Raw genomic sequence first — 72089 nt, 5'->3', positions numbered from 1 at the left:
ATTGAACTCCATTGATTTTCATTGTGTTGCTTTCCATGATTACAATGACCCTAAGCATACACCTAAGGCCAAAGTTGATTTTCTGGAGAGGTGTGAGTGAATCAGTGATTAAGTATGACACCCGATCTGCGTATTTGAAGTGTTTTGAAGTGACTTATCTGCTCATTTTCACATTATGTTCGATAGGCGACAAAACTTTTGTCTTGTCAAAATCTGCCCTGTCTGTGTTCATTAAAGGGTCAATCTCTCTTTGGTGCATGAAATTTATTTTTGTACATTCATTTTCATTTGAGAGGGTTGTAGCTTTCATATGAGTGACTTCTGAAGCCAAGTGATTAATTGAAAGTCAGGTTATTAGCTGTTATTCCAAACAGATGGGTAGGCGACAACTCTTTTGGAGGCGAGTGTAGACATGCTGGAAAATGTTAGCCTGCGAAATCCCATGCTGCCTTGCACAATCGTTCCGATCTGAAAGACTTGTGATTAGGACTGGTGGTAACCAGGCAAGGAAAATGTCTGAATATGAGTTACGTTTCTTTACCATCTCCGTAGAGTGCACGTGTAACTTCCTGGGCACGGCGCGTAACCAGTGTTCCAAGAAGGACGAGTGTTCGTGCCAGCGTGCCTCCGGGCAGTGCCAGTGTCTGCCCAATGTGGTGGGCCTCACCTGCGACCACTGTGCCCCCAACTTCTGGAACCTGGCCAGCGGGCGCGGCTGTGACGCCTGCGGATGTGACCCCAACAATGCCTACACCTCGGCCTGCAACGAGGTGCGGGAAGAATCGCAACACAGAATACATTTACCTTTACATTTACTGTAATTCCTTCAATACATTCCCCTTTGCGTTTAACATATATTATATTTACCTTGATATACAATACCTTGACTATAATACATTTGCCTTTATAATTCATATATTTAATGTTACCCATCTTTGTATCTTAAATGCTTTGATAACTGATGTGTAAGGGCTTGACTCCTACAAAAAAATCGGTGTGTATGTATACTGGTGCTATGTGACATGTTGCATTACTCTATTGCTGCTCAGTAATTAACATCGGCACGCTCTGCCACCCTTCTCTTACCTATAGTTCACGGGCCAGTGTCAGTGTCGTGAGGGCTTTGGAGGGAAGACGTGCCGCGACTGCATGGAGAACTTCTGGGGAGACCCCAGAGTGCAGTGCAGAGGTAAGCCTCTCAGTGACCAGCTTCAAAAATAATATACATCACATTACATTACACTTAGCTGACGCTTTTATCCAAAGCAACTTACAGTTATTTTGATACAGGGTATTGGTTACAGTCCCTGGAGAAATGTGGGATTAGGTGCCTTGCTCAAGGGCACTTCAGCCATGGAAAGAGGTGTAGGGAGTACGGCTAAGGGTGGATTCGAACCTGCAACCTTCTTAAATCCACCTCCCTAAATACTATGCCACAGCTGCCCCAGTATAGTATCAGCTTTTACTTTAACAGAACAGTGAAAAGTGAGGAAGAAAGCATGTGAGAGAAAGAGAGAGAGGAGAGAGAGAGAGAGAGAGAGAGAGAGAGAGAGACAGAGAGAGAGAGAGAAAGAGAGAGAGGAGATGGGGCGAGCTTGGGGAAATGATTTGGCCAGTACTCAGCTCCCCCATGGTCCACTTGGACTTGGCACCACAGCACTGGCCGCTCTAACCGGCTGCACCACACTGCCTCCTGATCCCCTATTGGTTTCCCAAACTGGGGTGCGTGCACCCCTGGTTGTGCGCGGCCTGCCATAAGGGGGTGCGCAAGCTAAACAGAGTAATGGAGGATATGTGTGTTTTTAAACAGCATTAATGAATAATAAGCAGTCTTTAATTGTACTGTAAATTGTAGGCTGGAAGGGTCCATCTGAAGTGTAATTTATAATGTAATTTGTATTGTCATGTAACAAGTTATATTGTAATGATGGCACAAAAAGCATTGGGTCTATCGGGAATGAGGATTTCACAAAATGACTCAACATAATGTGCAGTGATTTGCTATCCCATAGTGCAAACATACGCTTAGGGGGTGCGCGAACCACATTAAAATGTACAACGGGGGTGCGCAGGCAAAAAGGTTTGGGAACCGCTGCCCTATTGTATCCGCTCCAGTAATTAACCCTGTGTCCCCCGCAGCGTGCAACTGTGACCCTCGTAGCATTGAGACTTCCTAGTGCAACCAGCGCAGCTGGGTGACTGCCTGGCCACTGTGCCTGTTGCACCACACTGACTTCCTTTATTGCAGCTGATCCGTAATTAACCCTGTTTGTTTCCCCCTGCAGCGTGCGACTGTGACCCTCGCGGCATCGAGACGTCCCAGTGCAACCGTGTGACGGGCCACTGCGTCTGCCAGCAGGGGGTGTCGGGGGTGCGCTGCGACCAGTGTGCCCGCGGCTTCTCCGGCACCTTCCCCAACTGCCAGCCCTGCCACCAGTGCTTCGGGGACTGGGACCGCATCGTCCAGGACCTGGGGGCCAGAACCAAGTCCCTGACGGACCGGGCCAAGGAGATCAAGGCCACGGGCCTGACCGGACCGTACGAGAAACGCTTCCGCGAGCTGGAGGACATGCTGGCGCAGGCGCGGAAGATCGTCGTCGCCCGCAACGCCACCGCGGAGGCCGTCACCACCCTGATGGGCATGATTGAGGACCTGAGGTAGCATGGACACATACATTATATCACGAAAACCTATGGATTATTATTATTGTGTTATTGTTACATTGTAAAGTGCTATGAGGGCTCGAAGGAGGAGAAAAGCACTATATAAAAGTAATTCATTACCATTACTAAATGCATTATTATGTCATGGTATAGTGCACTCAAAGAAAGCAATAAACACACTTTTACTCTGATCTTTCACTGAAGAAAAGTTCTATAAAAGGTTTTATTTTGTTTTACAGAAATGTCCATGTTATATCGTTTTATGAAATAATCAATATATCCTCGGAAACGGACAACAAGCAGCAAGTTGACAATAACTGCTCTGTGTGCTTCACGGCCTTGTTGTGCGTTCTTCTGAGTTTGCTCCTGAACTGATCCATTCATCGCGACCCACACAGATCCCGCATTGGCGAAACCACAGACACGCTGAACCGTCTGGAGGGAGACCTGACCAACGTGCAGGACAACAACTACGAGGCCAGCAACGAGCTGAGCAACCTGGAGAGGGAGGCCAAGGAGCTCAACCTCACCTGCGGCGACCTCAACCGCCAGCTGGACATCCTCAAGAACTCCAACTTCCTCGGTAAGTAATAATGGTAACACTTTATTTTAGTAATAATAGTACTCATTAGAGGTGCACCGAAAATTCGGCGGCAGAAAATATTCGGCCGAAAACGCAAAAAAAGACATTTTCGGTTTTCGGCCGAAAGCAAATTGAGTGGCCGAATCGGAGGCCGAATAGAAAATGAATTGAAAATGGGCATTAATTACACTAATTTCAGTTCTACTCTAACATTTGAAGACTTCAAATACACATTTATTTTCTTTAAAAAACTTGTCTAAACATTTATTGTAAACCGTAGATTTAAGCAATATTTAAAAATAGTGAAAAATCTAACTTTTGATAACTTTTAAATGAATTGTAATATTCGGTTTCGGTATTCGGCCAAGTGATTCATTATTATTCGGTTTCGGTTTCGGCCACAGATTTTCATTTCTGTGCACCTCTAGTACTCATACTAATAATGCTGCTAACTAAAAATGCATTCAGAGAGTGCAGACCTCCGCAAAGCTGTTTGATAGAACATTTGACTATGTTACACCCTATTTTTATTTTATGCCTTATTTTTGTCGAGTTAGAAGCTGGTATGTCAAAATTCACCCTGTCCCTGATTTCTAGGCTACCAATGGTTTTAATGATTTTTTTTTTTTAAATCCTGGTTCCGGTTTGTGATCCGGATCACCACTAAAATGTAATCACTTGTTCCTTCTGTCATTTCCAACAACTCCACAAAGTTTCATTCAAATCCGTTCCTAACTTTTTGAGGGCTACCGATACTGTATGAGGCTTCAGGGAGGGAGGTGTACTAACCTTCCACGCTACACTCTGCTAGTTGGCTTCCGTTACATTTATCTACACTGTTTATTGAGTAATGAATGTAATCCTATAATAGAAATAACATGCAAAGGTCTCCTGAGAGCAACATGTCCACTCACGTTTGATTTGGGTCTTAGTTACGAAACTAATTATTCCGTTCACTATCTTGATTGACAATTTTTTTTTTCCTGTGCACGTCTTGACAGAATCTAATCAGCTTTGGGAGAGAGATGTGCACGGAGCACTAAGTCTTAATCTCGAGTGTAAAAAAAGGAGGTGTTATGGACACCATATGCCACATGATGAAGTCCAGCTGATTTTTCTCTTTAATGAATGGAAGTTTTTTTCAGAATTAAGACCCAGTCTGTTCGAATGTGTAACTGTTCTGCCCTATATTATCATCATTAATATTATTATTATTATTATTATTATTATTATTATTATTATTATTATTTTATAATTATAGCAGTCCTTTAACAGAACATTCTAATGGACCTAATTCTAATGTCTACTGAACTAATGTCCTAATACTATTTTGAAACTGCCCCCCTCCTCAGGTGCGTATGACAGCATCCGCAACTCCCACAACAAGTCTAGAGATGCGGAGCGCCGTGCCAACCAGGCCACCACAGACCACCCCAGCACCGTCAGCCAATCAGCCGCCACCAGGCGCAAGACCGAGCGCCTCATCGCTGACAAGAAGGATGACTTTAACCGCAAGAACGCTGCCAACAAGCGAGCTCTGCAGGACCTCAATGCCAAGACACAGAATCTGGACATGAAGAAACTCAATGAGAAGGTGAGTGTGTGTGTGCGTGTGTGTGTGTTTGTGTGTGTGCGTGCGTGCGTGCGTGCGTGCGTGCGTGCGTGCGTGCGAGTGTATGTTATGTATTTTTGTATGTAAGCGATCAGACACCTTACTTTTCCTAATAATAAAAGTACTCTACTCGTGCCGGCTGATTGATTCATGTCTTTGATATGTTTAGCCTGGCATGTATCCTTTGCTTCAGTAAGACATACATGTGCTAAAAGCCTTAAACATACAAGAAAATGTACTTAAGGAGGAAGTAAACAAGAAGAGACATTAAGAAACCTTACGTAAGCCCTTAAAATATTGATTTCAATGACTTCAATCAATTAGTATCTAGGTGAACCATTTTGAACTTCGAGTTGTTTCAGAAAGATAGATGGATAATATATTGTCTACACAGAATGAAATGATTAAGAAATGTAGCTCAATGTTGTAAAAAGTGTTACATGTTGACAAAATAAATGTAACAACGACAGGCAGTGCCACGACTGTATGGAATTTTGTTTGTTTGTTTTCAGTGGACTATATACTGTATGAAGTATATTCATTGCAGCATATCAGCCACCAATTACTAATTAATCTGGACATTAGATGCCGTTGTGCCACCTGACGTCTGAGTAGGGTAGGTTGCCACTGGGTAGGGTGCGCACATCCAAAAACACTTATTGCAGGTGCCAGACAAAAAAGTTATTTAAAAAGTTATTTAAAAACCAACGTTTCGATCACCTGATGCCTGATGAAGATCCAGGGTAATCGAAACGTTGCTTTTTGAATAATAACGTTTATTTTTTTGGAGCTTATCGGCAGTATGCAGACCTACCGTTTTCAGCCACCTGACGTCAGAACCAAAAAAAATCTACTGAACTCCGGTGTAAACCTTTGCTTCCCTTGCCCAGGTGTGTGGGGCCCCAGGTGACCTCCCCTGCGACGAGAGCCCCTGTGGTGGAGCTGGTTGTCGTGACGACGAGGGCAATCGCCTGTGCGGAGGCCTGAACTGCAACGGTGCTGCGGCCAAGGCGGGCGATGCCCTGGACAAATCCAAACACGCCGAGAACGAGCTGAACAGAGCCATGGCTGAGGTGGAGGAACTCTTCCAGAAGGTGAGACCAGGCCTGTGAAGACGCACAGCACAGTACATGTTCACCTTATACTGCATTGAAGCCTCTACCATTGAAGGATAGAAGAAAGCCTTTTTGTTTTCTTCTGAACTACCAAGTGGTATTTTGATTCTCCAGAGTAGCATCTTCATGCAAGATAAATATAATTTTTGCTGTATCAAATTAACGTGGATCCAGCGCAACATAGAGCTGTAACAAGTCCATAGTTGATCCTCTTATTTCTTCTCATGGTTTCCAGGTGGCAGATGCCAAGTCCAAGGCGGAGGAGGCGAAGGATAAGGCCCAGGCAGCGCTGGAGAAAGCCAACGACACCAAGAACAAGGTGGAGCGCTCCAACGATGACCTCCGCGACCTCATCAAGCAAATACGGGACTTCCTCACTCGTGAGTTCATGCACACCTTCCTATGCATTTATAATGTACACTGACATATGGAGCGTAAGCAGAGTATAAAATGATTAGAAAGAGTAGAAGTCTGCACACCGTAGCTCCACTTTGAGATCACATCCCTGTTGAAGACCCTGCTGGGTCAAAACCAGTGTTAATTTTGTCGACTGGACTAGATGAAATATATTAGTCGACTAGCCCTTTGAGAGTTTTAGTCAACTAAATTCTGACAAACAAAAATGATCTATGAAAGACTAAAACTAGACTAAAGTGTTTTGTCGACTAAATAATGACCAAATAAAAAAATATATTTCTGAAAGACTGAAAGCGACTAAGACTAAGAACTAACTTTTAGTCGACTAAATTCTAACTAACAAAAATGATCTGTGAAAGTCAAAGACTAAAAGTGACTAATACGTGGACGTTTTTGGGGGCTCAGACATAAGTTAGTACAACCACAGCTAAAACCCATAAATTAATTGTTAATTGGAAATCAACCATTTAAAGGGACACTATGGGATTGATTAATTATAGCTGAATCCACCGATACTTATTTGAGTCATTCGTAAATGAATGCTCCGGACCACTTTCGCAGCCCGCTGTCAGAAAATCCTGAATGTAACTTTTAGCAGACTGACCCGAACGAATATTGGGGGAAAAGCTTCTCAAACAAAAAATCCCTTTACGAATATGCACCACCAAATTCACATTTGTAGGCACTATTGACTGCTGGCACAGTGGGATCAAAAACATTCTCACAGAAAGCTTAGCTAGGTTAGATTTAGAGACAGGCATGCCATTGGCACATAATCCTACATAGTGTCCCTTTCAGACACAGTATAATAAATGTGCTATTACCAGAATGGCAATGACCAAGTCCTAGTGATTACTAAAGGCCCTGTGTTTTATTGTATTGTGACTAAAACTAAAGACTAAAATGTTTTGACTAAAACTAGACTAAAATGTTGAGGACTTTTAGTCGACTAAATAATGACTAAACAAAAATGACTTGTGAAAGACTAAAACTAGACAAAAATGTTGAGGACTTTTAGTCGACTAAATAACAACTAAACAAAAATGATTTTTGAAAGACTAAAAGCGACTAAGACTAAGAATGGAATTTGACACAAGACTAAGACTAAATTAAAAAATGGATGACAAAATGAACACTGGTCAAAACATATAAAATAAATAAACCCTTGGCTGAGCTACAGTGTGCAGACTTCAACTCTTTCTATTGTCAGATGCGCCTTTGTCCTGCACCTGGCCGCTCAGCAAGGTGGGATGTGCATTCTTTTTCTCTTACATCAATAAAATGACACACTTTTCTCTGCCATATTTTAATTACATTACATTACATTACACTTAGCTGCCGCTTTCATTCATTCAGCGACTTACAGTTATTATTTGTCAGGTCACAGTCCCTGGAGCAATGTTGGGTTAGGTGCCTTGCTCAATGGCACTTCAGCCATGGATGGAGATGTAGGGAGAGGTCAGGGGGGGATTCTAACCTGCAACCCCTAGATTGAAAGACCAACTCTCTAACCACTAGGCCACGGCTGCCCATATTTTTGATATTTTTTATCAATGAGAGTGTGGTAATTAGCCAGATGGGTCTATGTAACTTTCACAGAGGAAGGTGCTGACCCTGACAGCATCGAGACGGTGGCTAACCGTGTTCTGGAGCTGTCCATCCCCGCCTCCCCACAGCAGATCCGCCACCTGGCCGAGGAGATCAAGGACCGTGTGAAGAGCCTGTCCAACGTGGACGCCATCTTGGAGCAAACACAGGACGATGTGCGGAAAGCAGAGCAGCTGCTTCAGAATGCCAAGAGAGTCAGGTAACTCATGAACCGGTCTTGGGGTCCTGTACGGTCCTGTAGGGTAAATCTTGTTTACTTCAGACTTCATTGTTGGTTGCCTGTAAGGATGTAAGAATAATTCCGTTTTTTTTCTCCATAATTTCATGAAATCAATTGAAAATCATCAAATTCAATTTTGTTTTGTTGTGTTAATCTATTATTGGTGTGGATCGGCACTGCCCTCACGATCCGATTCGATCACGATTTGGGAGGTAGCGATTCGATTCGATCGAGCAAAGCAAATGTTTAATCAGTCATGATGAGGCAATACAAGTAGTCAGATACTGAGCAATTCATTGGCTGTTTTCTGTATCAATCTGTATCAGTCTTGCAATGTTTTGAAGTGCTTTTATTTAATTTAACATTCATTTGCTCCTGAAATATCCATGGAAATAATTAAAACTTAAAAAAATTGCTGGATCGATTCTGAACTTGCCGGCAATGCAATCCCCTTTGGATATCATGCCGATTTTTAAATACTAGGTTCTGGTGCATCCAGCTTTGCCGACGTAATAATCTCTACCTTGACTCCTTCTCCTTCTGTGATACTCCAATGCAGAAATCGCGCAGAGGGAGCAAAGAATGCAGCTGACACAGTGCAGAAAGCACTAGAGGACGCACGCAAGGCACAGGACGCTGCAGAGAAGGCCATCAGTAAGGCCAGCGAAGACATTGGACAGACCAAAAACTGGCTTGCTCAGGTAATTTCACTTCTCAACTTACAATGAAGAAAGTCTCTGTTTGTCTATCCAGTTATTTAATGATGCCCCTTCAGCCAGACTGGGAGAGGATGGACAAAACAGACAACATTCTGATCCAAACGAAAGAGACACTTCAAGTTTGTCTGTAGTTATCAGCCATTGCAGTTTTGTTAGGGCATGTGATAGTATCCGGGCTTTACTACTTATTAAAATTGAATGGCTTGAGAGAGAGAGAGAGAGAGAGAGAGAGAGAGAGAGAGAGAGAGAGAGAGAGAGAGAGAGAGAGAGAGAGAGAGAGAGAGAGAGAGAGAGAAGACCAACAGGCCCCAAAGTCCTTTCCCAAGGTCTTCTTATGCCCTCTCTGAGGTGTTATCAGTTACAGGAACAGACAAAGAAAAGAAAGAGAAGCCAGTATCTATGTCTAAACATCTCTCCACATTTCCTCATGCATCTGTGTCTGTGTCCGTGTCTGTAGATTGAGTCTGAGACCACGGCTAGCGAGCAGGATCTGAATGATGCCATGGACCGGCTGGGATCCCTCGGTCAGGAGCTTATGGCCCTGAAGGCCAAACGGGCCAACAACAGCCTGGCAGCAGCCCAAGCAGAGGAGACTGCCACCATGGCACGCGACAAGGCCAATGAGGCCAAGCAGGTCAGTGCCACTTTGTTACAAAAAAAACCCTTTATAGGCCCTGCCGTGACCAACCGGTAGGGTACTCGTCTGCCATGCGGCCAACCCAGGTTCAATTCTTGGCCCGGTCCTTTGCCGACCCCTCCCCATCTCTCTCCCCATTTGCTTCCTGTCCACCTTTCAAACTGTCCTATCATCAATAAAGTTGTAAAAGACCAAAAAAACTTTAAAAAACCCTTAATAAACTAAAACTATGAGACAAATTGGGAAACTCAGAAAGACGGTTTTCAAAAACGTTCCACTTGCATTCCACTTGTTTCAGTATTGCACAGCAAAGACAACTTTCTTTTCCCCTAAAAACTATTATGTGACAACAAACCATGCTCGTGTTTCACAGATTCTGGATGGAGAGCTGACAGATAAGTACCGCACAGTACAAGATCTGGTGGACAATAAAGCCAAAAAGGTATCAGACTCCAAGCAGAAGGCCGAGCGCCTGAGAGACGAGGCGAAGGAGCTACTAAGGGACGCCCAGAGCAAGCTGCAGAGACTGGCAGGTGAGTGGACCATCATGAGCTGCAGTATACATGGGTTCGTAATGGTGGGGTGGCGTCCGCGCCACTGTCTTATCCTGAGCGTATCGCTCGGTGCGTAATTCCCAGAGCAGTATAATGAACAGGAAGAAAGGAGTCACAAACTGGAGCTGGATGCAGAATCAAAAACTGTATTAAACAAAGCCGAAAAAAATAAATAAAACCGACAGACAGGGGACAAACGTTTCGGGTCTAGCCCATCATCAGTGTTCCCAGTTCCCAGTATACATGGGTTCTAAATTTTTGTTTTTCCCTGGCTGCGCGACCCTGGCCGCGCACAACTCAACCTCTGATTGTTGGAAACCGCTGTCGGTCAAAAAATTCGATCACGTTGTTGGCTGCCAGTGTCTTGCCCCTCCTCACAACACCGTGTTTATAAACAAAAAAACACATGTACAGTATATGGAGACCAATACAGAGGTTGAAAGCTGGTGTAGTTCTTACATGCAATAGCTTGTGATAATGATCACTTAGTTTGTTATTCTGATCTCTTACTGTATGTTCACTGACCAGTAGCCTATGAATCAAGTTGTATCTATTCTAGTCTTGTACAACACCATACTTCTCCATCTTTCTGCAACATAGCAGGATCCTATTGCCCCCTTGTGGTGTAGATGGGGTACTACACACATCTGAGATAATCCTGTGTGTCATAAAGGCCGAGGCTATTCCAAAAACATGATTAAGTGAAGTCTTGATAAATTAACCAAAACAGGGATAACCTGCATACGACCGTTATGAAAATCAGAACTATAACCTTTAATCAGCCGATTTACATACATCTCTATATTGTCCTGATGTTCTTATGAACCACCCTTTTGGAATAACCCCAAACTTCTGAGATTCCATTGATAATAATGTTTGTTGTCGTTGATGTTGTGTGTTGTAGATATTAACAGTATTCTCACCATTGTCTGTATCGTGTGCCCTTACAGAGCTCGAGAAAGACTATGAGAGAAATCAGAAAATTTTAGAAGGTAAAGCCCAGCAACTGGATGGCCTCGAGGACAAAATGAAGGGCATCTTGAATGACATCAACAAACAAATCCAGATCTACAACACCTGCCAGTAAATGGACGTTACGTTAGCCACCCTACATACTGCAATCTGCAGTTTATCAGCACTACTGAATCATCTCCGAGGACAGGTGTCATCGTGCCGTGCCGTGCCAGCCTTTCTCACATGTTCACTTCAGACGACCAATGGGAACTGCCTCAAAAACTCAAGTCATCATGAATAAACAATCCTTTGTCACAACTGTTACGTTTGCTCTCACACCAAAGGATGAATGAAAGTGCCTATTTTTCTAATACAGAACAGATGTAACGCAGTATCATTTACTTTCATGATAGAAAAAGTATGTATACTTGTACATGTTGGTGCAATTAGTGTAAATACATCACGTAAAACTGTGTGATTGTTATTTAATGAATCAGAGAAAGAGTTATCAAATACTGTAAGTCATTTGCGTGTAAACAGATTTTTACCTTTACATATGTTTTGGGTTCTTTGAATTATCACTTGAAAATTACATTATTAGTCTGTGACATTGTGAGCATTGTGCATGGATTACCTGTTTGAATGTATATTCATTAAAGAATAAATGAGAAGGAGAAAACATGTAATCAAGGAATAGGTCCAGCCTTTATCTGTGTCATTATATTACTCTATTAATCTTGAATTTTAACAATGTTGCATTATTATTATCACATTACAATACACTGCACTTATCTGACACTTTTACCCAACATGTCTTGCAGTCATTTTAAGTGTACAGTATATTGGTTACATTCTCTGCAGCAATTAAGTTTTAGGTGCCTTGAAGGGACACTGTGTGAGATTTTTACTTGTTTATTTCCAGAATTCATGCTGCCCATTCACTAATGTTACCTTTTTCATGAATACTTACCACCACCATCAAATTCTAAGTACTCATTATGATTGGAAAAACTGCACTTTTCATACATGAAAAGGAGGATCTTCTCCATTGTCCGCCTCTACTTGGACCATACTAAAAATATTTGCTTATTACTTAGTAAACTTTCATGTAAATATCATATTTGGCGATAGCCAACCCAGTTTCAATGAGCAGCATAGTTGCAGTAAGGGTGGGATCCTCCCTCTGGTTTTACAGGTTAAGCCCTACTCTAGTAATTCCCAATTTGTTTTCAGCGGGGACCCCCTTTTGAACTTGAGAATATTTTCGCGACCCTCTCACCCACCACAGTCTTAGCCCAGAAGCAGATTTCTAGCTATATTAACGGACAAACTATTGGATCCCCATTTTTATGCAATGTCCCTTTTGTCTGCGACCCCCCTTCAGTACCGCTGGAACTCCCGGTTTGGGAACCACTGTCCTACCCATTAGGGCACGACTGCCCATTGGGTCATTCCACGCCAAATCAACAAGTGCCCGCGCACTTAGGTCTCAAAAAATTCTGAAAATATTACCAAGTGTACCCATGGTACTTAAGAGAAACACTGTACATTTATTTGAATGTAAGATGTATACTCTCCGTGTTACAGCCAATTTTACTGGGGGAGGGGGGTGCCCATTTTGTTCACACTCTTTTTTTTGTCAAAGTTCACAAGCCCCTAGCTCAATAACTAAACCATGTAGGAAGCTCAAATTTGGCATGCTGGTACATAGATAGGAATAGTTTGTTGCTAAACTGTCAGTTTTGGTCTGTATGATCCTGCATCGTCATAGCATTCCCTCAAAGACGATACAAATTGTACTGGAGTTTTTGGCTGTGCTCTGTTTAGGCCTTCAGAAGACATAGTTGTGCCCAACATAGCCTCATGATTTTTTCCCCTTGTAGATACAAGTAGAAACACTCCCATACAAAGCTATAAATAGAAAGGAAACCCCATCAGTGTTTGACCAGAAGACCTCACAAGTCTGACAAGTCATTTTCAGAGCACCAGAACACCTTGTGGGATTGTCCACAGATTTTTATTTTATTTTTTTCTTCATTCTCCATGAAGTCTTCTTAAAAATGCCAATGAGACTTGTCTTTGAGGGAATGCTATGACAATGCAGGATCATACTGGACCAAAACTGACAGTTTAGCAACAAACTATTCCTATCTATGTACCAGCATGCCAAATTTGAGCTTCCTACATGGTTTAGTTATTGAGCTAGGGGCTTGTGAACTCTGACAAAAAAAAGAGTGTGAACAAAATGGGCACCCCCCTCCCCCAGTAAAATTGGCTGTAACACGGAGAGTATACATCTTACATTCAAATAAATTTACAGTGTTTCTCTTAAGTACCATGGGTACACTTGGTAATATTTTCAGAATTATTTGAGACCTAAGTGCGCGGGCACTTGTTGATTTGGCGTGGAATGACCCCATTATGAGTAGTCACACGTGTTAAAGGGACACTGTGCAGGAAATGGACAAAAAAGGTACTGCAACTATGCTGCTCATCGAAACTGGTGCACTATGTAATATTTTTAGAAGTTTTATTTCAAGAATTCATGCAGCCCATTCACAAATATGACCCTTTTCATGAATACTTACCACCACCACCAAATTCCAAGTTTTCTGTGAACCTAGCAAACTGTAGCCTAGGGGTTCCCAAACTTAAGCATGCCAAGGCCTCCCATACACCGGTTGTGTTTTATTTGATATGATGTGACTTGTCTTTTCTTGACTAGGGTTAGGAACTGCCCATCAATAAAATAATTATAACTGATCACATAATATTATGTAGGCCTACATATAATGCATAATACATTTAGAAAATGTGATCATGCAGATCAATGACAAAAAATGCATGCATGAACCCATTACTGTGAATTTGCCTGTCCCAAGGAGGACGCTCTAAGCCTGTAGAGTGTGACAGGTGTTAGTCGACTTACCTATAGGCTAACAAGATAGACTTAACTTGAAGTAATGAGAGCCCATGCTGAGAGCTAGCCACTTTTATTGGAGGGTGAAAGCCCTACCTAATTTGACCCGGTCAAGTGCAATCACTGTTGTCAATAAATGTCTCAGGAAATCAGCAGTGGCTGGCTGATTCACTAGTTTCACTTCATAGATTGGTCAGTTATGGCAGAGTGATGAATGTCTACCCAATGCCCATGCCATATTATGGGGTCCTTAAGTTGTGATAGGCCACCGCTCATCTGTTTAGAAGGTGCAGGATTCAGTAAAAAAAAAATCTGTATAAAAAGAAGACAATCCGCACACTTCGGGTCTATTTTTGTGCAAAGAAGCTTTACTTGCAAGCTTTCGGTCCTTAGACCTTCATCAGGCAGAGACCTGACCCAGATATTATGGGGTCCTAAAAATTATAGGCCTAGAGCTATATGACCACATTGACAATGTTGTGATGGCCTTCAGTAAGCTAGAACAGTAGTTTTCAAAGTGGGGGCCGGGGACCCCTGGTGTGGGGGGCAAGGGTGGGGTTGGCAGCAGGTTGTCTGGAAAAGTATAGCACAACAAAGTGGAAAATTGAATAAACTGTAACGTAAACCAAAAATATTCTGAACAGCATTATAATAATCTATATCGCATCTCTGAACATTTAGTCTCTACAGTATTATTATTAGGCCTACTATTGCCATGGCCTAGTGGGGCACTGAGACACAGAGGATTATGGTTTGTAAAGGGGGTGAGCAGAAAAACAGTGTAGCACGACCAGAGGTGGAAAGAGTACAGAAAATGTGTACTCAAGTAAAAGTATCTTTACTTTGCCTAAATTCTACTCAAGTACAAGTAAAAGTACCTATCTAAAAATCTACTCAAGTAAAAGTAAAAAGTACTTCACTTAAAATGTAATTTGAGTAAAAAGTACTTAGTTACTTTTAATTAGCTTTCCTCTTGAGAATGTCATGTTTATTTTTCTTGAATATCGTCCTCCATAACCTCTATCTCTTGCTTGGCACCAGCCATCATCCAATACATTGATACAAGATAGTAAAATAGTGGAAATGCTGTGTGCCATCCTGCACAATCTTTCATTTCTGGCGGATTGTGGCATTATTGTGCATGGCATTTTGTCTCTCAGTCATTTTTTTTACTCAGTACTCAGGCCAGGTTCCAGTGTAATTGAGTAAAGTATTTGGGTCAAAATGTACTCAAGTACAAGTAAAAGTATTAATTTAAAATTTTACTTAAAAAGTACAAAGTATTCATGAAAGCTACTCAAGTACAATATTGAGTAAAAGTAATAAGTTACTTTTCCACCCCTGAGCACGACCCATGGAGAGGCCTTGGCTGGGATGTATGTATATGGGTCTTTGTCATGGTAAAGTTTGGGAACCCCTTGGCTAGAGCGCCCGCTGCAGCAAGCTTGAGCGAGACCCATGTCATATGATTGGGAAGTCATGCGGCGCTGTCTTCAGGAAGTAGAACTAGTCGGTGCGGTGTGGATTTCGAGGTTGTCTGTTTTTGTTCCTAAACAAAGTGCGAGTCATCGCCCAGTGCATCCATAGGAAAAGGTGTAGGGGCTCGTAGCCACGTCTATGGCTATTCTTTGTCTGTATACATAAGATCGGTTTTAAATTGACACAAAATGGGACCAGGTTAGAATTTTCTAGAAAAGCCGAACAGCGAAGATTATATGCTTTCCGTGCAGGGCTACCAGCGGCCCGTTGCCGTGTCAAGAAGCCTCGCGCTGAACTGAGTCGGGCTCGCGAGTCGCTAGCCATTGTTGGCAAGAGGGCAGCGAAGAAAACGGCCGCCTTCCAGCTAACTGCTGACAAAATGTGAGTGTCATTCTTCATATACGTACGATTCGGATTCTTACAGCGATATGCTGCCATGTGAAGTAGTCAATTTGCGTTAATCTGACAAACCCGCATATTTCCTTGCCATCACTACACCAAGTGCCATCGCAAACACCGGTGGAGTTCCATGATATAGAAGCTAGCCTAGCAGCTAGCAAGTAGCCTAGCCAAGTGAGCTAAGGAGGAAGCTTCTTTTACATTGTAACGGAGAGATCTTTTCTTTAGAAGCAGCAAGCACAGTAGTTGGTTACATTGACACTAGCTAGCGTGTGTCGACCTTCGCAACGTTTAGTGACAACCTCACACAATTGATAGTCGCCTGGAGTTAGTGAACCATTTAATCTGTGAAAATGTTTTGTATGTAATCTAGTAAGTCATTTTGTTTTGTTAATCGTTCCGTAATGTATGCAGACGTTTTCTCAGTCGTTGTGAATGTAGCTACCGGTGAGTGAGCTAACGTTAACGTGCATAATGCTAGCTTGCCGATGTCAGTGTGAATTCTGAATTCCCTGACAACGATGCCGATATGACATGTTAGCTGGTGTGTTTACTGCGAAATGTATACAATGGACCACGAATAAGATACTCTTTCCTTGTGTGGTGATATCATAACAGCAACGATGCGATAGCCTACTTTGTGACATTTGTTTGTACACTACATTTTGTGTACACAAGGCTACAAAATAACAACAGTCGGTGATTTTCAATCCTATAATGAAAATTGACGTTATCGTAGAACTGGACTTTTTTTTTGACATATTGACATTTTTGCACAATGTAATGGTTAACGAATCTCTTCCCGAATGGAAGTTGTTGCATTGACACCATGGAAACGGTACCTAAAAAACCTCATGTAACTTGTGTTCTCGTACTTTTTTCTAATTGGAAAGAGAATAAATGAAGTGTGTTTTCTTCTGGTTAACAATTTGTATGTGCACAGGCAAATACGTTATGAAAATGTCAATTTAATCATAAATTAATTATTTTTAAAACATTTGCTTGTAGGCCTACACATAAATACAGAGAGGAAACTACCTGTAATTCACCTCCTTATCAATAGTTTCAGATCCTTATCAGCCCTCCTTTTGGTTCTTTGATGTATCACTTGGACACTAGTTTCATTAACTGAGCCTGTTTGCCACCCCCCCCCCCCCCCCCCCCCCCCCCCCCCCCCCCCCCCCGCCCCCCCCCCTTGCAGCCCCCTCCTGATTCTGTTCTGGGAGTGTTCTGACCCAAAACGTCGCCAAGATAGCTGGCCCGAGCAGGAAGCGGCACAGCTCAGATCCAGACCCCAGCGGCGGCAGCAGCAGCAGCAGTGGGAGTGAGGCGGGCGACGCACGGCCAGTGAGTGGCAAGTGGCTGAAGATGGCCAGCAGCAGCAACGCGAGCGGCTCCAACCCAGGGGAGACGGGTCGCAGGAGGGCCCAGCGCGGCGGTGGAGGAGGAGGCGGTCCGGACGACACCGGCAGCACCAGCAAGAAGAAACAGAAGGATCGGGCTAATCAAGAGAGCAGGGAGGCCAAACGTGCTGCTGCTGCCGCTGCCTCCTCCTCCACCACCACCACCACCACGGCCTCAACCAGCAGCACAGAGACCAAGAAAGGTGAGCCGCAGAGAGATGGATGCCTGTGACTTGAGCAGTTGACGACGCTGTCAGCTGGACAGTCTTGTGTCTCCAGGCCAGTGATGTGTTGTTGTTGCTGTTGCTGTTGCTGTTGCTGTTGTTGTTGTTTTGCATCATTTATTGATATTGCAGAGGGAGGGGGGTGGGGATTGAGTGTTGTGAGTTTTGCTAGGGATCGTGTTTCTAAGCAATCCAAGACCTGCATACGGTACATGACAGTAACGTGGGATTTTTCCTCGCTGTGTTTTTCTGTTGGATGGGAAATTGTGTCTCTCTTCAGTTGTTTGTGAGTGGAATGATGATGGGCTTTCTAATAACGAGAGCACTTCTCCGTTCATGCTAGGGATGCGCGATGCCACTTTAAATTTAAAAAAACAAACGATACAAGTGTGTGTACATTAATGTCTATACTTAACGATATCGAGTACCAATACCAATACTTTTACCCTCAACATAGGGTTGCTCGATTATGACAAAAATCAATATCACGATTGTTTCAGTCAATATTGATATCAATATTTTTAGACGATATTAATTGTGCTAAACAATTCACAATCTTCCCTCCCTTCAGCAGTTGCAGAAACACACATTGGTGTTCTGCATGAGTGTTGGGGTAGCAAGTCTGCTTTGTGCTCGCAATGGCTCAAGTGGAGGGGAATGCATTGCGCTTAGCGTAACCTACCTTTTGGCAGTGTCAGACAAATGACAAAAATATTGTTTCAAATTGATATTATGACATTTTATATTGTTTGACCAATATTGATATCACGATATTAATACGATACATTGCACAGCCCTACCTCAACATACAATGAAAATAAATGCACAATCTTGGTTTTTTTACCTTTTGATATTTGTTTTAATGTCCATTTGGATGTAGATTTAAATGTTACTACCGGTAAATGTATGAGGTGGCGCTATTTTCTCATGCTGCTTTCAAGTCAATGGAACGTGATAAGATGGTGCCTTTTTTGTGTAATAGTAGTATCGGTGCCTGGTATTGGCAAGTGTTTGACGAGTACAAGTATGAGTACAATGAGGAAGTATCGGGGCCGATGCCCATACCAGTATTGGTGCATCCCTAGTTCATTCCCTTTTCTTTCTGTGCGACTGCACTCCTCTTTTTTAAATGGACTTCTATCTGTCCGGGTCTCCACTCTCAGGTGATCAGTGTTCACGCTTCTTGTGTGCGTTTCTCGAAACCATAGTTGTTAGCCAGTTAGCAACTTGGGTAGTCGTCAATGGGAAATTGCATTGCAAACAACAAAGTAGCTAACGTCGTTAGCAACTATGGTTTCGAGAAATGCACCCATTGTTTGTGAAGCCTGCAATCTATTGACTGGCAGCTCTGCAGCAGTGCGCCGCGCAGCGCACACAGAGATCAATAGTCTGCAGAGACCAAACTCAAAAAAAGGCGCAAGTCAAGTCCTCTTGTCTCCCTCCCTCCCTAGGGTGTGTGTTTGTGGCTGAGGGCTATGCGGCTAAATGCCTTTCATGGAAAGCAAAGCAGGGCAACGCAGCCTTTGATGTCCTTGCTCTGTATTAATACACAGCCCACACTGATGAAATCAGCGGTCATCTGCAAATTGCTTGGTTTCAAGATTAGCGCTTATTTGAGCTTAATCAAAAACGAGAAGGCATATGTTGGGTGAATTATCCAGAGTCAACACAATGGTAATTAACTCATAATGGTAGTGTTTGTTTGTTAGTTTGATGTCGTCTTGGCCTACATTTTCCTTCGTTGCCCTGCTGTAATGGGTAGCATATCTGTTTGTAAAAATGGGTTTAGTTTAGCCTACATTTTTTCTGAGTTCACCGTGGGCTTTTCGTTGACATGTCAATGTGGTGGTTGCTTGATGTGCACACAATGTGAGATATTCTGTGCAGGTCCACGTCCTATTCCTTTGAAGTGTGTAGTAGTGTAGAACCCCTCTGTAATATCCCATCTGAAGCCCTTATCGGTCTAAATGCTTCAGGCCAGTGAGTGGATGGCATTGTGAGAGCAGAAGAGATACAACAACTCCGCTCAGCTCAGCACAGCCTGGCATGGCTTAGACCTACAGTAGCCTACTCAGCCCCTGAGGTGCTCAGCTTGGGAGAAGTGCTCTGCTCACATACAATGTACTTGTGTGTGTGTGTGTGTGTGTGTGTGTGTGTGTGTGTGTGTGTGTGTGTGTGTGTGTGTGTGTGTGTGTGTGTGTGTGTGTGTGTGGTCGTAAGGATTGTAGAGAGAGCGAGAGAGAGACAGACACACAGAGACAGACACAGACAGAGACAGAGAGATAGCTTCTAACTGAGGAGGGAACTGCTCCTTCTGACTCTAAGTGATTCTGTTTGGGACGTTGATACGATCCCATGGGCAGCCATATGTGTTTACAATGCTGCTCTTGTATCAGCAGATGTTAAGCCCAGATTACAAAAGAACATGAGCCCGTTTGTGTGTAAGCAGCACAGGCTAATGTATAGATGAATGATGGCCTGGTTGTGTTGATTCCTTCTCTCCTTCTCTTCTTCTCTCAGTGTTCCCTGCTGCTGTGTGTATGTGTGTTGTCTCTGTCCCCTGTGCAAAGTCCACATAGCGATGGAAAAGCGAAAGTGAAAGCAACCTGCTGATATCCTGTCTTGATTTTTGCCCTGCTGCATGCTGATTGTTTAGTAAGATTAGCAAAGGTTGGCTTGAAGGTTATATTGCACTTATTTGTTGCTTATTATTGTATACTAGGGTAGGTTTATGTTTTACCTTGCATTAGTGCTGCACAATTAATCGAAAATAATCAAAAAATCGTGATATAATCATGGCAATAGTGACCTACCTTCGAGAGCACCCTTGAAGCCAGAACATACTGACAGGCTGGTGTTTCTGGCCAGAAATCTGTTCACCTAAGTTTCATGCTATTGCCTTTTACATATAATTACAATTCATTTTATTTTGCTCATCCCGTATGTCATTTCTTGGCTATATTTCATTTTGTTATATACTTTTTTTTTTAAATGGGCAAAAATAAATAATCGTGATAAGTAATCGTGATTATGATTTTGACCCAAATAATCGTGATTATGATTTTTTTTCCATAATCGTGCAGCCCTACCTTGCATTATTCCCGGGAATGAACTTGCTTTCAATCAGCGGCGTGGGAAGCTTATCGCACACTTGAAATTGTGATGTAGGAGGAGATATTGCCTCAAAGGAGCTTTTTATAATTAACTGATATTATGCACTGGATGCCCATTCTGATTTAGGAAGACTACTGTTAGGCACTTTTAGAAGCACAGAATTTCCAACATGGGTCTGCCTCTGTCACATATCGTCACTGATATGCGGTTTCTTACTGTGAAAATTCACTGGCTGGGAGCGGGAGATGCATCTCTGTTGGCTTTTGTCCTTAAGTAGTGTAAGGGATGGGCACACATCCAGTAAAACAGGTAGAGGAAGAAGGAAAAATCTGCACACTGTTGCTGCTCACTGATTTATTCAACACAACGTTTTGAACTCATGCGGTCTTCATTCTTGTGTAGATTTTTCCTTCTTCCTCTATGCTTTTGTCACTGGCTGGGAACGGGAGGGAGATGTCACCTCTGTTGGCTTTTGTCCTTGGGCTTGCTGCATCTGCAGGGCCGGGTGGATTGAGGACGGTATCCATCCACCTGACCAGCCCAGCCCAGCTCAGCCCAGCCCCTGCCTCACCCTCTACTGTTATTGAGTTACACCTCCACCTCCACCACACCGCATGTAGCACTGTCAATAAGAGAATGTCAATAAGACTGTGCGAGTAAGGGAAATGTTACATGGAGCGCAGAGCCGCAGACCAAAATGTTTTCCCTGACTTTGTTACCCTTTTTGAAAAAAAAAAAAAAACCCTTTGTTTTCGATGACCTCATGATCCCAGTGAGGCGATGCTGCTACTGTCTCTCAGCCTGATTGCTGCAGAGTTGTGCAGTGGTGGTTAGGGATGTGTTACAGTGTGTGAACTGATATGGGCCGCTCTGGCTCAGGACTGCACTACACTGCACCGCACCACAAGCTCTTGTCAAGGTCGGCTCGGCAGCGGATCCATTGAGGCGGGAGTTCTGTTGTATTCTGTTTCTGTGCGGTCCAGTCCTCTCCTGCCCTGTCTTGCCTTGCCCTGTCTGGATAGACTCAATGCACCATAGGGAGAGTTGGGTCCTTTATGAATCACTCACTTCACCCTCTGACTCTGAGCACTGCACCAGCTTAAATCTCCTGTGTTTGCCATATCCTTGCTGTCCGTGCTGTGTCCCTAAAAGTTTACCTGAGTGCTCTGTCCCACTATTTGCCCTTCAACACCAACTTCCAGGAAATGCTTTCATTACTTGTCCTCGTTTTTTACCCCTGCACACTGCATGGATGCACAGGGACACTGCATGGATGAAGTTTAACAGTTGACAGCTGTCTACAGCTTGGTGACCGAGCCAGTGGACTGTGCTGATATGTTTTGTCCAAATGTGACACTACTGGCCCAGTCGTGGCTCAATCGGGTGGGCACTAGACTGCTTCCCCGGCGACAACCTCTCCTGTATCTTTCCCCCACTTTCCTATCTCTCTCCAACTGTCCCATCTCAAATAAAGGCATAAAAGTTCAAAAGATATCTTAAAAAATGACATCATTCATAGTACTGAGAGTGCTCTGTGTTTTGTCATTTTAAGCTACTTGATTTCTTTATTGTGTCTATCGCACCTCATAGTGCCCATACCAGAGGTGCAGGAACAAGCCACACACATTCATTTATTTACCACATAGCTAGCAACCAGTTTTTCCAGCTAGTTGCCATTATATTAGCATTTCAAAGCTTAGTACTTAATAAATAAGGAAGGAAGGAAGGAAAGGGAAAATGATGACGATTTATTTCTGAATCTTTTATTTGGTTTGTACCATAAGTGGACTTGAGTATGTTTATTAATATTTCTAAGTAAACACAGGTTTCCATAGGGGTGCAATCTGAGTGTACCAATGCGGGCGAAAAAATACTTACCTCTGAGGGCGGAACACGTCATGATGCTAGAATAAACAACTGTACCTACACACTTCAATAAGACCTGTCCTCAGCTGTTAGTCTTCTGTTTGCAGAGGTTGCTTCAGAGCCAATCATTTATACTGTCAAGCTGACAGCACTTAGAAAGAATCGTCACTCGCTCTGTAAAATGGAATCGAACCCCGGAGACGGTCCATTGGCGCTCAGTACTGAACACGCTAGCAGATGGTTCCCCCTGTCGCTAACCAATGTCAGCTGGACCATTTATTGCACCATAACATTAGCATGAATCATAGTAATGCCACCATTACGAGACATTTTATGAAGCACGTTTTGTTTAAATGCAAAATCTGTGAAATCCCTCTGACCCCCTTCTTGTGTCGTTAGTTCGCTCAACTCTCCCTTTTTTTGGCGTATTGTTCCCTCTGAACCAGGTGTTGTGTTTCGCTTCCATTGCCTGTCTATCATTTGAGGTGAAAAGCCTTAAGCAGTGATGCTAGTCATTTCCATAGCGTGTCATCATGGTGTTAAGTAGTAATGGCAGAGCACTTTACTGTGAATGATAAGAAACTCGGCCTATTGATGTGTAGATGACAATCAATAGCCTACTTCAAAGGTGCCACTCAATCATATAGTGGTAGGTAGGTGCTGTAGGTCATGCTTACATTTCTTGTGCTGCATCTATCCAGCATAGCTATTCATTTTTTGGGGCGTTTCATTCATACCATATTTCATATGAAACTGCACACTAAAGTCTGCCGAAACGTTCAATAAAAAATCCCTATTGTATGGACAACAAGAGTGTGCGGTATCCTCTCTCTGAAGTGAACAAGTACCTGCTACTGCCCCTCTACCCCTGGTGTGCGTTGGCTTTCTCCTCCATAAGATTAGCTCACTTCCACCAGTAGCTGGGCTCCGGCCCAAACGCGCGACAAGTGCAGCCCTCCTTACAGCTCCCAGTCCCAGAGTCGCTTGCCTCGGTTTTGTTTTGCTTCTTTTTTCCCCCTTTCTCTTTCTCTGTCTCTCTCTGTAAGCCCTGTCCCAGTTTTCGCGGTGGCCAGGACTCTGAGCCTTTTTCTCTAACAGGGTCAGAGTGATGAACACAGACTCAGGAGACCTCTGTGCTTGGCCAGTGTCACTGTCAAACGTGCGCACACACACACACACACACACACACACACACACACACACACACACACACACACACACACACACACACACACACACACACACACACACACACAGATTTGCACTTCATATCAGATTTGAGGCTGTTGGCCTTCGCACACGCACATAGGCACACACACACACACACACACACTCAAACTAAGTCAGTATATGGAGGACACATGCACACGACATGTAGGGACCCAGTTGTACACACTCAATGACATATATTCTGCCTCACGTGCTGGCATGGTATGGCATGGCATGGCTTGGTGCTAAATGTGTGCCACGCCACTGGGAGGTGTTGCAGTGAGAATGGTCATCATGTGTGACTGACCTGTTGCTAAATGTGTTCCAGAGGGAGGTGTGGCAGTGGCAATACTGAATACTGATCATGTGTGACTGACCTGTTGCTAAATGTGTGGCAGTGGGAGTGTTGGTGCCCAACGCGTTCTGCCTGCCTGATCCGTTCCCTAATGACTTTCACGTTATTTTGCAGCCGCCAGAACATTAACACAAAGATAGATGTTATATATTTTTATTATACCTTAACTTTATATCGTTGTTTCACATCAAATGCCGTTTGTCGCTGTAAATAACGTGATATTGTGCTCTGAATAGTTAGTTGGTTAGCTGACCAGTTGGTGACCTTATTTAGCGTTTCTGTGATGGTTCTGTATTATTATAAAACAGACAGTTTAAAACCCAAACTTCCTCCTGCAAAATAAACACTTAAAACGACAAAGTAAAAAATTAACGGAACAGATCAGGCAATTTCCCTTCCGTATACGTCATACTGCGCATGTGCAGTGTGCAAAGGGAACGGATCGGGCAGGCGGAACCCGTTGGGCACCGTCAGGGAGGCGTGTCAGGGGCAAAACTGAATACTGATCATGTGTGACTGACCTGTTGCTAAATGTGTTCCAGAGGGAGGTGTGGCAGTGGCAATACTGAATACTGATCATGTGTGACCACTGGCCAGGGTCGCCACTAGGCCTAAGCATAGTAAGCAGATCGCTTACGGCCTCAACCACTTTGCCCCCAAAATTGGGGCCTCCTAAATTGAGATTGACTAAGAATATATTATTATTATTTATTCATGAGGGGTGCCTCTTGACCGGTTATGTTTAAAACCAGAGCAGCGGCCCTGTGCGTGACTGACCTGTTGCTGGCGAGGCGGTAAAACTCAAGCACTAAATGGAGAAAGCCGCACTCGCAATCTCAGTCTCATTATTTTGAATCTGACGCTCATGGTGGCTTGAAGGGTCGAAACCGGTTTGCTTGCGGACATGGTGGTATAATAAATAATATAATCTCATAAAAATATTGGAAGACTGAGCTTGTGAGTGCGGTTTTCTCTAATTTAAGTTGATAGTTCTTTTCAAGCGCACTAAAGTTCATTCTTTTCCATTAGAAGTTGATCACGGCAATCACTGCTACACTGCTACAACTCCACCAGCCAGCTGTAGGGTGTGGTGTGGAGCTGCTCTGCACTTGATTTCGCGCTGACCTTTTCATGGAACTGTGTTAGAGTGTGTGTGTGTGTGTGCGTTATGAATGTGACAACTGCAGAAGTGAAAGTGATCATAGGTTTAGCAGGGCTCAGTAGCCTGATCTTGGAGTGGCGTGCACACATGCATAAACTCTCTCACACACACACACACTCTCGAACACCCCCTCACTCCCTCTCTAAAGCCCAATCTTACTGGATGGGTTTACTTGGCGTTTGCTGGACCTTGACAGAACATGCTAGTGCGATTGTGCTTAGTTGAACTAGCACTCTTTTATTGTTGGACATGATAAGGAAAGGTAATGTTGTCCCATTTTGTGTTCCTCAGCATGGTATTCCTTAATGCCAGCTGGGACATATTTAGGAGCTTTGCTGCATTTAAAAAAAAATCAGATTGTTTTGATCTGTTTGTGTTTAGATTCATGTGGTTAAGTAGTAAATTACTTGTAGCTGTTGTGTAGTCTTGCATGGCCTCGAGGTTTTTGTGTGTGTGTGTTTCTAGAAGTAGGGCTATTGGGCTATTTATTCTGACAAGCAAAGTCTAGGCTGCCAATAATAAACACCAATAGTCTTTGCTTTTGTCCTGTGGTCGGTTTTCTAAGGCGCACGTGTTTCCTGACTTGTGTATGTATCATATAGCCTTGCGCAACCCCATTCCTCCACCATGTGCTCAGAGATAGTAGGCTACCTACTGCGCCTGCCACAACATGGACTGAGTCGGTATCTCTTAGTCTCAAGTTGTCAGTACGTCATGTTTTGTTACGTACCCCTGTTCTCACAAGAGTTTGAAATGCAAATTTGTTGGTTGGAACTGGGTGCTTTTAACTGTTCCTTTCAGTCCTGTAACCTTAACCTGGATTTTGTTGTGCAGTGTTGTTGTTCATGAACTTCATGTATTGGGGTGTTTTGTTTTGTCTTGTTGCCACCTTTCTTGTTTATTCCACCCTCTTGATTGGTGTGGAATGTTGATGTCATTATGGATTTGATCTGGCTATTAGCAGAACAGTTAGCACAAGATTGGATATCCCCTCTGTTGTCCGGCCAGAAATAAATTGAAATGGATTGACTTGTATGCTGCAGTATGAGTATTGTACGTGTTTTTTTGTTTTGGTTTTTTAAGTATTTTTGGAGGGCTTTTCAGCCTTTATTGGTTTTCGTGAGACAGGATAGTGGAGGAGAGACAGGAAGTGAGCTGGGAGAGAGAGATGTGGAAGGACCGGCAAATGAACCAGACCGAGAATCGAACCCGGGTCGGCCGAGTGGTAAACGTGTGCCCTACCATATCAGCCACGGTAGGGCCAAGAGTATTGTATGTGTTTAACAATTGTGTGTGTGTGTGTGCGTGTTTGTGTTTCCACAGATGTGTTTTGGGACTGGAAGCAGAATGCGGACGAGGTGATCGTGAGGCTGCGCTGTGGGGACGGGGTTCTGAAGGCTGATGATGTCAACGCCGCGTTCTCAGACACCGCCTGCAGAGTCTGCTTTCCAGGTGAGCACCGCTGGAGGAATACTCTGCTCCACTACACTGCAAACATTTACAGTACATTAGGGCTGCAAATTATCAGTTAATTCATGAATTATGAGTTTATTGACCTTATTCATTGACTTGCCATTACTTATCTCCTCCAAGGAGGTTATGTTTTTGGTCATGTTGATTTGTCTGTCTGTATGTCTGTCTGTCTATCTGTCTTCATTTGTCTGTCTGTCAGTAGGATAACTCAAAAAGTTATGAACGGATTTGGATGAAACTTTGTGGAGTTTTTGGAAATGACAAAAGGAACAAGTGATTAAATTTCGGTGGTGATTTAAGATCACGATCCGGATCGAATACTGATGTATTGATTAATGTGCATTGTCCTAATCAAATAAATGGAATGAATTGTTGTATCTTCCCAGATGGCTCGGAGTGGAGCTGCCACCTGCACTCTGAGATCGAGGGCTCGTGCAGCAAGGTGCTGTTCAAGGAGAAAGGCAACACCCTGCAGCTGGTCATGAGCAAGAAGATCCCCTTCAACACCTGGCCCACCCTCACTGTGAGTTACTACACTACACTAAACTACACTACGTGTACACTACACCCTTCAACACCTGGCCCACCCTCACCTTCAGTTACTACACTACACTACACTACACTACACTACACTACACTACACTACACTACACTACATGTACACTACACCCTTCAACACCTGGCCCACCCTCACCTTCAGTTACTACACTACACTACACTACACTACACTACACTACACTACACTACACCCTTCAACACCTGGCCCACCCTCACCATGAGTCTACACACCACCACTACCACACCACATTACACTACGCAACACTACACTATACCACACCACACAGGACCACACCACAGCACACCACACCCTTCAACACCTGGCCTTTTGATCCAGAATTAACTTAATTTAATTCAGAATAAAACCTAATTCCACTTTGAAAAGGTAATGTAATTGCTTCACAATTTGGAAATTAAATGAAAGTGCAATGTAAAGTCAACAGAACTATACTGGATTATTAATTCCAGCCAATATGCTAATGTGTTTGATTTTTGGATCAAGTACCATAGTTTTGATGATTTCTGTATTTCTTTTGTCATTTGTGTAATCATTAATTCCAAATGATGTTTGTTTGGATGTAGTTACAGTATGTTTGAGCATCTGCTGTCCTTCATGTCAGTAGGAACTAACTTGGTTTTGTGTTGTCTTAAACTTCCTCTGCGTCCAGAGAAGCAACATGGAGAAGGAGCCGGTGAACATCAAGATGGAGAACGGTAAAGACCACTCGCTCATCATCAGCACCTCAGACTCCGCCCCCAAGGCCTTCTCCCAGCCGGCCACGCCCCCAGGGGGCTCGGGTGGTGGCGGCGAGCAGAGGCGCGGGAAGGGCGAGCGCGGCAGCAAGCGAGGAATGAAGAACAAGGGAGCGGGGGAGAGGGAGAGGGAGCGGACGGAGAGCAGCGGCGGTGGTGGTGGAGGGCCAAAGCCATCGGACAGCAGCGTGAAGCCCACAGGAGCACCACAGGCACCCAAGGCCGACCCCTCCACCACCTCCACCTCCACCCCGGCAGTGCCCAGTGCCAAACGCACCCCGCGCACAACCAAGTCCCCCAAAGCCCCGTCATCATCCACCCCGTCCAACACCTCCACTACCACCACCACCACCACCACCACGTCAGGGGCCGCCCCAGCGAGGGAATCCCAGCCCAAGGGCTCCGTAAACGGGCAACAGGCCAGCTCTGCTCCTGCTGCCACCCCCATCACAACAGCTACAACCACCACCACTACGACCACCACCACCACTACTACCATCAGGGACAACAGGGTAACAACGCCAGGCAGGGGCCGCGAACAAACACCTGCTGTGCCGGCCCCAGCCGCGGTCAGCAGGGAACCGGAACGTAAGCTTCAGGTGAGACACTCGATGAAAAAATGAGGGATGTTTGGTGTAAAACACCTTTCATACTGTTTCAGGCTGACCATTATTCTTTCCTGCACTAGTTACTTCGGAACTTAACCCTCTAGCTACCAGAATTTTTTTTGAATAGGCCGGAATCCTACCAGGAATTCTAAGGGAAAATTGACATTTTGGTCATATTCTAAATAATGTCAAATAACTCGAAAAGAAATGAAAAATTACTTTCATATTAAAGTAGAGAAAACACACTTTCAAATGGTATATCATTTATGGATAATTAATTGTTCAGTATTCCCATAGAGTGCCTTTGATGTGGATTAAATGATAAAAATGTGATAAAATCCGATATTATCTAGGCATATCTATCTATATATCTATATATTTAGGCCCATCTATCTATCTATCGATCTCTCTATCCATCCATCTATCTATCCCTCCGTCTATCCATCCATCCATCCAGGGTCAAAGTTGAACAATGATCATGTGACGACAACAAATGTCGTTCACCCAAAAGTCCTGTTTTCAAGCGGTATAACTGTAATGGACTACACTAGCTAATAATGTTTGAACTAAACCATGCCAAAGATGTGTAAGGATAACCGTAGAAGTGTCCGCGATAGCAGACAGGCATGAATGGAGCTCTAGGAAGTTTCCCCTCCCAATGTGGCACAGGTAAGACGCGCCAGGGCATCACCGACTTTGACCGGAATTGAAGTGCTACAAACACCACGTTTGTAGGCTATTATTGGAAGTTAGCATTCAACTCAACGTCTTCGCGCACATTTTTATGAAGGACAACGTGGAGTAGTAACAGCCCTTGACTGCTTTGCCAAAGCTGACACGCAAAATGAGTAGCCAATTGTTCCATGCTGCGCTTCCTTCACGGCGCGCCTGTTACGCAGAGCTGTCACTGTAAGTTGTTCCAGGAAACTAAGATAGTTGGATACCAACATATGGTTTGACTCTAAAAACACACAGAAGACAGTTTACATTTTTAATATGTAGCGTGTAGACATCGGCTGGACAGTTGTGTTCGCTATTTAGGACCATGGCAGAACTCATCACAGTTGAACACCATCTCATAAGCCTAATAAAACAACTTGATCTAAAAATAGCCTAAATAGTCATACACATGTGCTGTTGACCATGAAAATAGATCGAAGAGGGTTGGAAGTTTTCATATTTAGTGTATATTGGTTGTAGAAACAGAATGGTTGTGTTTGTAGCCATCCAATCTCGGACGGCCGTCATTTGAATTGACGGCAGATTGCCAAATCGCATAAAGCGGCGCATCTCGTAATAAAATCTAAAATACTGAAAAATAATATAATATAAACATATAGTTTTTATACTGAAAGTATATCGAGGATGGTCTGTAATATTGAGCTAAAGTGTTTGAAAGCTGGAAAAACTGCATGATGACGGCCGTTCAGCTGTATTTTCATATGAAAATATTCCGGCCGGCCGCGGCCGTTCTGGTACAGATCCAGCCGGACGTTCACGGCCGTTATGGTAGCTAGAGGGTTAAAGGGACACCGTCCCATTTTTTTTAAATAAGCTCATATTACACGTCTCCTTGAGTTAAATAATTGAGTTTTACCTTTCTCCTGCACTTTCAACCGTTCTCTGAATATGGCAGTGCACATTTTAACCCCATGCAAGCAGTTAACATTGAGTCCTATGAGACCAGCTGGCGGCTAATTGGTCTCATAGGAGTCAATGTTAATTGCTAGCTTGGAGGTAAAATTTGCACTACCTTACTCAGAGAACGGCTGGAAGTACAGGAGAAATGTAAAACCCTATTATTTAACTCAAGGTGATGTGTAATATGAGCTCATTTCCAAAAATGGGACAGTATCACTTTAAGTTCTTTCCTGCAAAGCCACACGCATACCAGGCTGTAAACTTTTCCTGCAAAGCCACCTGCATACCAGGCTCTAAACTTAACCATATGTGACATGTGTTATCCGGATGAACCTGTTGACGCTCACATTGTCGTCGTGGTTCACAGGGAAATCAAGTACAGGTATTTTCTGGTTTGCATCACAAACCAACTGTCCAGTTGGCTAATGCTCAGACTTGCGGCAACCACTTCGAGATTAGGTGCGGGAGCGGGCACTGCCACGGTTCTCTGACGGGCACTTACTGCCCATGTCGCTTCAGTTAACTACAGTCTATATAAATGCAATGTACAACAGGGTTATACATGTTATACGCAGTACAAGTAAGTACACAACGGCTGTATATGAAATGTAAATTTGCAATGCACTCTCAAGTGCTAACTTGATATGAATCATATCAAGGTAGCACTTGAGAGTGCATTGCACATTTACATACCTGCAAACTCGTCACCTTTTGGTGACAGTCACCTTTTTCCCTAACCTGACTCTTGCGCAGATGGATTGTCATCCTCACGAAGTGTAACGAAGATGCACGAAGCACTAGGGGTCTCGCGAGAGCCAGGCTACTTTTTCCCGGCCAATTAGGTCATTCACGTGAATCATGTAGAACCGGAGAGATTTTTTTTTGGTGGGGGGGGGGGGGGTTGTCACCATTAAGAACACTACAAGATTGGAATAATGTTGCTTGCTCTGATGAGTCTTGATATCTACTGCAACACTCCGGTGGAATGGTCAGAATATGGCGTCAGCAACATGAAAACATGGGTCAACCCTGCCTTATATCAATGTTTCAGACTGGAGAAATAGTAGGATAAGGATATTTTCTTGGCACTATGTGGGCCAATTAGTACCAATTTATCTTTGTTGGAATGCCACAGCCTACCTGAGTAGGCAGTGCAGTAGTTCTGAAGGGTCCGATGGAGACTGTCACCTTTTTTTCTTTGACGAGTTTGCAGGTCTGTATGATAAATCTGTTGAACTTCAAACAGAACGATGACAGGCCACCCTGGACACACATTTGGGAAATATTATGGGCACAAATTTCTCATCCGTCTCTGTTTATAGTACAGAATACGCTCTGCAGTGTTTCAATAATGACAATATGCTAATTTGAGTTTGTGCATACTGTAGTTGGTCATAATAATCTGAGTCATCATTGACCTTGACAGGTGGAGAGAGACGATCAGAAGTCAGGCCAGTCACCTGTGTCATCGGGGCCCAGGCTAGATTCACACAGCTCTCCTGCACCAGTGCGGACCCCCAGCCCAGTCAGCACCAGCACCAGCACCAGTCAAAAGCCAGAGGCATCCACCACCAACGGCCTGACCCCTCATGGAGAAGGCCAGGGGGACAGGAACGTCAGCTCTGCCCCAGAGAAAGACCCCGCTGAACGGGTACAGACACCCAAAGTCCAGCAGCAGCAGCAGGTCCAGAATCTGGACTTGGAGAGCACCTCCTCCACCACCAATACTACGTCATCAAGCGCCGTCACCAAGGATGAGGAGTCGACGGGGAAAGGAGGAGGAGGAGTAGTGGAGGAGGAGAAGAGGGACAAGTCTAAGGAGGAGCCCTCGGAGAAGAGCCAGGAGGAGGAGGAGAAAGGTGAGCGGGTAGTAAGGCTGGTTAGACTGGGGAAATATTCATGAGCTTATTTGTAACATGATGTGCTGTTTTTTTTTCAGTGAACAACATGTTGCACTTTTGCTTCATCAGGTTCACTTTGTTAGTCTGTTAAAAAAAAAAAAAAACGGGAAAGATTCCAATTCTTTCTGTGTTTGGCAGTGATCGGTGATTGGTCAATCATGATTTTGGTAATCGGTGATCGGGCCAAAGAAGCTGATCGGAGCATCTCTAGTCACAAGAGTGACTGTTATGCATGTTCTGTCCAGTGACTGTTATGCTATGTCCTCTCCAGGGCCCATGGTGAACCTTCAGCTGGTAAAGACTATATTGATTCATCCTTTAGGCCTATAGTGACTGTTATGCCATGTTGTGTCTCTGCAGCTCCAGAGCCCATGGTGAACCTGCAGCTGGTGAAGAATGACTCGTATGAGAAGGGGACAGACCTGATGGTGGTTAACGTCTACATGAAGGGCATCTGCCGCCAGACCTCCCGGGTGCTCTTCAGGGAGCAGGACTTCACACTCATCTTTCAAACCAGGTCAGCCCCAGGTCACAGGTCACCAGTCTCTTCCTCTTAGAAAGCAGCTTGCGGCCCTGCCATGGCCAACCAGTAGGGTACTCGTCTGCCATGCGGCTGACACAGGTTCGGTTCCCGGCCCGGGTCATTTGCGATCCCTCCCCATCTCCCTCCCCATTCGCTGTCCACCTCTCGAGCTGTCCTGTCAAATAAAGTCGTAAAAGACAAAAAAAAAGAAAGCTGCATGCACGCCGTGCGGAACAGCATAAACAACATGAACACGCACACACACACACACACACACACACAGTCATACAGAGCACTGTGGCACAGTATAAACAAACACACAGTGAGAACTGCACACAGTGGCACGGCATGCACACAGTGTGGTTCACAGGGGAATTCCATATTAATATGGTGTGGATTTTTGTATCGTGGGTGGGAGGGATTTGGGGAGAGAATTGTATACTGGGCTGTTAAACACTAGGTGCTACGAGATAAGGGGGGGAATGGATTAAACAAAAATGAAACTGAAATAGCTGTACCTTGAAGGTTTTTGCTATCGATTTTTTTTTTTTTAGTATATTTTAGCCAATTTTTATCCAAATAGTCTGTTAAATCTTCAAATTGTGTATTCTGACTTAATTTTTTCTCCTTTTTTTTCACAGTGACCCCAATTTCCTGCGCCTTCATTCTGATTGTGGACCAAACACTGTCTTCAAATGGCAGGTTAAACTCAGGTATAAGGCCCCTTCTTTTCTTTTCTGCCTGGACTGAGCCATTTTTCTGTGACAGCTATTTAAGTGCATGTCGTTGTTGTTTTTGTTGTTGTTGTTTTTTAACGTGTACACAGATGAATGTAAGGACCATTCCTGGGAGTGTGCGTGCGTGGGCGCGCTCGTGCGCTTGTGCGTGCGTGTGCACATGCTTATGTTTCTAGCTTGTCCCAATGCCCTGTAGCGTTTAAAGGGGGAATCCGTATTTAGTAGTTGTGTGTGTGTGGGTGTGGGTGTGGGTGTGGGTGTGGGTGTGTTGGGTGTGTGTGTGCAGGAACCTGATCCAGCCCGAGCAGTCCAGCTATGCCTTCACCCCATCCCGCATCGACATCACCCTGAAGAAGAGGCACAGCCAGCGCTGGGGGGGGCTGGAGGCCCCCGCTACACAAGGTCTGCTGCCAAGCTTCGAGTTGGCACCGCACCCAGCATGTCTACCTATTGGTAGAACACACACACGCACACACACTGCACTACACACACGCAGAACACACACAGGTAGAACACAGACACACACACACACACACACACACACACACACACACACGCAGACATACAATACACACACACAGACACACACTACACACACATATAAACACTACAGACACACTAGATGTGTACACACTACAGACACACACCCCCACCCACACAACCACACACACACACACACTACACACACACACACACACACACGCACCACAACAGATGCAGTTCACTGTGTCCTTGACAAGTGGTAAATAAGCAGAACCCACATGACTGTTGACCCCTGTCTTCCTGGAATATTTAGGAATACTCTGAAGTAGTAGTTCTGAATGTAGTTTTGATCGTTTTTGATTTAATAGGTGTGACTGTTTTTGAGATCTTATAACGGACTTACTACACAACAAGAAGGTCCACAAATTTGACTGAGTTTTCACACTCCACTATTGGAGTATTGCAATGCACTCTGAATGTGTGCTGCATTCTGCACGCCACGGACATGTGCACACGCGCTTGCTTTGCTCTGGTGTAAATGTAGGCCAGCACTTGTTGCTGAACACCAGTGGCACGGTCAGAACCAGTAACCTAATATGGTGTCTAGTCAGTCCCCCACCGTGTGTGTGTTTGTGTGTGTGTGTGTGTGTGTGTGTGTGGGTGTGGGTGTGGGTGTGGGTGTGGGTGTGGTGTGGTGTGTGTGTGTGGTCCCTGGCTGCACTATCACATAAGATTTATTTACTAACACACACACACATTTGAATACTTTTATTTGGATCACAGCCCATTAAAAGATATACAGATCCAAATATCACACACACACACACACACACACACACACACACACACACACACACACACACACACACACACACACACACACCACATTTAGTAAAAGTGAACACTCAATATCCTGAAGGTTTCATCAACAGTAGAATGAATGCTTTCTTTCTCATACAGTAAATAAGACATACTGTTTTAGTATACACAGGTTCGTCGTGTTTGTAAACACGTGCTGGATCTCAAATTGTGCACTTCGGGCACTATGTTTCAGTGCGTAACTAATACGCCATGCGCACTGAAAAATGACAACTGAAGTGCACAAGTGCACAATTTGTGATCCAGCAACGGTGTTGTGAGGAGGGGTAAGACACTGTCAGCCAACCACGTGAGCTAATTTTTTGACTGACAGCGGTTTCCAACAATCAGAGGTTGAGCTGTGCGCAGCTAGTTTCGCGCAGTCAGGTTAAAACAAAAGTTTAGAACCCATGTATTGTTTGTTTTGTTGTCTGTAGGTCGGCGTTTTCATTTGCGTTCCTCCTTTTTCTCTTTTGAGTTCGGATCCCTAGCTTCTAACCACAAGCCCCATCCTCCTCTGTTTAAGGTGCAGTGGGGGGCGCCAAGGTCGCTGTGCCCTGTGGCCCGTCCACCCTCGACAAGAGCCAGCCGGGCAGCAGCCAGCACGCGCTGCCCGCCAAGGAGGAGCCCCGGGCGGGCGAGGAGAAGCCCAAGCCCCCCCGCTCTGCAGAGGACACGGGGATGGAGGCCGTCGTCCCGCGCACCGTCACGGAACACGTCCCCATCAAGCAAGAATCCACCCTCACTACGGTAATGGAAGACCTTTTGAAGATGCTGTGTTTTCTGTGAAGTTTGCATCAGCAGTGAGATTAGGCCACTTCATAACGCAGACTGTATGTGAATCTTGGTTAATATGTGTGATGAAGAAACTATTTGCCAGTCAGTGACATAATTTCCAGAATATTTCCTCAGTATTCCAACATTAGTATGGTGATAACACAAATGATGCTGCTGCTAACCCTGGCATTTTAATAAAAACACCAGAGACATTTAATAAAATTGTAACATCGTTATGTAAATGCCCCAAAAGCACTGTATGAATTAGTTTAGGTCATTTGACTCTTTTAGATGTGAGCTATGCCCCAGGATGAGCCTCTGGCCCTCATGCTTATCAGCGTGTGTTGATAAGGAAGAGATGGAGACAGGAGCTTGCTGCACAGCCTGGTACAGGCCTACGCAGTCGAGACTGACTGCACTACACAAAGTTGAAGTGTAGTGTAGAATATCTTAGTGTAGTGAAATTATGTAGCAAGTGAAATCAACATCTGTTGTAAATAGTGATGTTAATGCGCTGTAGCAGAGACTGCTTAGAATGCAGAGAATGTAACAGAGTCTATTCTTGTTAGGGATCCATTCCGCAGTATCTGAATTAATTGAAATGCATCTATACTCTTTCTTCCCTTTATCTGTTTTCTCTCCCCCTCTCTTTCTTTCTTTCTTTCTTTCTTTCTTTCTTTCTTTCTTTCTTTCTTTCTTTCTTTCTTTCTTTCTTTCTTTTTCTGTCTTACTTTCTTTATTTCTGTCTTACTCTCTTTCTGTCTTACTCTCTTTCTGTCTTACTCTTTTTCTTTCTCTCTCTCTCTCTCTCTCTCTCTCTCTCTCTCTCTCTCTCTCTCTCTCTCTCTCTCTCTCTCTCTCTCTCTCTCTCCCTCCCCTCCCCATCCCCCTCTCCATCCCCCAGCCTAAGCCCACCTGTATGGTGCAGCCTATGACTCATGCCCCGCCCTCGGCTGCTGAGCGATGTGAGGAAGAGGAGGAGAAGAAGGTGTGTCTGCCCGGCTTCACCGGATTGGTCAACCTGGGCAACACCTGCTTCATGAACAGTGTCATCCAGTCGCTCTCAAACACGCGCGAGCTCAGGGACTACTTCCATGGTGAGCATGCTCTGTTGTAGGAGTGTAATAATAATAATAATAATAATCTGCACTGTATGTATCAATGCTTCGATCCTACGGCCGACAATCGTATTGTATCGTATCATAGGGCATTCTTAAGTATCGAAAATAATCTAATCGTATCATCATGAAGGCTGACCCCTATTCTGTTGTCTCTTACTACTACCGCTTCTCAAGGGGCGGTGGCTTGACAGCCATTTAACCCATTGATGCCTGATATAGCGTTGCGCAACATTGGCCCTGGCGCCTGGAGCTGCATTACGCAACATTCAGGCTCATGAGTTTTTAGAAAACTTTATTAAAAATCTCTGTTGCTTTGAGATGAATGGACACATTCTAATGAAAGATGGGGGTCTTAGCTTTTAAATGCAACTTAGTGCATAATGCATATTTGTATGTGCTTCAGAAGCTGAGATATTAAGGTTTTTATAGGCTGAGGGCAGCTTTTCTTAAAAAGGGGTCAGGCATTCAGCACCCTTTTTTGCAGGTGCCTTAGGCATCAATGGGTTAAAACCAATGATTATAAGACGGTCATTGGTCAAGATACCAAGATTTCTACCAGTTACACAACCCATAGGCTGTTTCGCACTCCCAAAGCTTTCCTTCAAAGTCAAAGTGTACTTTATTGTCATTATACAGTATACTGAGTGGAGGTGCAAAACGCACACCAGAAACAGAGGTGCTGGCAACCAGTAAATACACTTGCAGAGGAAGGCCGACAGGCCGAAATGTTGTCACATTAAAAACTTGTTTATTTAACTCGAGAGTGTGCGGCACTTCTCTCCTCCTGCAATTATACAGTATACTAACTGCACTTTGTGTTGTGTCTGTTTCTGTTATCGAGTATTTGTGTTCTGACCGTATATCCTCTGTGCTCTCGTCTCCATGGCAGACCGGGCGTTTGAGACGGAGATCAACTGCAGCAACCCTCTGGGCACGGGCGGCCGACTGGCCATCGGCTTCGCTGTGCTGCTGCGGGCGCTCTGGAAGGGCACACACCACGCCTTCCAACCATCCAAACTCAAGGTACACACACACACACACACACACCACGCCTTCCAACCATCCAAACTCAAGGTACACACACACACACACACACACACACACACACACACACACACACACACACACACACACACACACACACACACACACACACACACACACACACACACACACCACGCCTTCCAGCCATCCAAACTCAAGGTATGGGGATATGGAGTAATGGACACACACACACACACACACACACGCACATACACTTCGCCTTCCAGCCCTCCAAACTCAATGTATGAGTCTGCTCGTAATGGAGTATGTAGAAGGGGGTAAGGATCTGCACACTGCTTGCAAAAGACTTAATTTATTGGGAGCTGTTTTGATCCCCTTCCCATGCAGCCGATAGTGGCGAGTAAGGCGAGCCAAATGTATGTCTAACCATAACTGGTCTCTAAGGTTTTGTTGTTGTGGCAGCTTTTTATAAAGCTATTTATTATGAAGTTATTTATTGACCCTTTGCCCCTGCAGGCGATCGTGGCGAGTAAGGCCAGTCAGTTCACGGGCTACGCTCAGCACGATGCTCAGGAGTTCATGGCCTTCCTATTGGACGGACTGCACGAGGACCTCAACCGCATCCAGAACAAACCCTACACAGAGACCGTCGACTCGGACGGACGACTGGACGAGGTACACATTCACACACACACACACAGATACCTGCACGCACGCCCGGAAGCATGCACGGAAGCACAAACACACATACAGGACACCCACATCCACCTATGGATACCTGCACACACACACACACACATAGGATACCCCCCCGCACGCATTCACACAGACTTGAAGGTGACCATTTGATAAAACAATATTTTTTTTACGACTTTAGCACCCAGGCATCTACCAAAAACACAAACACACTGTCATCCAATTGCATTTTCCCATGAACAGTAAGTGATAGTTTGTGTTTGTGTTTGTGACCTCATAGGTGGTGGCAGAGGAGGCTTGGCAGAGACACAAGATGCGTAACGACTCGTTCATCGTGGACCTGTTCCAGGGCCAGTACAAGTCCAAACTGGTCTGCCCCATGTGCTCCAAGGTGAGGCACCGAGCACTCGCACACCCAAAGAAACATCTAGTGTAGTAGAGTAAGATACCCCATACCGGTCCCCGCCTACACAATGTCAAGCAGTGCGCTCAAGTTCGGTCTCCTAAGGGGGCGTTGTCCCCTCCTCCTTCTTCTATTTTTGTGGTGTTAAGTGATGTCTTGCATAAGAGGTGCACTACCGCCAACTACAGCGCTATGGGAACTCCATTTATTCTGAACCTGAAGTCTCCAAAAGTCTCCTAACTGAAGGTCTCCTGAAAAGACATTCACCTGACGTCACATGGATCCAGTAAAAGTACAGGCTTGGTGTATCCTGCTCTACGACTCTAGATGATTCTTTGGCACGCCACCTCTGGAAGACAAGCAGTCACTTGTCATGAGGTGTCATCAGTGTGTCTGTGCCCTCTCATTTACCTTCATCTGACCTTTGTGCCCACATACACAGAACTGGGCGCATTTCCACAAAGAATCGCCCAAAGCACTAAAAGTCCCTCTTTCATGACGTTATTCTCTGGGAATTTTTTTTCTTTAGTATTTTATGAAATTGTTTTAAAGTTACTTCAGAGAGTCAAAGTTTTATTTTGCTCTCCCAGTTTCTTTGTTTTTGTAACTACCACAGTTTGCAACACCTAATGATTACGGCGTCATCTCAGAACGTCATCCTTCACAGACTCCCCCCTTGCTCAGAGATGCTTTCAGGAACTCCCCTATATCATTTGTTTTGAGCGAAGAAGATTATTTGCTCTCAGAGAGCATTTTGAGAGTGATGATGTGAATACAGGAATACAGGAAAAAAGTGAACATCAGGGCCCTCTAGTGGCTCAAGAGTATAGTTGCAAGCAGCTGAATGAGAAGAGGATGATGATGATGTTAATCCTGGACTTAATGTGCCTTGAGGTCCATTTTCCTTTTAGCAGAGTTAACTAAATCAGACATGGCGAGAGTGATGGTACCCCTCATTTGAGTCAGCCCTGCCTGTCTCTCCTCTTCAGATCACATTAGCTGGCTTTGAGATGACACATGTCCCAAGTGGACCAGGAACTGTTTTGTAATATTCCTTGAAATCTACGAAAACGTATCCCATTTCCACAATTATTGACCATTTTTTAATTCTTTATTTTACTGAATTTGCTGTCTTCCTGGCATTCTGTGTGGCTGGTGTAGTAAGATGAGATTCTGTAGTGTAGTAGAGTAAGATACCCCATACCGGTCCCCGCCTACACAATGCCAAGCAGTGCGCTCAAGTTCGGTCTCCTAAGGGGGCGTTGTCCCCTCCTTCTTCTTCTATTTTTGTGGTGTTAAGTGGTGTCTTGCATAAGATGTGCGCTACTGCCATCTACAGCGCTATGGGAACTCCATTTATTCTGAACCTGAAATCTCCAAAAGTCTCCTAACTGTAGGTCTCCTGAAAAGACATTCACCTGGCGTCACATGGATCCAGTAAAAGTACAGGCTTGGTGTATCCTGCTCTACGACTCTAGATGATTCTTTGGCACGCCACCTCTGGAAGACAAGCATCCACTTGTCATGAGGTGTCATCAGTGTGTCTGTGCCCTCTCATTTACCTTCATCTGACCTTTGTGCCCACATACACAGAACTGGGTGCATTTCCACAAAGAATCGCCCAAAGCACTAAAAGTCCCTCTTTCATGACGTTATTCTCTGGGAATTTTTTTTCTTTAGTATTTTATGAAATTGTTTTAAAGTTACTTCAGAGAGTCAACGTTTTATTTTGCTCTCCCAGTTTCTTTGTTTTTGTAACTACCACAGTTTGCAACACCTAATGATTACGGCGTCATCTCAGAACGTCATCCTTCACAGACTCCCCCCTTGCTCAGAGATGCTTTCAGGAACTCCCCTGTATCATTTGTTTTGAGCTAAGAAGATTATTTGCTCTCAGAGAGCATTTTGAGAGTGATGATGTGAATACAGGAATACAGGAAAAAAGTGAACATCAGGGCCCTCTAGTGGCTCAAGAGTATAGTTGCAAGCAGCTGAATGAGAAGAGGATGATGATGATGATGATGTTAATCCTGGACTTAATGTGCCTTGAGGTCCATTTTCCTTTTAGCAGAGTTAACTAAATCAGACATGGCGAGAGTGATGGTACCCCTCATTTGAGTCAGCCCTGCCTGTCTCTCCTCTTCAGATCACATTAGCTGGCTTTGAGATGACACATGTCCCAAGTGGACCAGGAACTGTTTTGTAATATTCCTTGAAATCTACGAAAACGTATCCCATTTCCACAATTATTGACCATTTTTTAATTCTTTATTTTACTGAATTTGCTGTCTTCCTGGCATTCTGTGTGGCTGGTGTAGTAAGATGAGATTCTGTAGAGCCAGAGAGCCAGAGAGATCCCTGCAGTCAGACGGTGATGTAATGCCTGAGGGCACAGGGCTGCTCTGTGCTACAGAGGGAGGCAGGGCCGAATTAAGATGGTCTGGGGCCCCTAGGCTACAAGTTTATATGGGGCCCCCCGCCGGAAAGGAAATTTTGCAACAAATTTGCTTAGACAGTGTCATAATTACGGGCAGTGTCATAATTGGGGATAACATGTCTACCAACTGTACTCAACATGATGGAATATTTTTTCAATATTGCATCCTGTCACAATTCTGCAATTTTTCACTTTTGACCAATCGGGAGCCCCCTGGCAGGTGGGGGCCCCTGGGCTGCAGCCATATCTAGCCTGTGAATTAATCCGGCCCTGGGCGCTTAGCTGCTCTGCGCTGTGTTGTGTAGAGCCTTGTGCCACCGGGGCCAGCAGGGGTGACAGGGACGGAGATTTCATGTGACAGTGGCCATTAGAGACGCCTCAAGAGCGGCCCGGTTGGCACTGAGGAGTCACTCACAGCAATTACAGCAGCAAATGGGTCCCTCCTGTCTCAGCCAGGGCCTAAGTGTAGTGTGTAGCGCGTGTGTCTGTCCTGTCTGTGTGTGTCTGTCCTGTGTGTGTGTGTGTGTGTGTGTGTGTGTGTGTGTGTGTGTGTGTGTGTGTGTGTGTGTGTGTCTGTCCTGTGTGTGTGTGTGTGTGTGTGTGTGTGTGTGTGTGTGTGTGTACGGGAAGTAATTGTTTTCACCCTTTCTCCTTGTGGTGGTGTGTGTGTGTCTGTCGAGTGTGTGTGTGTCTGTCTGGTGCTGGGTGTCTGTAAATCTCCATCTTGCTGTAATGTGATTAAATGGAATTCGGGAATCGAGTTACTCGGGAAGCATTGGCTCGCGTTGCAAGAGGCTTTTTGAGCCCTGTGATTAATGCTGTCCTTCATTTCTCTCTCTCTCTCTCTCTCTCTCTCTCTCTCTCTCTCTCTCTCTCTCTCTCTCTCTCTCTCTCTCTCTCTCTCTCTCTCTCTTCTCTCTCCCTCTCTCTCTCTCTCTCTCTCTCTCTCTCTCTCTCTCTCTCTCTCTCTCTCTCTCTCTCTCTCTCTCTCTGTCTCTCTCTCTCTGTCAGGTGTCCATCACGTTCGACCCTTTCCTCTACCTGCCAGTGCCCTTACCTCAGAAACAAAAGGTGCTGACCGTCTTCTTCTTCGCTAAAGAGCCTCACAAGAAGCCCATCAAGGTAAAATATACAGTACTAACAAACTCTGTCACAATGTCAGGCTTCAGCTTCAGGGGGCTATTCTAAGAAGCTGGTTCAGGAGTAAACCACATATTTCTTATGAAAATGAGGACTCCAGGCTCTTCTATTTGATAATGTACCTCTTGTACTTCTTAACTTCACCTGGCTAACCCCGGAATCAGCTTCTTAGTATACCCCTCTGGTTCTGTTTTAACACATTGAATACCGGCGGTGCTCACGGAATTATGTCGTAGAATACCAGCGTTCTAAGCCCTTTTTTACGTTTTTTTGTAGACTCACAGCTTATTATGTGATAGGGCCACTGAAATATGTTATGACTCGTTTGAAAGTGGAGACGCTGCCCTCTTAGTAGGTGAAAACTGTGTGTCTCTACGAGCTTTTATTGCCGAGTAAACCCACGCTAAACCGAAGTGGGTATCCATGGAATTCAGCTACAATCGGAGATATTGAGGTTTTTGTGAAGGGTGCGCTTCTTCAGAATGTGACGAGTTTGAAAGGGGATGAGTTGGTTTTAATCACAATTTGGTGCAAGGTTAGCTCTGACACACATCTTCCTGCACGTCAAGACACACCTCCTGCTCTAAACCACTACGACACCGGCAATCAATGCCCTTCGAAATCCACGTTTTTCACACAGACTGAACACAAGCTCTTTGCACACATGCAGAAGGTCGGACATTTGCTAAAATAGTTCCCGATGACTCCCGAAATAATAGCCCAACATTGACAACAAATCCCAATGATATGATGCTTAGATGTAGCCCATCCGATCCATATGTAGCCATCTATGCTAGCTTCTGGCTTTTCACATACAGGAAGACAGTTCAACATAGGGGTGAATAATCAAATAAACTTATCTGGTTGGCGATCAAACTTCTAAATCGGAGCGCATTACTCCAATTACAATTCGGGTGCCATTTTGATCCAAGGAGCTGGTAAAGGTCTAGGTAGCAAGCCCAGAAAGTTCAAGATACTCCTGGCACGATATACAATGGTCTCTGTGTTTACCTATTGCGTGAAGTCAGACACAATACACGCTACCGATCGTAGGCTACTAGGGAAACAACAACATAGCACGATTCACGAATACGGCAGCACACCTCCTGCTCTGTCACACTACGACACCAGCAATCGATGCCCTTTGAAATCCCCGTTTTTCACGTGGACTGAACACAAACTCTTTGCACACATGCAGAGGGTGAGACATTTGCTAAAATAGCTCCCGATGACTCCCGAAATAATAGCCCAACATTGACAACAAATCCAAATGATATGATGCTTAGATGTAGCCCATCCGGTCCGAATCATATGCGGTGGCAGATGGACACTCCCAACTGAGATCGCTCCCGGACGTGTAGTCCCAGGTGTTTCTATCACTCCCGGACGTGTAGTCCCACCCGGATCGATAGTCTGGCTAGTGGGAGCGAGCCGACAGGGGAGCGTCCTGCGTTGGGAGCGACAATCAGGGAATCATGATATGTAGCCATGCTAGCTTCTGGCTTCTCACATACAGGAAGACACAGAAACTTATCTTTTTGGCGATCAAACGTCCAAATCGGAGCGCATTACTGCAATCACATATCGGGTGCCATTTGGATCCAAGGATCTGGTAAAGGTCTAGCAAGTCCAGAAAGTTCAAGATACTCCAGGCACTATACAATGGTGTTTACCTATTGCGTGAAGTCAGAGACAACACATGCTACAGTGACCGTACTAGGGAAATCAATGCAGGCAGCGCCATAGGCGACATGGGTTGGCATCCAGACATCTTGGTAAGTTAAATTAAAATATCCAAATCATAACACTCAAACATCATAACAATCAAACAACTTTGGACTGCAAATGTTGTCATTTATGTCCATCACAGAGCTACCAAAATCACATATATTGTCCATTGAAGGGTGTAGATTCAAAATATGATATTTAAATGCAAAAACGTATTTTTACGTTTTGGTATACAACGCATGGGCGTGAAAAACGCATTATTACGTCGTCGGTACTCAATGTGTTAAAAGATGGCAGTTGGTTGATGATGTGTTTTTGTGTGTTGCTGTAGTTTCTAGTGAGTGTCAGCAAGGAGAACTCCAGCACTGCAGAGGTTCTAGAGTCCATCTCGAGGAGCACACGGATCAAACCAGAGAACCTGAGGCTGGCGGAGGTGAGAACAGGGCCACAGGCCCATTTCTCCTGTATTTATGAAGAGTTTTGGTGCAAAATGATGTGTATCCATTTTGGAACCTTTTGGGAAATTGACATTTTTGTATTGGGCATTCCATTCCATTGCAAAATGCATTTAAATAGGTTTTTAAAGGATTTTTTCAAAATATAGGGATGGCAAGAATTCACACATAGATCATAGGACTTCTGATCTCAAAAATATACGTCGTTTTCCAAGGAAACTATTCATGTTCACATCTCAGTCATACATTTACGCCAAGGCTGCTTTTGTGACTTACAAATCATGTACTGTAGCTTGACTTGATTTTGGAAAAAAATACAATGACATACAATAAAGCAGTGTTTTATTTTGCCACGTTTGACCTTTTCCTTTGTGATGTCATGACGCCAGGTGGTGAAGAGTCGTTTCCAGCGCATCTTCCTGCCGTCCCACTCGCTAGACGCCGTGTCCTCCTCCGACATGCTCTTCTGCTTCGAGGTGCTCTCCAAAGAGCTGGCCAAGGAGCGCGTGGTGGTGCTCAGGGTCCAGCAGGTCAGCTATGCTACACATCTTTTAGGAAACAGACCTTTAAGGCACTCCTTAATGAAGTTGGAAAGCCTTTATTAAATACCCAATACACATCTTACCTCTATATAAAAGAAGAAAAAAACTTTTGAAGCACTCCTTACTAAAGTTAAAAAGCCTTTATTCAATTCGGGCTGCATGCATATGCACTTCGGTTAGCGTTTATCAGGGCATGCCAAACAATCGCAGGTTAAAAGTATTAATCAGGGAGCTCTACTGCCCTACTAAGGCAAAGTCCAGTAACTACGGTACATATTTTGTCAAAATTGAGTTTATACTGAAAATGCTCGTCATTACACCTCCTTCATCTTGTGACAAAGTTGTATGGTCCAGATGCATACCGTTTTATAGGTATTGCTAGAATATAGGCACTCCTTACTGCAGTTAAAAATCCTTGATTAAATTCTGGCTGCATGCATATGCACTTCGACCAGTGTCATCAGGGCATGCCAAGCAGTTGCAGTTAAAAATAATGAATCAGGTAGAGAGGTAGAACGATAATTCAGCATTTTCCATTTGGCAACAGTGGCTGGACATAACAGGTCCTGTCTGCGTAGCAAAAAAAAAGGCTTATTTAAAAAATAAAATTTAAAAAATCAGTGCTGTGCATATCAGGCATGCGAACGTTGTATAATTTAAGATTACCGGTTAACCGGTTAACCACCGGTTAATGAGTCTCAGTAGCTAAGAAGAAAGTTAAGAGTTTTTTCAATTTTCGCCATCCCTATTCCCTACCCTACACCCTGGATGGGTCCTCATATTTGTGTAGCGCCCTAAGCTCTAGGACTACAGCCTTTTTAAAAATTAATGATTACGGCGGAGCTAATGAGCTATGATGTTTTAATACTCGTTCCTGACAAGGTTTCTGCGAAAATGCACAAGCTGTCATGGAAGCATAATCCACTTAAAGGGACAGTTTGGTCAATTTCAACATGCAGTTGTATTGCTCACGCTACCCTTGACTTGTCAGTACCTGGTGATGCCACATTTTTCGGCTCAGCCCTTTCCGAGATATGAGCAATTCTAATGGGGGATGCGTTTGTTTACATTTTTAAAAAATGAAACATAGGCCAACTCCAAATATTTTCCCAAAAGGTACTGCTGTTTGCTAGTTGTCCGCTGATGTTTTATAACCTTTTGGATGTTTTTGGGAATAAATAAAAATGTTTTTTTGAAATGTAAACAAAGAGCTGCCCCCATTACAATGACCAGGATCTCGGAAACGGCTGAAGAAGAAGAAAAAAAAATCTCAGGCACTGACAAATCCAGGGTAGTGTGAGCATTACAACTGCATGTTGAAATTGACCAAACTGTCCCTTTAAGGATGAAGTTTGAACATCATTCAATGTGATCACCCAGCCATGATATGTAATAGTGCTAATCAAAGTGACAGCCGCTCTTTATTTATTTCAGACAGACTGGAATCTGTCAGACCTAATGGAATCATGACTAAAATAACAGTCTATCTGTCTGTCTGGCTGGCTTTCGCTGTCAATTATGTCTGCCCTGCCCTTCAAATTCAATTCCACCGTATTCATTTGGTCTATTTATACACACATTCTGACCATGTATTTCTGTGAGCATCTTTTGCGTATGTGTGTGTCTTGTCTGTGTGTGTCTGTATTGTCTGTGTGCGTGTCTTGTCGGTGTGTTTACCTGTGTGTATCTTGCCTGTGTGTGTGTGTGTGCAGAAGCCCCAGGTGCCCAGCATCCCCATAGCCAAGTGTGCTGCCTGCCAAAAGCCTCCGCTCCCCGAAGAGGACAAGCTGAAGAGGTGCACGCGCTGCTACAGAGTTGGATACTGCAACCAGTGAGTCTGCCTGCTGATTACTCAGACACACACACACACACACACACACGCACACACGCACACACGCACACACACACACACACACACACACACACACACACACACACACACACACACACACACACACACACACACACACACACACACACACGCACACACGCACACACGCACACGCACAAATTGCTCCTGGCAGCAGGGTGGTACCCTGCGTGGCAGCCACTGCCACTGGTGTGTAAATGTGAGTGTGAATGGTTGAATGTGAGGCATACAATGCAAAGTACTTTGAGTGCTCGAAGAACTGTAAAGGCGCTATATAAAGTCCATTTACCTTTCACTTTAGAATGCATGCCATCTGCCCTCAGCTTTATGTTTAAAGCATTGTTATAAAAATGTCGTGTTCATTTTATGTTTTTTTTGTGCGTTTGTCATTCATTTCATCATCCGTCAATGGCAAATTAAATACAATTTCAGTTGTTTTTAATGTTTCATTCTTGTTTTGATGGCCTTTTATCTGTGTCTAATACTGTGTGTGGATCTGATGATCTCCGTTACTCCTTCGCTCCTCAGGGTTTGCCAGAAGACCCACTGGCCCTCTCACAAAGGCCAGTGTCGGACCAACAGTGAGAGCGTGGGCCTGCCTTTCCTGGTCAGTGTGCCCGAGTCCCGGCTCACCTACGCTCGCCTCACCCAGCTGCTGGAGGGATACTCCAGGTAAAGACGACGGGGTTCCTGCAGGCTTTTAAAAAGTACTTTCATTTCATTTAGTTCAGTGATTCTCAAAGTGTGGTCCGAGGACCACTAGTGGTCCGCGACAGAGCTCAGGTGGTCCGCGAGGAGATTTCTACTTTTCCAAGATAAGCTAGCTAGCAGCAGGCTATATTTGCAACATTTTCATGTTTTCAACACAGTAAGACGGTCTTCATCAAAATTAGCAGTGTCAAATTAGCACCCATCAACTGCCAATTCAGTTGACAGGTGGTCCCTGATCATTTTTGGGGGGGACAAAGTGGTCCTCGGTCTGACAAAGTTTGAGAAGCTCTGCTTTAGTTTATTTGACAGGGACAGTGCACAGCATACAATTGAGCCAGGATTTATAGGCACAAGGCTAATTTTCATTAGTACTCCCTGGACAGTGAACGGTAGTTGGTGAAAATGGTCACAATTATGGCGAGTAAAAAGTAGTACATGTTATCTGATGAGGTAGTACATTTTTCACACCACAAGATATCCAAACTGTCGCTCCTTCTCTCTTCCCAGGTACTCGGTCAACGTGTTCCAGCCTCCCTTCCAGTCGGGCAGGACGTCTCCAGAGGTGGGCCAGGGCCGGGGAGACCTGGCCTCCGTGCAGGGTGGCGTCCCCGAGGGCGTGGCCCCAGACGAGCACCCCGGCCTGGCCAGCGGGGACGGAGAGGGATCCCTGGAGGTGGAGCAGCAGGACCTGGACAGCCTGAACGGGAACAGCCCGGCGGATATCGCCCAGGCGGCAGCTGCTACAGCAGCGGTGGCCTCCCGTACAGCAGGGGCAGCGGAGGCGGACTCGGTCTCCACGCGCACCACAGACTCTGGCTTCTCCGAGCTGACGAGCGGCTCCAGAGACCCCCCTGAGGAGAAGGAGACGACCTGTGAGAAGTCCCTCAAGCCAGAAGGTACAGCACGCAATACAGCAGCAGCAGCATCATTTAAAGACCTGTTCAGTCACTATGTAGTAACACAGTTGAGCTAATGTAATTGTGAGCAAATTGGGAATTGAAAAATTGCTGGCTCCACTACAAACCATCACGCTATTAATGCCTTTTGCTGTCCTGCACCCTTGACCCAAGCTGATGTTCTCTTAAGCAAGGCCTGTAACCCGGCATTGCTCCAGGAACTGTACCCTGCACAGCAGACGTGGGCAAACTCAGGCCCGGGGGCCACATACGGCCCCCTGAGCCATTTCATGTGAGCCCCTGAGCCTTTACAAGAAAGTTACTCAACATTCTTGAAAAGCTAACTAAAAAAAGAGTCTTGCAAATTAAAGATTAACCAAACACTCTCTCACTCTCTCTCTCTCTCTCTCTCTCTCTCTCTCTCTCTCTCTCTCTCTCTCTCTCTCTCTCTCTCTCTCTCTCTCTCTCTCTCTCTCTCTCTCTCTCTCTCTCTCTCTCTCTCTGATGTGATGTGTGATGGGCCTCTGGTCTTGTCTTATTTCCTGTAGCTGATGGTTATTGACTTGTTTTCTTCTTGTGTCTCTGTAGCGGTGGTGGCAGGGTTCCACATGTGATGTGTGTTTTCTTCTTGTGTCTCTGTAGCGGTGGTGGCAGGGTTCCTCATGTGATGTGTAATGCTCTTGTGTGTTTTCTTCTTGTGTCTCTGTAGCGGTGGTGGCAGGGTTCCAGCAGGCCTCTGAGAGCAGCTCTAGCCACGCCTCCCAGTTCTACATCTCCCTCCTGGACGCCAGCAACAAGGAACAGAAGCTGGAGGAGAGGGGTAAGAGGACACACACACACACACACACACACACACACACACACACACACACACACACACACCACACACCACACACCACACACCACACACACACACACACACACACACACACACACACACACACACACACACACACACACACCACACACCACACACCACACACCACACACACACACACACACACACACACAAGGAACAGAAGCTGGAGGAGAGGGGTAAGAGGACACACACACACACACACACACACACACACACACACACACCACACACCACACACACACACACACACACACACACACACACACACACACACACACACACCACACACCACACACCACACACCACACACCACACACCACACACACACACACACACACACACACAAGGAGCAGACGCTGGAGGAGAGGGGTAAGAGGACACACACACACACACACACACACACACACACACACACACACACACACACACACGCAAGGAGCATAGGAGATGAGTTTGTGGAGTCCACATCACTACTCTCCATAGCAACTTCACTGTTAGCCGAGTGGTGGAGCTATGAGTAGGGAAGCACAGACAGGGAAATGGCTTCTGGCCTTTTAACCAAACTAAATACAGGCCAAACATGTACAGTGGTGCTCATATGTTTACATACCCCAGCAGAATATACACTTTATTGGGGATTTCTCACAAAATATGAGGGATTACACAAAACCTTTTTTTTTCACTCATTGCTAGTGACTGGCTTAAGATATTTATTAGCAATCTTCTGTGTTTACTCTTTCAAAAGCATGATCACACCCCAAACTACCCAAATGACCCTGTTCAAAAGTTTACATACCCTAGTTTCTGATGCTGAATATGGCCCTGTTTAACATCAAGGACCGCTCTAAATTGTTTGTGGTAGTTGTGGATAAGGCTCTTAATATTCTCAGATGACAAAACAGCACATTCTTCCTGGCAGAACGGTTGTTTCCTATAATATTTTTGGGTGTCTTGCTGGAACCTCACATTTGAGGTTTTCCCTGAGTGGCTCAATGATGTTGAGATCAGGAGAGTGAGATGGTCGCTCAAAAACCTTCATTTTATTATTTCTGAAGCTAATGACGGGTTGACATGGCAACAATGGCAACATGACAATATTTCAACACAGAAAGCCAAATCAACCCGTCATTAGCTTCAGAAAGAATAAAATGAAGCTTTTGAGCGACCGTCTCACTCTCCTGATCTCAACATCATTGAGCCATTCAGGGGAAACCTCAAATGTGAGGTTCCAGCAAGACACCCAAAAATATTATAGGAAACAACCATTCTGCCAGGAAGAATGTGCTGTTTTGTCATCTGAGAACATTAAGAGCCTTATCCACAACTACCACAAACAATTTAGAGCGGTCCCTGATGTTAAACAGGGCCATATTCAGCATTCAGAAACTAGGGTATGTAAACTTTTGAACAGGGTCATTTGGATAGTTTGGGTTGTGATCATTCTTTTGAAAGAGTAAACACAGAAGATTGCTAATAAATATCTTAACCCAGTCACTAGCATTGAGTGGAAAAAAAAAGGTTTTGTGTAATCCTTCATATTTTGTGAGAAATCGTCACGAAAGTGTATATTCTGCTGGGGTATGTAAACATATGAGCACCACTGTATAGTGATGTACTACTGAATAGTATTTTAACTTACTCTTTAATGTCTCTCTCTCATTCTCTTCTTCTCTCTTTCTTTCCTTCTCTCTCTCTCTCTCTCTCTCTCTCTCTCTCACACACACACACTCTCGCTCTCTTTCTCTCTCCCTCTCATACACACATTCTCCTATATTTGCTGCTCTCCCTCTTTTTCTTTCTATCTCTATATCACACACACTCTTTCTCTCTCTGTCTCTATCACACACACTCCTACTCTCTCTTTATTTGCTGTCTCTCCCTCTCTCTCTCCATCCCCATACGTCTTCCTCCATCCATCTCTCCCTCTCTCCCTCCTCTATCTCTCCCTCCCTCTCTCCCCCCCCCTCTCTCCCCCCCCCCCTCTCTCTCTCTCCCCCTCTCTCTCTCTATCACACACACTCTCCTACTCGGTCGTTATTTGCTGTCTCTCCCTCCTCTCTCTCTCCATCCCTATACGTCTTCCTCCATCCCTCTCTCCCTCCTCTCTCTCTCCGTCCCTATACGTCTTCCTCCATCCCTCTCTCCGTCCTCTATCTCTGCGTCCCGATCTCAGGTGAGGGTACTCTGGACATCCCGGATGACTGCACGCTGGAGCTGGTGTGGAAGAATAACGAGCGGCTGAAAGAGTACGTGCTGGTGCGCTCCAAGGAGCTGGAGTTCGAGGAGGACCCGGGCTCGGCCAGCGAGACTGCCCGTGCAGGACACTTCACCCTGGAGCAGTGCCTCAACCTCTTCACCAAGCCAGAGGTGCTCGCGCCCGAGGAGGCCTGGTACGACATATGCACACACATTCTCCCTCTCTCCCTCTCTCCCTCTCAACATTGAAAAAGCTTCGCGCCCGAGGAGGCCTGGTACGACACTACGCACACACTGCGCACACCTCTGTTATTACATGTGACATTTACTTCCAAATTAACTCTTATTTAATTCTTAATAAAACGTAAGTTCCAGAAAAAAATTTACTTCACACAATTTAAAGTGTAATGTAAACTCCACAGAGCTATTTAATTGTGAATTATTAATAATCCAGAACTAAATACATGTGTGTCTTGCGTGTTGCAAAATGCAGGACCACAAAAAAAATCAAATGCATTACTTAACTATTTTTGGTGAAAACTCTGACTTGGTGTGTGCGTGTGTGCGTGTGTGTGTGTCCTGCAGGTACTGCCCTAAGTGCCAGCAACATCGGGAAGCGTCCAAGCAGCTGTTGCTATGGCGACTGCCGAACGTGCTCATCATCCAGCTGAAGCGTTTCTCCTTCCGAAGCTTCATCTGGAGAGACAAGATCAACGACATGGTGGACTTCCCTGTCAGGTAGAGACTACACACACACACACACACACACACACACACACACACACACACACACACACACCTACACACCTACACACCAAGATCAACGACATGGTAGACTTCCCCGTCAGATACACACACACCTACACACACACACACACACACACACACACACACACACACACACACACACACACACACACCTACACAACAAGATCAACGACATGGTGGACTTCCCCGTCAGGTAGAGACCACACACACACACACACACACACACACACACACACACACACACACACACACACACACACACACACACACACACACACACACACACCCAGATCAACGATATGGTGGACTTCGCCGTCAGTCACACGCACACGCACACACACACACCTACACACACACATACACACCTACACGCCAAGATCAACCACATGGTGGACTTCCCGTCAGGTACACATCAACAACACACACACACACACACACACACACACACACACACACACACACACACACACACACACACACACACACACCTACACACCTACACACCTACACACCAAGATCAACGACATGGTAGACTTCCCCGTCAGATACACACACACCTACACACACACACACTCACACACACACACACACACACACACACACACACACACACACACACACACACACACACACACACACACACACACACACCTACACAACAAGATCAACGACATGGTGGACTTCCCCGTCAGGTAGAGACCACACACACACACACACACACACACACACACACACACACACACACACACACACACACACACACACACACACACACACACACACACACACACACACACACCCAGATCAACGACATGGTGGACTTCGCCGTCAGGTACACGCACACACACACACACACACACACACACACACACCTACACACCTACACACCTACACACCTACACGCCAAGATCAACGACATGGTGGACTTCCCGTCAGGTACACATCAACAACACACACACACACACACACACACACACACACACACACACACACACACACACACACATATACACATGATTTCGATGATTTCTATCCTAACTAATTTCATTGTAGAAGTGGTTTCCTGTGGTCTGCCTGGATGAAATATTCAATCCTTAGCCACTTGTAACATGAAGACATTGTGACTGTGTGCCCTGTAGGAACTTGGACCTGAGTAAGTTCTGCATTGGCCACAAGGACGACATGCAGCCTCCCATCTACGACCTGTACGCCGTCATCAACCACTACGGCGGCATGATCGGAGGACACTACACCGCCTACGCACGGCTGCCCAGCGACAAGAACAGCCAGCGCAGTGACGTCGGTACGTCCTCCATGTCAACTCATGCTCTGTTTTTAAATCGTGCTGGAATGAATAATGATCTGCTTATAAAGCCTGTAATTGAAAGAGTTAACTCATATAGTAAAAATTTCAATTGTTTGTCTCGTCGGTCCTTGCCATTACGAAAATGATACTTGGAACGTTAAGTGCTTTATTCATCTGATCAATGGGGTCATTAGTATGCATGTCTTGAAGAGTCAGTTTAATACAAAATCGTTTTAAAATTGAATGTGACAAGTTCTTACGTAATGTTAACCAAATCTTAACGGAAGATTGGGGTAATTACTTTTTTACTTGGATAAAGCTTCTTTAAGCTTTTGTAACAGTTGTGCCAAATGAAGAAGCTGATGGCAGACATTCTGCCAATAAATAGCACTATGCCAGTGATTGGATCAATTCCTGCAAGTCCTTAATGAGCTTTATGTGGAGATAACCCCTCATCTCGATGCCTGTGTATCTTCTCTCTGCTGCCCCCCTCCCTCCCTCCTCCCTCAGGTTGGCGTCTGTTTGACGACAGCACGGTGACCATGGTGGACGAGAGTCAGGTGGTGACGCGCTACGCCTACGTGCTCTTCTACCGGCGCCGCAACTCCCCCGTGGAGCGGCCCCCGCGCTTCCTGGGGCCCCTGGGGGCCGAAGCAGCCGGCGCCGCCGGAGCCGCCTCCAGCCAGGTGAGCTACACCAGAACCAGCACCAGCACCACTATACTATACTGCCCTACACAGGCAAAGCGCAGTAACAATTAGGGATGGCGAAAATGTTAAAAAGTCTTAACCGGCTACTGAGACTCATCAACCGGTGGTTAACTGGTTAACCGGTAATCTTAAATGATACGTTTGTGTGCCTGATATGCACAGCACTGAATTCTTTAAATTCTATTTTTCACATAAGCTTTTTTTTTGCTGCGCAGACAGGACCTGCCATATCCAACCAGTGTTGCCAGATAGAAAATGCTGAATTATCGTACCAAAACCTCAACATTATCGTTTTTGGAGGCTTGTGGGGAGGAAATTAGTATTATAATTATTATCATTATTATAACCGGTTAACCGGTGGCAGAAAATTTTAAACGGTTAACCTTGATCTGGTCGACTATCGGTTAACCGGCTACCGGTTAACATCCCTAGTAACAATGCCAACATTGGAAACTGAGAAAAAGAAATCCGCACTCACAAACTGCGTCTCATTATTTATTTATATTACCACCATGTCCAAAAAGCAAACGCGTTTCGGCTAACAAGCCTTCATCAGTGCGCCACGCACTGATGAAGGCTTGTTAGCCGAAACGCGTTTGCTTTTTGGACATGGTGGTAATATAAATAAATAATGAGACGCAGTTTGTGAGTGCGGATTTCTTCTTCCTTAAGTTGACGCTTTTTATCTCGCACCCAAAAGCTTTTCGGTTTTCCAAGAAGTTGAGCGCGTCCTCTGCCAATACTTAAACTGAGAAAAAGGGCCTTCAAAGCCTTGGTGTAAGGTTCGATTTTACAGTTACTGCAAATCTGACATAGCAATATCTCTAAAATGGGACACATTTGGACCATAAGGCTTTATCACAAGATTGAGGGGGTGTTAGGAAGAGCATTTTCAGTCTAAACTTTATTTTGACATGTGTAGTTACTGCACTTTGCCTTTGTAGGGCAGAATACACCTTATTACCCACCAGACCCAGCATTATACCAGACTGTCATCATGCACTTAACTTACTGTAACCTGTCACAGGAGGTTGAGGAGCACGAGTTGACATGCAAAGGTGTGATGCACAAACACAATAAACTGTTCAAGTCTGCGCTCAGGCATGATGACGTGTTGACTGTACACCTTATAATCCTCAGTTGCAAGACCAGTGCCATTACTATTTGGGTAGCAGTTACTAGGGCTAAATCATTCAGAAGGGCTATGGGCAGCCTAACCAGAACTAGCAGACAAGAAACCCTGTGGTATCACAAAAGAGACAGGTTTGGTGGGCGGATAAAAACACATGTACAATGTCCTTCCTTTAAAAAAAAAAAACTGTTTAGATATCGAGTCTGTGTCTATTGTCTCTAATGTACAGTGGTGTAAAATCCTATTCAGGATTTTTTTTGGGGGGGAAACGTCCTTTAGGGAGCTAGAACTCTGTTTGTGTTTATCAAAAAGCCCAAACGCATGCGTTTACAAACTAGGTCGCAATTTAGGCAATTTTCAACGTTTTTTTTCTTCTCTCAAATGTCGTCTGAGTACATTTTGCAACCTAGATGAGTTCTTTTATGTTGTAGTGTACCCCAAGTACTCAGAATGTTTCAGGACATATGGAAAGTCCATGTTTTTGACACTTCTCAACATTTGTCCTAAACGGTTGGGTCTGTCCTCAAAATCAAGTGTCAGGTGTGCTTTGTGGAGTTAGTAACCTGAATGTTTTTTTTTATTATTCTCTTTTTTAATGTTTTTTTTTTCTCTCTCTCTCTCTCCATTCTGTCAGTATCTCTAACTTGATATTTAGATAACTGGTGGTATGGACTCTTATGTAATGTCTTGCACATGCTGAAGAAACTTAAATCTTTTGGTTCAAGGTTTACATTGTTTTGGTCTAATGCCAACAAATTTTCAATGTTCAATGTTGAAATTCCTCATTCCAAGAGTCAAACTTTCTCAGTGCCTGTAGGAAGCCATGCACTCTGCCACCAGCACTCTTCTTGTTTCATAATGTCGCAACACATATTGCATATCTGCCAAGCATTCCACATTTTACGCGTCAAATACGGATTTAGACATCAAACTATGGTGCTGTGATTTTTTTTTCAGACTCAACTGCATCATTGCTATGATATTGCCAAGAGCCGCAAGTAACAGATTCAAATTTAGTTATTGCAATGTTGGTGACAGGTTATGAACAAGGCTCTGTAAAAAGGGTTTAATATAGCTGTACGGATCAGGTAATGAGCTTTGCCATGGTGCTGCGCTGCATCAACCACATTTCCTCATTTGGAGGTAGTCATTGTGACGGGCTGGCAGGGCTGTTCAAGGTTGGCAGGTATGCATATTGTCACAAATTTACAACACAACACATTGTCACAAGTCCCTTTCTCTCCTGTAGTACCCATTAGACCAAAGGTGTAGTTTTGGCTCGAAAAGTGGTGGGGACATTTCAATGGCAAATTGTCAGGGTATGCTGTTTTCGCATTGTATTTGTGAAAAAGTGGTGGGGACAAGCTAGGCTTACCTCAAAAGTGGTATGGACATGTCCCCACCATCCCCCCCTAAAATTGCGCCCATGCATTAGACCTTTGCCCAACTTTATAACCACAGGATGCTGTGGCAAGTGTGTTTTTATAACGCTGCAGGTGTTTCAAGGCCACTAAAAACTCCAGGTGGGGTGAAATCCTCAACAGCGGTGCCCGGGTTTATGCAAATGTGTGTGTGTGTGTGTGGCAGGCGTGTTTAAAATTCGTAATCTGGGGTCTTTGCTGTGTCACTGGCTCTCTAAAAGGCTGGCTCTCCTCGATTGTAAGTCGATGCGGTTAAAAAGCGTCTGCCAAATACATTGTAATGAAATAATGTAAATGGGAGTGTTGTGAAGCCCCTCCCCCTCTCCCCCCTCACCTCACCTGACCTTGCTCAGAAGCTGACACAGGTTTCCACCAATCGCAGGCCTCTCTCATCTGGCAGGAGCTGGAGGAAGAGGCGGAGCGTCAGGAGTCGGGCCGTCGGGGGGGCCTGTTCGGCAGGCCGCGGCTGCAGTGGCGTCGCCCCCAACGCCGACAGGAAGAGGAAGAGGACGACGACAGTGGCGCTCCGCACAGGTCACGACGGCCGCCGCAGTCACAGCAACAGCAGCGGCGCCAACGGCGTCGATCTACCAACTCCACCTCGGATTACCCGGACGACGACTGGGTGCGCTATTTCGTCCTGGGCACGCTTGCGGCCCTGCTGGCTCTGGCCCTCAACCTCTTCTACCCGCTGCTCTTCCAGGTCACCTGGAAGCCCTAGTCCAGCGGTCCCCAACCTTTCTGGGTCTGAGGGCTACCAATGGCTACCCGAGGGCTACCAATGGCTACCTGAGGGCTACCAAGGGCTACCAAGGGCTACCGAGCGGTACTGAGGGCAACCCGAGGGCTACTTTTGTTCAAAATCCTCTACTGATGTCTTGGCATCATTATCAAATCACACTATTATTGAATGATAATTTGCTTATAGGTTATAAAGAATAAATAATCTCATATTTAAATTAAGAAAAGCATTAACTGTTACTAAAATCCGGTAGTCGTCACTGTTTATTAACATCCCTGGTGGGCACCTCAGACGCTCCCGGAGGGCTACCTGGCGCCCGCGGGCACCACGTTGGTGACACCTGCCCTAGTCTGACCAGCCCAGCCCAGCCCAGCCCAGCCCAGCCCTCCTGAGCCTACCCTCCCCTCCCCCCAGCTCAAAGTACCTCTTTGAACTCAATACTTCAGCCGTGTATATACATATATGGGTTTCCCGTTTACAAACATTCACGCTGTGAGGAGGGGCAAGACGCTAAGCAGCCAACTACGTGGGCTAATTTTTTTGACTGACAGCAGTTTCCAACAATCAGAGGTTGCGCAGACAGGATATTGTTTACAAACGGGAAACCCATGTATGAACTTGTATGTACTGAAAGAGCTTCCTGTATATGACCATACTTGTATACCTTATTTATTACTCTCTTGTGTAAATTGTAAAGTCACCTACATTATTATTATTACTTATTATTATTATTATTGTTGTTATTAACAGGGGTGCACATAACTGGTACGCAGGTGCGCATGCGCACCAAAAATGAGCGATGCGCACTGCCACTTGGGTCACTACCGCGCTCTTGCGTACTGCCTAGAAGTTGAGCCATCCCTCTCGAAATATTTCACATCGCTGTTCATGTTACCAGTGTATATTGGTGTAAAATGTTGGTAATTACAGTCAAAAAAATCTAAAAAATGTCTAAAAAGAAACAGACAACAGTAAGCAGCTTCTTTGGAGTTTCGCCCCCAACTAAGAAACAGCAACTGGAGCCAGAGCCGAAGAAAATACTTTTTTTCTGAGAAGTGGCTGCAAGACGTTCCCTGGCTTGAGGCTAATGATGAGCGGACTGAAATGTGGTGCAAAACTTGCCGTGCACATCCACAGCTAGCAGACAAGACAGGTGCGTTTTATAAAGGGTCGAAGAATTTCAACCATCCGTCATTTACCAAACACGAAAAGAGCAAGGAACATACCGCAGTAGTGCAAGCCATTACTAATAAACAAGCTAGCCGAGAAGACATAGCAAGTCGTCCACTTAGCAAATGGCGAGATAAGCTTACTGAGGAACAAAGGCAAGCTCTTTTTAATGTTTTTCTTCTTGCTTTCCATAAAGCCAAACATGCACGTCCCATCATTTGCGGAGGATATTCCTCTGCTGAAGCGGTTAGGAGTTAATGTAGGGACTGCTTATCATTCACGTGAAGGGGGGACGAGGATTATGCAGAGCATCGCACAAACTGTCAGCGGGGAGTTACGAGCAAAGTTGCAGGCTGCTCAATTTTGGGGACTGCTTTTTGATGGATCTGAGGATATCACTAAAACTGAGCAGGAAATCGTGTACATTGTGTCAGTATCCAGCAATGGAGAGTTTTCGTCAGACTTCCTCGGATTTATTGAACTGGGTGCCGACCGCACGGCACAGGCAATTACAGATGGGCTTGTGAAACTTTTTCGTGACTCGGGATTGGACGACTGGAGAACAAAAGTGGTCGCTGTGTGCACAGACGGAGCAGCTGTTAACGTCGGGGTGTACAACGGTGTTGTACCGAAACTGAGGGGACTAGTGGCGATCGGAGACTCTCTTGTGCACGTTCTGTGCACTGCACACACGCTGGAGAATTGCGCAAAATCAGCTGACCGTAATGTTCCATACTGCAAGACGTTCAATCAGTCAGTGGTCAGGCTGCTGCAATTTTATTTACAGAAAGGTGGTGCGAAAAAAACAGCTGCATTGCAGAAGCTTTGTGAAGAAAATGGGATCTCTTTTGTGAAATTGGGAAAGTTTCATAATATTAGGTGGTCTGCATGGCGGCATGACGTACTGTTAAAAATATCAAGACTATTGCCAGCCATTAAAATGCAATTGGCTACAAGTGATAACCCTGACTTGCAGCACATCTGTACAGAGCGTTTTCAATGCTTTCTAACACACATGCTTGACATTGGCAGCATTTTGAAGACCACATCAATCAGATTTCAGAAAGAAAAGCTGACTATTGGGGAATGTAAGGACGAACTCATGGTGGCTATTGGGCAATTCAAACTTAGGCTGGATGATGAAGACCACAGTGCACAGACTGTTTCCAATGCTGAGGCTGACAGAGACAAGGCAGACTTACTCAGTGGGTTAATTGAAGAGTTTGAAAGCAGATATGAATCCCTTAAGTCATGTGATCATTTCTTAGTATTTGACCCTTCAACATGGCCTCAGGCAATGCAAGACCTCCACAGTTTTGGAAACACAACAATTTCTGACATTCTCAAAAGATATGAGGCCATCTTGCAGCTCAATAAAGACATCACTCTGACAGAATGGATGCGTTTAAAGCAGTCAGCAAAACGCTTGGGAGCATATTCTGTGTATGACCTAGTCCAAATAGTAAATAATCCAAGTAACCTGGATGCTTACTCTAACATCAAAGAGCTGGTTGAACTGTCTCTTGCATTGCCCTTGAGCAGTGCAGCTTGTGAGAGAGGTTTTTCAGATCTAAACATCAAAACCAAGTACAGATCACGCCTGTCACATGCTCGTCTCTCAGCCCTTATGCACATCCACCTGTCAAAGCAGACCACAGAGACATTTAACCCACAGCCAGCTGTTGACCTGTGGATGGAGACAGCCAACCGGAGGCTCAACCAAGGCCAAGGAGGTCCATCTACAGCAGCAGCAGCATCTGCCACACAGGACACTGCAGCAGAGGACAGTGAGCGCGACACTGAGGAGGACAATGGGGGCGACAGTGGCGATGACAGTGAGGAGGACTTTTAAGACTTAGGCTATCGCGGATGAGGTGAGTACCAAAAAATATTGGCTGGTCCTCCTATGAGAAACACTCAAAAAAAGTTATGTGCACCCCTGGTTATTATAATACAAAAGCACACCTTAATAATTGCAATCAGGGGGGAAGATTTCCACATTTTAAAGAAGAAAATGAATTGCACTTTGAAAGCATAGCAGCAGCTTGGCACACACTAACTACCACAGGTGGAGTTTTTCTTCAGGCAAGAGAGCTCAGTAAGCGCCGCCATGACTCTCCCATGAAGCTGCTGCTGCTAGACAGATACAGAACACCAGAGTAGCGTCCCCGTTGGTCTCTGGGAAATGCCGTGACCTTTAAAGATGGAAAGGTCGTCATGTCTCATTGTCAGTAATACTTCAGGTTGAAGCATCTGTTTTGGGCTTCCTCCACTAATGCACTATGGCTGTAAAACACAGGCCTGTTCTACATATCTACACATGCAGGGAAGTTAGCCGACAGGGGGTGTTATCACGGGCCCCGTCAGAGAGGGGGGCCCAGAACTGGGTCCTCATTACATTGTATGTATTGAGAGGAGGGCCCTTTTAGATGAATTTGTCCTGGGCCCAGCGAAACCTCTCAGTGGGCCCTGTACATGTGTCTGTGACGCAGGGTCTATTTATTTCATGAGACAGGGCCGTTTGTGGCCTCTAGAGGGTGCCCAAGGGCCTGTTTGCACTACATACTGGCTTCACAGGGATGAGGAGGAGGAGGAGGAGGAGGAGGAGGAGGGTCTGTTGTGTTTGTTATTGACAAGCACCATAGCAGGGAGTGATGTAATGTTTGATCCTGCAGGCCTGAGGTGAGGTAACATATAAATGGTTGAATACTTGACATGCACTTCATCTCGAAGTGTGAACTTGAGTGATAATTCGTAGGCAATATTAACTCATTCTGAATGTAATTGAAGGCTACATTGAACATTTTGAACATTTGCTTTTTTTCACATTTGTTGGGTTTGTTGTGACATAGTTCCCATTACCCTGTCCTAAGGAAACTACATTTTTGGATACTTTGGCCGACTATATTTAGGTTGCAAGATCATTGTTACTTACTAGTTCCCCCGTCGTCTTAAATTCTTCATTTACATGAGGTGTCCTTTGACAGACGCTGTCTAGATACCTAAGTCAGGTTAATTTTAGGTTAGATATATTCTGTTCTGTGCTGGTCTGCTTTTCTATGTGATTAATTTGAATATAGTTTGGCAGCTTACAGCTAGCAGTTGCTTCCTCTCTCAACACACACACACACAGAGTCAGACACACACAGACAGACAGACAGACAGACAGACACACACACACACACACAGACAGACAGACAGACACACAGACAGACAGACACACAGACAGACAGACACACAGACAGACAGACACACAGACAGACACACAGACAGACACACAGACAGACAGACACACAGACACACACACACACACACACACACACACACACACACACACACACACACACACACACACACACACACACACACACACACACACACATTGTAGTGAAGGCACCTTTTGTGCTCACTCTTTAGTGAATGCCTTTCAGTCAGATATGTTCAACATCACCTGCCTTGATCTGTAGTCTTTTATTGGAGTTGCAGAGTCTTGACCTTTTGTAAATGTAGATGAGTTTTTTTCTGTTTATGTTTGTCTTTTTTTGATTGTTCGAAACTCAGAGCCCTGCCGAGAAGAGTAGAGTGTATGTACCAGTATGTCAGTCTCATAGGGATGCAACGATACCACTTTTTTAAAACCGATACAAGTATGAGTACATTAATGTATGTACTACTTGCCGATACCAAATACCGATACCCATACCGATACCTTTTACCACCAAAATACAATGAAAATAAATGCATGGCCTTGTTTTTTTGCCACCTGTGATATTTGTATTGTCCATTTCCATGTAGATTTAAATGTTAGTAAATGTATGAGGTGGCACTTTTTTTTCCATGCTGCTTTCACGTCCACAGAAAGTGACAAGATTTTGCATTGTTTTGTGTAATAGCAGTATCGTTCCTGGTATCGGCAAGTGCTTGACGAGTACGAGTATGAGTATAATGAGCAGTATCGGGTGCCGATACCGATACCGGTATCGGTGCATCCCTACAGTCTCATCATTTCCCCCATCTTATGGTGGATCATTTGTGGCTTTGGTTCATTTTGACCCCAGAAGTCAATCTGTGTTAGCCTAGAAATCTAGATGCCCCTAGTGGCCGCAAAGGGGTTTAGCGCACTAGGCTAAATCTGTGTGTCTATGTACGCTTTGTCAGTGGACACACTGAAGAATAATATAAGGGAAATGTGTGGAAGCTGTGTATCTGCTTTGCATGTGTGGATGATATGTGAATGGGGTCGCTGCATGTCCTGTGCACTGCATGTCCTGTGGAAGTCTCATGGTGGAGGCGTATTCTGACTTCCATCTTCTTCAAAGCCATGCCACGCCCCACAGACAAGTGGTGCCTTTCTCGGCAGCATCATTGCGGTGTAACTTAGCAACTTACTTGGTTGCCATGCAATTTATCCATTGGAAACCGGTGAAGTTGCTAACTGGTCAGCAAATGATGCTTTCGAGAAACGGGGTCCAGACCTCTGTAGGGCTTGGACTTATAGAGTGGTGAAATATCCCCTTAAAGCTTTTTTGTTTTCTTACTGTAACTTTCATTTCAAACCTACTGTCCGTCCACTATGCTCAAAGAAGGACCTAGCTTAGTACCCCAATGAATGCCATGACTACATGTAGAGATGTGTAACTGAAGTATGCAATTATCGCTGCTAGATATTTAGATCCATCTATTGCCATGTATGTACAAAATATTTTTGTATCCAAGTCTTTTACAGGGATTGCATTTGAAGACTAATGAACATCTTTCTTTTGGTACTCTGTGTGGTTCAAACCAGACCGAGCAAAGCGATAATCTCCTGTTCATTAGAGAATGTTGTATCAGATTACTTTTTTTTTCCTCCCTTGTTGTTTAAAAAAAAACATTGCCTGTATGCTGTATACAAAATGGCTGGGATTTTTAAGACCGATGAAATGTTAATGTAATATTGGAATGCACAATGCGTTATGACTTAGAATAGCCACTATAAAGGGCAACTTCTCCAGTAAATGACCTGTAGTGGTAAGAAAAAACCAACACGAATGCTGCTCTGTTGTACGATTTACTTGTACTGACTTTTATAAATAAAAAATGTCAGTTAAATCACACCTCACTGTATGTTCATTTATCTATGTTTGCTTGTTTATTTTTTTGGCAAGCCTGTCAACAATGTTGGTAGAAAGTGAATGCCCTATAGGAAATATCTTGTTTATTATTTGATCAGCGGATGTGTTGAAGCATATATTATTGTCATTACTCTGGGCTTGCTGAATAGTATGGAGACTTACGCAGGTTCTTTCCCAAGTGTAGGTTATGTGGTCCATGCTTTTCCACATGTTATTTCAGGAAGGCTCTGTGGAAAAGCCTGTCTTTTATAACGCTGATTTATTTTACAGGCATCTAGTCAGGCGCTCTTCGGGACAGACCTGGACCCCGAAGGACCCCCTCAGCTGACCCCGGAGGTGCCCTCTGACCTCTTTGCGCCCTCGGGAGAGTGCTCCGCGCCGTCTTACAGCAACCTGGAGGAAGTGGACTAAAAGGGACACCACCCACCAACCCGGCCCGGCAGCCACGCCCAACACCATGGTGCTCGCCTCACGCCAACAGCAGCCGTCCACCTCAGAGCTTCTCTTTACCAGCCAGGCCCGGAGATCAGGGTCCCTCCTCCCCAAAGGTGGGGGGTGTTCTGGGGTGGGAGGCAACGTAACGTCACCCAGAAGCGAAGACTTGTAGTGCTAAGCCACGGTGCTACTGTTGCCACTGATGCAACAACAACCACAGAGACACAGGGGGCCAAGGATAAAGGCATATGCATGCACACGATCACCTTTTTATAGCGCTGTCTACACACACACATACAGACACACACACACACACACACACACACACACACACACACACACACACACACACACACACACACACACACACACACACACACACACACAAATGCAGACACACACACAGACACACATACACACAGAGACAGACAGACAGACAGACAGACAGACAAACACACACACAGACACACAAGCTCTCTGTATACTCTCCCTGCTGCTCTGGTTAAACATGGCATATACGACGTGTAGCCTTGTACACCAACACGTGTATGTACTCGCACTCCACCCAGTCATATAAATTCATAAGCTTAAGACATTCTGAGAGAAAAAACACATGTTCCATCCCTGCCCCGCCCCGCGGCACCACGTGCCACCCCACCCCGCGTGCAGTAGGCCCTCTGAGGTAGTCCTTCACCTGCTGTCTGAATTACCCACAAGCCCCTGCTTTACAGAAACGTTTTCTCCCCCAAGCCAACAGAGCAGCTGTAGCCCCCAGTCCCAGACGTACTGGCTTGTATCATTTATCTGTGTCTATGTAAAGTGAAGGGAGGACTGTGCGTGTGTGTGTGTCTCGGAGTCTGTGTGAGTGTCTTTTTTCTGTTTCTTTCTTTTTTTCTCTCCTTGTCTGTATTTTCTTTGGGAAGGTTTGAGGTGTCACTTGGTGGAACTCTAAACTTGGTTTCGTGTGTTAAGTGCTCTGAAAAGAACATGGGTGGGGGCGGGCGAGACCAGTCTGTCCGACCTTGCGTACCGTATACCTGAAATGTGTTTTCTCTCTGAAGCCTGATCGTTCTGAGTCATGCACAGCACCGTGGTGCTCAAAGCTGTAGTGTGCGAAAAGGAGAAAACTCCTTCGTCCTCCCTCGCTGTGTGTGGCATACTAGTTTGCCACGGAGAAGCCTTTTAAGGGTTGCAGCAGGTTTTTTTTGTGACGTATTTGGTATGATTGGTAATTGTATTGTGTTTTTTTTCCTAAAACTAACTGATGCGAAAGAAGGCTTCGAAGAAAGTCTAATCAATGCAAGTCCATTGCAGGACTCGCAAGGCACCTTAGCTTTAAAACGCCTCCAACTTTATCCAAACTGCAGCTAAACTGTACGGTCCAAACTGTGCTATCAGATTGATTTGGAACGGTCAGGTGTAACCTTATTAATTGAACAACATGAATTGTTAAATCAGCTGAATTTCTCCTTCATTCATTTAGAGTCATTTCTTTTGTCCTTTCTTTGTGGGTTTAAACCTTTTTAAGTCTAATCAATCCTGTGGAAATACTCTGTATTGCAGAGAAAAAAAAGGCTTGACATTGAAAAGAGAAAAAAAAAACTTGCATGTTGACCACAATTGTAGTCCTAAAATGTCATTACCGATCATGTAAACCCCCTACCCACCCACCTTGTTGGATTGTCTAGTGACCCGTTTTGTTTCGTATTGGACTGCATATATTAAGTGGGTATAGGGGTCTGTATGGATTTCCGAATGCTGCTGTGAATATAATATAAATGGTTAATATAAGTAAATAAAGAAGCTTTTTGGGAAACTAAAAAAAAAAAGACAGGTAATGTTTGTATATGCAAACTCGGAATCATAAGTAACTTTCAATAAAGATTCCAAGAACTGATACATATTGTCATGTCATTTAGCCCAGTGGTTTTCGAAGTGGGGGCCGGGACCCTTGGGAGGCCGTGAAGGGGTGCTAGTGGGGGTGTGGCAAGTTGGAAGAAAAATTTTAGCAAAGCAAAATAAATGATTGAATAATTAATATACACCAAAATAAACAAACTAAAAAAGCTTGACATTCCTATTAGTAATGCATGGCATTATAATATAATAATAATCAATCACATCTGAACATTACAACTATTATTGGTCTTTTATGTATTCAAATGGGGCCGTGACACACAGACCTACACTATGATGGAAAAAAATAGTGTGGCACCACCCATGTAAGGGAGGGGGGCCTTGGGTGGGATCTACCGGTATATGGGGGGCCTTGTCATCGTTAAGTTTGCTCTTCTGGTATGATTTGGGATCATTGTGTTGTTGAAATATGCCCTTCAAAAAGCCTTTCCTCTTCAGCATATGGCTGCACGATTTCTTCCTGCATCCTGATGTACTCAAACTGATCCCTACACACATCTACAGTACTTGTACTTTTCACATCTTACTTGTATGTGTACGTATGAGAGGACTTGGGCCTACTACACCAAATCTCTGAGACACTTTGGAAATTTCCATAGAACATCTGCTTGCCACTTAAGTGGCTGCACTGATGCTGTTTTCATTTTTATTATCAAACATTGGTGCCTAAATCTAATTGCATCCTTCACTAAGTACAATTCCAGACAGAGGGGGGAACGATGAAATCTTTTGCTTGGCAGCTAAGTCCCTTTTGTCGAACATAATATTTCAGATTAGAGAGAGGGTTTTTCCCCCCTAATTGCATCAGTCTGTTTTTACCAGGCATTTTTATGCACTAAATAATGAGATGTTTGATTAGAATTCTAATAGCATAATATAAGTGGTATAGTAATTATGAAGATATGTGTCTTTCTGCAAAACAATAATCAACTAATTTATTATACAATAATCAAATCTGTTTGGCAGCAGCATGTCTCTCAAACAGTTCACAGTTTTTTTGACAGTCACTGATTATCTTGTCATCGTTGTTGAGCTGCATGATTGCAAAACCAAGGGCCGATGTATCAGGCCTTCAAAAAAAACCTAGAAAAAGTGATTTTTAGTGTTATCTGATGTACAATGCATGTGTGTAAGAATGTGCTATACAATATTGATAGAATAATTATTGGTAACACGTTATTTTAGGGATACATCTATTAGCACTAATACATACAATATTAATGCCTGTGTAAGTAACTTGTAAGGCATGTACTAAGCAAAATGAGACAGTTGTTAGACATTTATTCGCAAATGTCTTGTTCATGCACAATAAGGGATTTATTACCAATACAACCTTAGTAAGGACCTAGTAGGCCTAGATTTCTATTTATGACTAAGCAGTAAGGGCCAGAATACAATGTGTATAAGCTCCTGGTGCGCTGTGTGAACAAACCCTGAACAGTGTGAAAACAGATGTGGAATAAGGGTCCCTATTCTAAAGTGAGGCATTGTCTGATTTTGCTTAGTACATGCCTTACACATTACTTACACAGGCATTAATATTGTATGTATTAGTGTAGATATAGATGTATCCCTAAAATAAAGTGTTACCTAATTATTTAGTTGTCCCACTGGATCTGCAGTACTCTTATTTGCCAGTAGATGTCAGTGCTGTACAGAGTTAGAATTCATACTTGTCTGCCTGCAAAAGGTACTGCAGTGGAATCATACCAGGAAGATGGATAGAAGTGGCTTTGTGGCTTTGACACAAAAGAAGCCTTTGAACTCCAACCCCAGGCTTCCTACCCATAATCCTATGCTGGATCTTTAATGGTGCACTTGTGCACTTCAGGCACTATGTTTCAGTGCGTAACTAATACGCCATACGCACTGAAACACTAACACTGAAGTGCACAAGTGCGGCATTTGAGACCAGCACTAGTGTTTGTGTGGTGTATTGACCTTTATTCCTTATGATTTTCTGAGAACATTTCAACCATCTCCAGTTAGTGGTGATATTATTTTGTGCATTGTAGAGTTTGTCAGGATCAGACATACAGTACAGTGCGATGGGCTGTGCATGAAGGCAGAATGGTTCCTCTCCTCATGGTGTGTCCACGAGAGCCAGCCACTGCATTGACCAGGACCCCAGGTGGTCACACAGGACAATCAATCATGACAAACACGCAGCAGGTAGAGCTATTCATTTCATTTCCCTTCTCTGGAGCACAGGGTTGGACTGGGGGGAGAAATAGGGCCCTGGCACTTTTGGCTTAAAGGGGCCCTTCATAGGGCCCTGGCACTTTTGGCTTAAAGGGGCCCTTCATAATTTGCGGCGCAGAACTGACTCACCGGTGGGCCCTGCTCCCTTTTGGGCCCCTGTATTCAGAAATGGAAAAAAAAAATTGCCCGCTCTGCCAGATGGCCAGTCCAGCCCTTCTCTGGAGCCTGGCCATGGTGGAAATGCCACAGACTGCACTGGAGACAGTAGCTCACAATCCATATTACCTCACAAGCAATTCTTCAAAGAATCAATTCGGGATGATGATAATCAAGGGGAGAAAGCAGGGCGGAGGTGGAGAGACGCCGAGTGAGATCGACTCCTATTGACTGTGCACAGTAAAAATGTGTAGTGTTAATCCAACACTCACAGAGTTACTGTATATTCAACACTTGGGTCTGAGGTCTGTTCTGTAATTGTTGAATGAACACTCCATAAAAGAAGTAGAAGAGCGCTGCTGAGGAGAGAAAAGGAGGAATGAATAAAGAGCCTGTTTTTGTTTTGTTATTTGGCCACTTCTATAACAAGGTGTAGGTTAAACCATTACGTGTGTGTGTGTGTGTGCGTGCGTGCGTGTGTGTGTGTGCGTTAAAGAGTTGGACACTATATGGTCCTAATTTAAGTTGGCTAGATAACTTCAATAAGTTTAATTGGGTGGCCTTTTAACTTTCGGATGACAAGAGTGTGAGAGCTTTGAAATGTCACAGTAGCCTGGCGGCGCCTCAGGGGACGAGTGGCCGCGACACGACTGCAGAATAAAAGCCATCCTATTACTGCTCTCCTAATATTTAGAGGGAAACTCATCCTATTACCGTTCAAATATTTGGGTGCTTTTATAGGGGCTGAAAAGCCATGCTCATTAAACTGGACGGCCTTTTTTACACCCCCCCCTCCCCCCAACAGTTAGCTGCACAGCATGACAAAAGTCTGTAACACTTTACTTGAGGCCGGCGTCATGGGCATGACATAACAGTGTCGTAACAGAGTCATAATACAGTCGTGTGTCATAAACACGTCAATGACAAACATTTTATGACTGTCATCATTAAGTGACATTCGGTTATGGTAAAGACATCTCTAACAATGTCAACTTTTCATGACCATAAAACTCTTGTGAAATGTTCTCATCTCTTATGACTGTGTAGGGACACTGTTACGACACTGTTATATGTTATACGTATGACGCCGCATTCAAGTAAAGTGTAACCCAAAACTCTATAGCAAAGTACTTGGTTGAGCAGAGAGCACAACAGCAGACTGTGCCGTGGTGGTAATTCAACAGTCCAATTGAAGAGTCAAGTATTGAATAAACACATTAAACCGTTCTCTACAGCCCAGCATGCTGCCCAAAATGTCACGTATTAAATAAGAGAAATGGGAGCTTGGTTTTCATACAGCATCAAGATATCCTCATTTTTCAAAAATGTGCACCATCATAAACCACTTTCAAGTGGCCTCTCCATGTATTTGTGTCCAGGGGCTACGGTAACTTGTTGACATCCATTACCCAGCATGCCCGTCCACTGGAGCCTCTGGCCTGAGCTTTTCATTCCCCTTCCTGCCTTTTATCAGGCCGCAGGCTAATGCACTTCCTGTGGCACCAAACACGACCTTCATGAAAACACTCTTTTATGCAGACTGATGTTTATTGAGCTTGAAAAACCTCTTTTATGCAGACTGCTTTGCTGCCTGGGTTGGAAATGGCTATATTTAAATAGGTATGGTGCTTAAGCAGGAGTAAGTGTGTGATGATGATGATGCATTTCAGAGGATAACAAGACCTTAGAGGAACCATTTGCCTCCCATCCTCTTGACAGCGCGGAATGACCTCTGACATTTTTGTCTCCCTCGCTGTGTGCATTTCATCCATTAATGATGACGAGGGTGACATTTCCCCGAGTCATGCGCACACACGTTGGCTTGGAAACTGGCCAAGGAACCGGCCATTCACACTTGGCTGCACACTGCTCTTTATGCTCTTGGGTCCATAAGGAGTACAGAGTCAAATTTACAGTGTTGATTCAACAACTAGGGGGTCAGACTTGTTGGTCCTACTCTCTTTGTTCAATTAACAGTGTGAAATGTAGTGACACACACACACACAGAGAAAATAAACATACACCACACCAGAGAGCATGTTTAGAAAAGCTTCTTTTTATTGTAGAAGTGGTAAAGAGGCACTAGTGTACCTCACACATAATAGGCACTGGACTACGGCACCACAGTCACTCACTGACACTTATCAGACTTGTTCAGTGGGAACCTGCAACGCTGCCTCTTACGCAAAGCAAATACACGTACGACAGTGTCCATGGTGTGTGTGCGTGTGCGTGTGCGTGTGCGTGTGCGTGTGCGCGTGCGTGTAGTAAATACACTTAATGCTTGCGTATGTATAGATAAGTGAACCACAGTGGGGTGATGCTTAACTTACCATTTTGATAAAGGTCTATAATATTATTAAATTTGGACTAGTTTCAAGTCATAATAATAGTTAATAATTCATTGCACGCCATGTCACTGCAAAGAGTGAGGATTGATACCTAAGGCCAAAAAGGTATCCGTTCAATGTTTCAACGTCCTTTGAAATGGATTGAGAAAATCAAGACTATGCTAGTTTCACTAAATTATTACCAGAGAGACTGGATAATATAACAATACATAATAATTGTATTTGTATGGCACTGTATCATACAAGGCATGTAACTCAAAGTGCTTAACAAATGGGAAAAAACATAATTGTTAGAGGTAGCGGTAGAGAGGAGAGGCAGAAATAGTAGGAAGGCAGAGGAAGGAGAGATAGATAGAGATTGATAGAGATAGAGAGAGGTTCCATTATACTCTTAGAATCTGTTGTTACTATATTATAATTACTGAGCCCCTTTATATGCACATCAATAAACCATTTACTCCAATAACTTGTTTATTCCAATAACCCAATTATTGTTGTAATGTAAATGGGCTCATTGTCTTATCACATAATCATGCTTTTTGAAAAACCCTATACAAAGAGGGACTAATGCTCGCCAGCAAATAAATGAAAACGGTCATGTTCACTGCACCTTAACTCTGTGGCGGGTCAAAGTCTAGTACAACATGACACTATTATTTTTCCTAAGACTGGTTATGGCATACCGTGAGAGAGGATCAAATCAACATACATTTTTTTGTATCTATCTATAACACCATTATACAATACAATAACAATTATAAAGACAATTTATAAAGATAATTTAAATAGAGAAAATTGATATAAATAATCACATTCTATCCAGAACATGGGAAAGCATCAGGGTAAAGCATCAAGTCAATGAGATGCATCAGAAGTGTTGAGATCAGGGATGCTGAAGGAAAAACAAGCCAAACGCATCTTTGAATCTTTTGGCTGCAATCCATCATACAAGCAGTAGGTGTGATTATACAGGGTCTCTTATAAGGAGGTGAGAGGTGGAGAGAGAGAGAGAGAGAGAGAGAGAGAGAGAGAGAGAGAGAGAGAGAGAGAGAGAGAGAGAGAGAGAGAGAGAGAGAGAGA

At 44.5% G+C, this 72089-nt stretch overlaps 2 protein-coding genes across 7 annotated transcripts in view; both read left to right on the top strand.

Annotated features, from left to right (window-relative positions):
- lamb2 (laminin, beta 2 (laminin S)) overlaps nt 1–11777 on the top strand; it is a 94945-nt gene extending 83168 nt beyond the window's left edge. The window contains exons 24-35 of the mRNA XM_063207952.1: nt 553–770; nt 1093–1189; nt 2286–2658; nt 3063–3247; nt 4600–4841; nt 5750–5953; nt 6210–6354; nt 7991–8198; nt 8779–8920; nt 9396–9572; nt 9949–10108; nt 11080–11777. Of these exons, the coding sequence (XP_063064022.1) occupies nt 553–770; nt 1093–1189; nt 2286–2658; nt 3063–3247; nt 4600–4841; nt 5750–5953; nt 6210–6354; nt 7991–8198; nt 8779–8920; nt 9396–9572; nt 9949–10108; nt 11080–11216 (2288 nt within the window). The 3' untranslated portion in view covers nt 11217–11777. The remainder of the gene's footprint in view (nt 1–552; nt 771–1092; nt 1190–2285; nt 2659–3062; nt 3248–4599; nt 4842–5749; nt 5954–6209; nt 6355–7990; nt 8199–8778; nt 8921–9395; nt 9573–9948; nt 10109–11079) is intronic.
- A 3718-nt stretch (nt 11778–15495) lies between these two features.
- Nucleotides 15496–65857, top strand: usp19 (ubiquitin specific peptidase 19). 6 transcript variants are annotated; one of them, XM_063207947.1, is made up of 26 exons: nt 15496–15863; nt 17083–17487; nt 26538–26666; nt 27074–27210; nt 27914–28597; nt 31674–32106; nt 32509–32665; nt 33313–33384; nt 33695–33810; nt 35282–35499; nt 36431–36623; nt 37537–37670; nt 38169–38327; nt 38629–38739; nt 42200–42310; nt 44388–44489; nt 44901–45041; nt 46766–46884; nt 47452–47595; nt 48142–48530; nt 49240–49350; nt 51563–51779; nt 52171–52323; nt 53493–53656; nt 54170–54345; nt 57305–58404. In XM_063207947.1, the coding sequence occupies exons 2-26, from the start codon at nt 17250–17252 to the stop codon at nt 57641–57643; spliced, it is 4947 nt and encodes a 1648-aa protein (XP_063064017.1). In that variant the 5' UTR covers nt 15496–15863; nt 17083–17249; the 3' UTR covers nt 57644–58404. The 6 variants fall into 6 exon arrangements, with proteins under 6 accessions (XP_063064017.1, XP_063064015.1, XP_063064020.1 ...); XM_063207945.1 differs by having other exon boundaries at nt 35276–35499; XM_063207950.1 differs by lacking the exon at nt 57305–58404 and adding an exon at nt 64219–65857 and having other exon boundaries at nt 15497–15863.
- The last annotated feature ends 6232 nt before the right edge of the window (nt 65858–72089 follow it).

Source organism: Engraulis encrasicolus, chromosome 10 (assembly GCF_034702125.1).
Source record: "Engraulis encrasicolus isolate BLACKSEA-1 chromosome 10, IST_EnEncr_1.0, whole genome shotgun sequence".
Lineage (NCBI taxonomy): Eukaryota > Metazoa > Chordata > Actinopteri > Clupeiformes > Engraulidae > Engraulis > Engraulis encrasicolus.
This window is presented reverse-complemented; position numbering and strand designations above follow the sequence as displayed.

Bases quoted from the DNA above. Each gene is read 5' to 3' on its own strand.
- usp19 (XM_063207945.1), top strand. From the start codon at position 17,250: ATGGCCAGCAGCAGCAACGCGAGCGGCTCCAACCCAGGGGAGACGGGT. The intron at 46,885-47,451 runs GTGAGTCTGCCT...TTCGCTCCTCAG, and splicing joins AGAGTTGGATACTGCAACCA to GGTTTGCCAGAAGACCCACT. The intron at 53,657-54,169 runs GTACGTCCTCCA...CTCCTCCCTCAG, and splicing joins CAGCCAGCGCAGTGACGTCG to GTTGGCGTCTGTTTGACGAC.